The sequence below is a fragment of the Sorex araneus genome, chromosome 4 (assembly GCF_027595985.1).
Source record: "Sorex araneus isolate mSorAra2 chromosome 4, mSorAra2.pri, whole genome shotgun sequence".
NCBI classification, from domain to species: domain Eukaryota; kingdom Metazoa; phylum Chordata; class Mammalia; order Eulipotyphla; family Soricidae; genus Sorex; species Sorex araneus.
The window spans coordinates 126,368,328-126,440,416 of NC_073305.1; the positions used below are offsets into that span (position 1 = coordinate 126,368,328).

At 39.4% G+C, this 72,089-nt stretch overlaps 1 non-coding gene across 1 annotated transcript; it reads right to left on the reverse strand.

Moving 5' to 3' along the window:
* Positions 1-27,651: 27,651 nt before the first annotated feature.
* On the reverse strand, positions 27,652-27,758 carry LOC129404507 (U6 spliceosomal RNA). The gene has a single exon (XR_008629905.1). It is a non-coding gene; the product is annotated as a U6 spliceosomal RNA (small nuclear RNA).
* Between the last annotated feature and the right edge of the window lie 44,331 nt (positions 27,759-72,089).

A 72,089-nucleotide genomic window follows, 5' to 3' on the forward strand; every position in this document is an offset into this window, starting at 1 on the left:
TTGTCCTTACATGAAAAGTCGAGTTGTTTTTTTCATTCAAGGTTTTGTTCAGCTTATATCGGGCTGGTTGGGGCGACAGAAGCAGCTGTTTTATGACCCATCTTACAGCCATTCCTCAGACCAGGGAGCATATTGCTCTGGGAACCAGCTGGCCATGCTCTTTGCCGGTCAGAGTTAGTACAGCAAAAAGAATTTGGGCTGATAAATCAGTGGAAATCTGCCAGTACAGGGAGGAGAGGCTCTTGATAAAAAAGCACAATCACTTTAAACCAACAATTTATAATTACTTGCAACTCTCTTGTAACTTGTAGGTAATAACACACAATATATAAGCATCTACTTCCCCCCCCCCATAACTTTGCTTTATTGGATTTTTCCCTCCTTTGAAAACGGGTTAGAGTACTAAAACAAAGAAACAAACAAACAAAGATTTCCTTCTTATTTTTCTATTTCTTTTTTCCCATCCTTTAATTAAAAATTTCTAACTGAATCACTGTGAGAAACACAATTACAAAGTTCTTCATGATTGAGTTTCAGTCATACAATGTTCCAACGCTCATCCCTTCACCAATGTATATTTCCAATCACCAGTGTCTCCACTTTACCTCCTTCCCCTCACCCCTGCCTACCTTGATGGCAGTTATTTTCCTTCTCCTTCTATCCCCTATTTTTTTCTTTTAGGCACTTTAGTTTGCAATACTGTTACTGAAAAGGTGTCATGGATATCATTTTACCTCCTTTCAGCATCCAGTTCTTATCCAGAGTAATCATTTCCATCTATCATTGTCATAGTGGTCCTTTCTCTGTTCTAACTGTCCTCCCCTACTCACTTGTGTTAAGGATCTTACCATGGACCAGTCCTCCTAGCCCTTGTTTCTGTTGTCTTTGCATGTTATTCTCGGGCTTTTTTTTCAATGTCCTGAAAATGAGTTCGAAAGCATTTGTACTCCCATGTTCATTTCAGCACTATTCACAATAGCCAGAATCTGGAAACAACCCGATTCCCCAAGAGCAGATGACTGGATAAAGAAGCTATGGTACATCTATAGACGGAATACTACACAGCCATTAGGAAAAAATAAAGTATTAAAATTTTCTTATACTTGGATAGACATGGAGAATATTCTGCTGAGTGAAGTAAGTCAGAAGGAGAGGGACATAGAATGTTTTCCTGTTTCTTGTTGGTGTAACGTATTGTGTTTATATCACTAGAGCAATGAGTTGTAGCACTGTAGCACTGTCGTCCATTTTGCTCGAGTGGGCATCAGTAACATCTCCATTGTGAGACTTCTTGTTACTGTTTTTGGCATATCAAATATGCCACGAGTAGCTTGCCAGGCTCTGCCGTGTGGGTGGGATACTCTCAGTAGCTTGCTGGGCTCTCCGAGAGGGGCGGAGGAATTGAACCCAGGTCCGCCGCGTGCAAGGCAACCCAAAAACTAAAATAAAAGCTTAACGTTTTCTTTTTTAATGACTTTGTTTTTCATTGTTACAAGCAAATATATTTTGTTTTTGTGTTTAGTATGTGTATATACCATACACCATAGTCTATTAATTTCTTTCTTATATTTCTTGCTTTTTGGAATGATATTGGCATGTGTGATAGTATATACTACACTATCTTTTATTTATAAGTATAGTGATTTATAATAATAAAAGGAAAGGTTCATATCCAATGTATTTATTATAGTCTTTTATTCATTTGTGGATTCATTTTTGGGGGAAGGTACCAGGGATTGAATCAAAGTATTGGGCACATAACCCAAAGTAATTAAAAGTAGAATCTTGTAGAGATGTTTATAAATCCATATTTATAACTGCTTTATTTACAATAGCAAAGAGATAGGAACAACCTCAATACTTATATGATATTTAAATGGATAAACAAAACATGTATACATACACAATGGAGTATTATTCAATCTTTGAAAGTAAGAGGTAGGATCACATGTGATAACATGCTTGAAGGTTGACAATTTGCAGTCAGTAACAAAAAGAAAAATCCCTTACGACTACACATATATGTGTATGGAAAAAAGTCAAACTTATAGCTAAAAAGTAGAGTGGTGGTTACTAGTGGTCATAGTGAACAATTAAGTGTTGTTTAAAGGGTTTGAGTTTAGTTTTGCAAGATAAGAAAGTTCTAGTGATTAATTTTTACTGTAATGAGCATATATTTATCACTGATATGTAACTAGTGAAAACTTTGTGTATAGTAACTTTATGTTTCCTTAAACAACAGAATGAAAATGTAAAGCAGTATACACACTTCTCTTTCATCTCTCTCTGGACTGTATGTTCTTGATATGGAAACCGACTTTGTACCAAAAATGCTATACATGTATCTTTAGAATAGAATAACAAAACATAAATATTATTTTCTTTTGTCTATATAGAGGGAGATGAAATAAAGACATTAGGGATTCCATGGGACTGGAGCATGGACCTATAGTACAGCGGGTAGGGTTTTTGCCTTGCATGTTGCCAACCTGGGTTTGATCCTTGACATCTCATATAGTTCCCTAAGAACTGCCAGGAGTAATTCCTGAGTTTGGAGCCAAAAGTAACCCCTGAGTATCCTGGGTGACCCAAAAAGCAAAATAAATAAATAAAAAAACAAACAAATAAATAAATGTGGGATTCCAATTTGAGTTCAAATGATTGGAATATTATCTAGTTGTTAAAAAGAAAACACCCAGAGGCCAGAGAGACTGTACAGGGGTTATGGTGCTTACACATAACCCGTGCTTACACATAACTCCTGTACAGTCTGCACACAGCAGACTCTGCTTTTATCCCTTGCAGCACAATCCTTGAGCCCATGACCAGAAATAGTCCGTGAGCAACACTGGCAGTGGCACTAAAATTTACACCCTCTGAAAGACAATAGTAAAGCAATTTCAGTAGCTTATGAGATCAAGGAAAAGGGCTAGATAGTAGATAGAGCCAGATGCTTGCCATGCATGTGGCTGAACCTGTTTAGAATCCAGTTCTGCCAGGAGTGATTCCGGAGCACAGAGCCTGGAGGAATTTCTGAGCACCCCACCAACTGTGATGCTTCCCAAAAGATGTTTTATATTTTATATTTTTTATATTTTATCGCATTCATCTTGCACACAGCTGACCTGGTTTCGATTCCTCCGTCCCTCTCGGAGAGCCCGGCAAGCTACCGAGAGTATCCCGGCCACACAGCAGAGCCTGGCAAGCTACCTGTGGAGTATTTAATATGTCAAAAACAGTCAAGTCTCACAATGGAGACATTACTGGTGCCCGCTTGAGCAAATTGATGAACAATGGGAGGACAGTACTACAGTGTTACAGTGCTTATATTTTGTTTCATTTTATTTATTTATTTCTTAAGAAGTTTTATTGGATCACCATGAGATAGTTGCAAACTTTTATGATTACATTTCAGTCACACAATGCTCGAGCACCCATCCCTACACCAGTGTTCCCAGTGTCCCACCACACACCCCAACCCTACCCCACTCCCTGCCTCTGTAGCAGGTACAATCTCTAATTTTGGGCATTATGGTTTGCAATACAGATACTAAGAGATCATCGTGTTTGGTCTTTGGTATACTTTCAGCACACATCTCCCATCCCTGGTGATCCCTCCAATCATCAATTACTTAATGGTTCCTTCTCCAACCCAACTGCCTTTCTCCAAGCACGTGGGGCTGGCTTCCAAACCATGGTGTGATCTTCCTGCCCCTTATCTCTACTGTCCTTAGGTGTTAGTCTGATATTATGCTATTTTATATTCCACAAATGAGTGCAGTCATTCTGTGTCTGTCCCTCTCTTTCTGACTAATTTCACTTAGCATGATACTCTCCATGACCATCCACTTATAGGTGAATTTCATGGTTTTTCTTTTCTAACAGCTGTATAGTATTCCATTGTGTAGATGTAGCAGAGTTTCTTTAACCAGTCATCTGTTATTGGGCACTCGAATTTTTTCCAGATTCTGGCTATTGTAAACTGTGCTGCAATAAACATACAAGCGCAGATGTCATTTCTACTGTATTTTTTTTTCATCTCTGGGATATATTCCCAGGAGTGGTATTGCTGGGTCATATGCAAGCTCAATTTCTACTTTTTGGAGGAATGTCTATATTGTTTTCCAAAAAGGCTGGACCAGTCAGCATTTCCACCAACAATGAATGAGAGTCCCTTTCTCCGGACATCTGTGCCAGCATTATTCATTCTTGTTCTTGTTGATGTGTGCCAGTTTCTGTGGTGTAAGATGGTACCTCATTGTTATTTTGATTTGCATCTCCTTGATGATTAGTGATGTAGAGCATTTTTTCATGTGCCTTTGGCCATTTTTTTTTTTTTGTGGAAGTTTCTGTTGCTTTCTTCTCCCCATTTTTTGATGAGGTTAGAGTTTTTTTTTCTTGTAAAGTTCTAACAGTGTCTTGTATATCCTGGATATTAAACCCCTATCTGATGGTATTGGGTAAATATTTTTTCCCATTCCGTGGGCTCTTTCTGTATTTTAGTCACTGTTTCTTTTGGGGTGCAGAGCCTTCTTAGCTTAATGTAGTCCCATTTGTTTATATTTGTTTCCACTTGCTTAGTCAATGGTGTTTCATCTTTGAAGATGCCTTTTGTTTTATACTTTAAAAATTTATAGCATATTTTCCTATGATTGTCAGAATATCTGACAATCATAAAATGATTTTATAAATACTTAAAATATAGCAATATACACTTATAATTTTGTCTGCAGTGTTTTTAGTAGTCACTATGAATGTTTACCTTTTCTAAGTAAGGGGCAGGTAGTCACTGTAAAATGTGATATTCAGATTAAATTGATCTGTCACTAAAGATCTTTAATAATATCTTTAAGTGTCAAGTAACGTGTATCTTCATATATATATATACATATATATTTGTTGTTGTTGTTGTTCATTTGTGGGCCATAACCAACTGTGCATGTGGTTTACTCCTAGTTATGCAGTCAAGATCACTTCTGGGGGCTCAGGGGACCATGTGGGATGCCAGCGATAGAACCTGAGTCAGCTGCATGCAAGGAAATCACCCTACCCACTGTACTATCTCTTTAGCACGCCCAAACTAGATTTTCTTGATTTAATAGATTTGCTGGATAATCATAGAGCTATTTTATACTATTAATTTTTTTAATTTTTTTTTTTTTTTTTTTTTTTTGGTTTTTGGGTCACACCTGGCGATGCACAGGAGTTACTCCTGGCTCTGCACTCAGGAATTACTCCTGGCGGTGCTCAGGGGACCATATGGGATGCTGGGATTTGAACCTGGGTCGGCCGCGTGCAAGGCAAACGCCCTACCTGCTATGCTATCGCTCCAGCCCCTTAAATTTATTTTTTAATTGAGTTACCGTGAGAACAATTACGGGGGCTTTTATGATCGAGTCTCAGTCATACTATGCTCAAACACCCATCTCTTCACCAGTGCACATGTTCCACCACCAAAAAAACCCAGCATACCCCCCTCCCGCTTCCCCTCTGCCTGTGTGGCAGATGATTTTCACTTTACTCTTTCGTTACTTTGATTACATTCAATTTTTGACAGGAAACTCACTATCATTATTTGGAGTTATTCCCCCAAGAATCAGACCTGTCGGAATGGCATCATTAGATTGTATGTTTTCTATTGTTGGTAACAAAGAGCATATGATGTTGCACAGTCGTGAAAGCGGCTGCCCAGATTTGGGATTCTGGTATTAAGTCCAGAGGTATTTCTGCCAGCAGCCGCTGCATTCTGAGATTGGTTTCTGTTGCGCTGGGATCATGGCTGTTCAGGAGTGAAGGAGCTGTTCATGGGCGACTGCTCGGGGTCTCATTTGGGCAGGAGGCAGGGTCGGTTCTGCTTCCCCCATTGCAAGATTCCCCATGCATCCTGTCCCATCACTGCAAATTCCTACCTCTCTTTCCAATTGGTTCTGAATGGTGGTGGTCGCCATGCTGTCCAGGGGGGAAAAGGCCAAGGGACAGAAACCCTTCTCCTCCCGGGGCTGCATGGGGTCTTAGCTTAGTTCAGAGTCCAGGAGTATATCTGCCAGCAGCTGCTGCATTCTGAGATTAGTTTATGTACCTCTGGGATAATGGATGCTCAGGGGTGGCAGAGCCATTCCTGAGCATATATTTTGTATATCAGGAAAGGTTACGCGGCCACATAAGTGGCTGTGTGGTTTGGAGAAGTCCAGTCCCGCATACCAGAGCCATGTTAGTAGAAGCTCAGTGTCGCCGTGGCTCCATCTGGAGGAGGCGTGCTGGCTGTACCTTCTCCGTCTGGCACCCCGGTGTTGTTGGCCTAATCTGGGGTCCGGAGCAATCTCTGGCCTGTGGTGCTGCTGGAACGGCCCGGATTCTTCACTGCTGGTTGTGGGAAGATGGCGCCGAAGGTGGACACTACTCATTGCTTGTATTCAGTAACATATCCCCAGAAATATTTAAGATGTATAAAAAAATTTATTCTTGTGAGGGAAGTAGGTTGAAAAAGTAGGAGTCCAGTGGATTGTGGTAGAGGGTCATTTCATGTGGGTGTGGTTGGTAACATTATACATCTAAACATACATATACACATACGTATATAGTTTTATAAGCTAACAATATAAGTTAATTTTTAAATTTAAATTCTTATTTTTAAATTTTTGGGTCACCCCTAGAAGTTCTCAGGACTTACTCCTGACTCTGCACTCAGGGATCACTCCTGGTAGGCTAAGGGGACCATACAAAGTGCTGGGGATCAAGCCCTGGCCCACTGCATGCAAGGAAGTTATCCTACTTACTGTACTATCTCTTTGAGCTTCCCACAGTTCATTCTTTTAAATTAGGAACAAATACTATATTGTTGCAGACAAATTATAAAGTTTAAGCAAGAAGAGGACAATTAAAAATGCTCACAACTGTTCTTGTAACCATGGTTTTGAGTCTGTGAAGTTCCTGAGCTGTTGTTTATTTGTGGAACTGTGTGTTGTTCCTTCTGTTACGAATGAGAGTCTAGCTGGGTAAAATATTATTGGTGAGGCATTATTTTCATTGAGTTTTTTCACTATATCCCACCACTATTTTCGGACTGTGAGGGTTTCATCAGACAAGTCCACTGTCAATCTCTCTCTCTCTCTCTCTCTCTCTCTTTTTTTTTTTTTTTGCTTTTTGGGTCACACCCGGCAATACACAGGTTACTCCTGGCTCTGCACTCAGGAATTATTCCTGGCGGTGCTCAGGGGACCATATGGGATGCTGGGAATCGAACCCGGGTTGGCCACGTGCAAGGAAAACCCCTACCCGCTGTGCTATCGCTCCAGCCCCTCAGCTGTGAATCTTAAGGATACTCTTTTATAGGCAATTTCTTTCTTTGATCTTGCTGCCTTCAGGATTTTGTCTCTATCTAAGGTTCTGGTCATTTTGATCAGGATGTGTCTTGGGGTATTTTTATTTGGATTTCTTCTAGTAGGTACCCTTCGGGCCTCCTGAATGTGATTGCATGTTTTCTTCAGTTCTGGGAACATCGTAGCAATGATGTCTGACAGTTTCTTCTTCATCAGTGTTTTCTTCCTGTCCCTCTGGGACTCCAGTAATTCTCATATTACTCCTCTTGACTTCATCACGATCTTCTCTTGCCATCTGTTCCTGGATTGTGAGTCTCTTTTCCATTTTCTGCTCTTTTCTAGAGAGTCTCTGGGCTTCATCTTCAAGCTTACTGATTCTGTCCTCAGCAGCTGTTACTCTGATGCTGAAGCCTTCCACTGAGGTTTTTAATTTGCCTACCAGGTTTTTCAAGTCTGACATTTCCGTTTGTAGTTTTGTTTGCATTTTCTGCATTTCTACCTTCAGATCCTCTTGTATTTTATTGTATTTTATTGGAATTGCTTTCCATTGTTTCTTTTAGCTCCCTAAACATCCTCAGTAGCTCCTTTCTAAATTCCTTGTCAGAGAGGTTGTCTAGCACTTCATTGCTGTTGGTGTCTTCTGGGCTAGCCTCTTCAATAAGTAAACTGGGTGAAGTTCTGCGTTGCTTCACCATTGTGACCTATGTGGTTTAGTCCTTCCGGCTCACTGTTACTATTCTGCTTATGATGTAGTATTAATTGAGTGGGCTTAATGAGTTATTGGCTAATGTGTTTCTGGTGGTGGTGCTAACCTAGTGAAAGTTCCAGCTAAGAGGGTAACTTATGGTTTGTATGGGATACAGAAGGGGGAGAATAACTGAACAAAAGCAACCAGTGCTGGTGTGTATGTGGGGAAAAAGGGACGCTCTTTCACTGTTGGTGGGAATGCCAACTGGTCCACCCTTTCTGGAAAACAATATGGACAGTCCTTCAAAAACTAGAAATTGAGCTTTTGTGTGACCCTGCAATATCACTTCTTGGAATATATCCCGAGGATGCAAAAAAGCACAGTAGAAATGACAAAATCTGGAAACAACCCAAGTGCCCTAGAACAGATGACTGGTTAAAGAAACTTTGGTACATCTACACAGTGGAATACTATGCAGCTGATAGGAAAAATGAAGTCATGAAATTTGCTTATAAGTGGATAGATATGGAGAGTATCATGCTAAGTGTAATGAGTCAGAAAGAGAGGGACAGATAGAGAAGGACTGCACTCATTTGTGGAGTATAAAATAACATCATATGAGACTGAAACCCAACGACAATAGATACAAGGGCCAGGAGGATTGCCCCATAGCTGGAAGACTGTTTCATGAGTGGAGGGGAAAAGGCAGATGGAATAGAGAAGGGATCACTAAGAAAATGATGGCTGGAGGAATCAGTTGGGATGGGAGATGAGTGCCAAAGTAGATAATGGGCCAAACATGATGACCTCTCAGTGTCTGTGTTGCAAGCCATAATGCCCAAAAGTAGAGCAAGAGTATGGGGAATATTGTCTGTCATGAAGGCAGGGGGGAGGTGGAAAGGGGTGGTATACCGGGGTTATTGGTGGTGGGGAATGTGCACTGGTGGAGGGATGGGTGTTTGATCATTGTGTGATTGTAACCCAAACATGAAAGCTTGTAACTATCTCATGGGTGATTCACTTGTATCAGTTGTCATCTGTTGATCCTCGTTTTGCTTGAACGGGTGCCAGTAACGTCTCCATTTGTCCCTGTTGCATGCTAGTGTAGCCCAATGATATCTGCTCGCTGCAGGAATAGGAAGAGGCTTAAATAGTTCATTCAGGATTTTGACGAAGAAGTCTGACCATGTCGTTGGTGGGCGGCCATGCAGTCTTTCGATGTCCCATGGAATCCAGTCACGGTGATTCAATAAAATTAAAAAAAATGCCCATTTGCCCACTCATCTGCTGTGTATTGGTCAGTTGGCTCTCCTCTTTCATGTGTATGACATATGCGGTTTTACATAAATAAAATGATCTTATATGATATATTTTTGCTTTTTGGGTCACACCTGGCGATGCACAGGGGTTAGTCCTGGCTCTGCACTCAGGAATCACTCCAGGCGGTACTCAGGGGACCATATGGGATGCTGGGAATCGAACCCGGGTTGGCCGCATGCAAGGCAAACGCCCTACCCGCTGTGCTTTTGCTCCAGCCCCTTATATGATTTTTTAAATACTTAAAAATATAGCAATATATACTTACAATTTTGTATCTGCAATGTTTTTAGTAGTCGCTATAAATGTTTACCTTTTCTAACTAAGGGCAGGTAGTCACTGTAAAATGTAATTCAGATTAAATTGTTCTGTCACTAAAATTTATTGACTTTAGGCTTGTCTTTAATCATGTTCAATCTTACCCACTTAAAATGTTTCTGACAAAAATGATTAAAATGATGGTCTCAGAAGATTCAATGTGTTTAATTTTTCATCTATTTTTCATCTATTCTAGAAAGCAGTTTACTAATTTACTAATATTCCACTATGGATATTTCTGAGAAGTTGGGGTTGTTTTACTATTTCACATAATACCTGTATCTCATCAGATCGTGCTACACAGTCTTGTTGGGTAAGGGGATGGTGGGGAAAGACCGAAAGATCCAGACTGAAAGATAAAAACCTTCACATAGCTTTACAGAGATGTCAGTTGAGCACAGACATAGGAGCATTGGGTAATGAAAGTGGAATTCCAAACAATGTGTCTTTTTACCCATCTACACACTAAAAATGCTTGTACTAATTGACAGCAGATAAAAGGTGAAAGAATACAAAGCATAGTCACTCATGTTAAAGCTTACAGGTAAAAGACAGGATTCTTAAATGAAATAAATGATTTACCACTTAATAAACTGGAGTTGTTCCAAGGACATCTTTTCAATTGTTGAGCAGGTGCAGATGAAGTTTTGATAAACTTATGTAGTATTTTTTAAAATAAAACATTTAATTAACAAGCTTGAAAACAGTGGGGCACTTGAAGTAGAAATAAAACAATTGTTTCATATCAAACAGTCTAAATTCAATTTGCGAATACAACTGTCTTGAAAAGCTTTAAGTTGTCAATAAATTGCTGTGGGCTTTAAAAAAAGAAGTTTTAATTTTCTGTCAAGGTTTTCCCTTGAGACAAGTTCTAAACCAGAAAAGATGTTCAAATGAATACAAAAAGAAAGTATATTCCTTATGACAGACCAAAAGCTTATTAAAAGCAACAAAGCGAGGTGTTAGAATATTTATAAGCACTAAAAATATAACCAAGTGCAAATATCTCTATATGTGGATATTTTTGTCATTAAAGGTGTTGGGATTTAGAGTTGCTCTCTCAACTCTTTAGCAACTTGTTCTTAGAGTTTCAAAATAAGAGATTGAAAATAATAATTTAAGATACATATCACTTTCCAAGGGACTAAACCATAAGGAGCTCTGTGAAAGTTATATAATAAAATGATTGAGAGGATGCTATTTCTAGATAAGAAAACTCCCATTAAACGATTTTTTCTTTTTGGGTCACACCCGGCAATTCACGGGGGTTACTCCTGGCTCTGCACTCAGGAATTACTCCTGGCGGTGCTCAGGGGACCATGTGGGATGCTGGGAATTGAACCCAGGTTGGCTGCGTGTAAAACAAATGCCCTACCCTCTGTGCTATCACTTCAGCCCCCCATTAGACTATTAATATGACTCAGGTGAAGAACACATGCCTCAAATTCATAAGGCCTATGTTTATACCTAGACACCCCTACTTTTTGTTTGTTTTCATATTTTGGAGATGTGTCTCAGAGGCACAGCAAATGCTTTTTGTATGTGTGAGGTACTGGATTCAATTCCAGTACCCTCAAGCCCACAAAAAGAAGAAAATAAAGTTCTTTATTTTAAGTTCTCCATGGAATAATCCCTTCTGGTTCTGGCCTTTCCTATAAATGGATCTGGCAGCAGTATGTACAGTTGGCCAAATAAGTCATATTCAGTCTTGTAGGACTCTCAGTTATTGATTTTTTAGTGACTCTGATCTGATTAGGTTCCAGCAAAGCAAAAAAGTGACCATAGCCCGTTTTTGACAATCTTTCTAGAATTGACAAGACAGCAGTGATCCTTTCCTTTATGTCTCTTGCTTGGAAAGATGCAGAAAATGAAATCACTGAATAGCTTAGAAAGTTGGCCTGCACTATCAGGAGAAGTGATTTTGAAGCTACCAAAAGAAAGATAAAAGTATGTAGGATGGGGAATTCATAGAAAAAGGCGTAACAGTGGCTATTAAGTATTCTGTAGTCCATATATATGTATATAGATAGATAGATAAAATATATATTTGTCTCGAGCCATGCCTGTAAGTGCTTGGGAGTTGATAAACTTGTGTAGTATTTTTTAAAATATAAAATACTATGGCTCTATGCTCAGGGGTTGCTCCTGGAAGTTCTCTGTAGTACCATGTGGCGCTGGGCATCAAATCTGTGCCTCCTACATCCAAAGTGTTTACCCAACCTGTCGAGCTCTCTCTAGCCCACATTTTTGGTTCATTTTTTTGGTCCACACCTGGCAGTGCTGAAGGCTTTCTCCTGGTTCTGAGCACAGGGCTCACTCCTGGTGGTGCTCAGGGGACCACTTGTGGTACTGGGACTCAAACCTGGTCAGGCACAGGCACAGCAAGTGTCTTAACTGGTGCACTATCTCTCTAGCCCCCATTTAGCCCAACATTTCAAACAGTTGCTCTTTGGGTAGGGAGACTGATCAAATGGCGGAGCACCTTCCTACCAGGTTCGCAGCCCTGGGTTTGATACCTGGACCCACATGGCTCCCCCAAGCACCAAAAAGAATGTTGGACCTGGTGGTCCCTGGGCAACATTCTGAACACTAAACCACCAGACCTGTCCTGAACTGCCAGGCTAAGCATCACCAGGAGTAGCCCCTATTAAAAACAGGTCACTGTCACTATCACTGTCATCCTGTTGCTCATAGATTTGTTCGAGCGGGCACCAGTAAGGTCTCCATTGTGAGAATTGTTGTTACTGTTTTTGGCATATCAAATACGCCACAGGTAGTTTGCCAGGCTCTGCTGTGCGGGCGACATACTCTCTGTAGCTTGCCCAGCTCTTGAGAGGGGCAGAGGAATTGAACCTGGGTCGGCCACGTGCAAGGAGAACACTTTACCCGCTGCGCTAAAAACAGGTATTCTCACTCATATTGCTAAATAGATTAAAAATTCATAGTTGTGGAGTAAGATATTATTATTATTATTTCTTGTAAATGTAATCACATTTAGGCCTTAGTAGTGGTGATAACAGAGTAACAGAATAGGGCTGGAGTGATTAGCACAGCAGGTAGGGCGTTTGGTTTGCACACGGCTGACCTGGGTTCGATTCCTCCGTCCCTCTCGGAGAACCTGGCAAGCTACTGAGTATCTCGCCTGCATAGCAAGCTACCTGTGCGTATTCAATATGCCAAAAACAGTAACAAGTCTCACAATGGAGACATTACTGGTGCCCGCTCGAACAAATCTATGAACAATGGAATGACAGTGATACAGTGACAGTGATAACAGAGTAAGAGACTCTTGCAAATAGTTGATGGGAAATTTATGTACTTTATCTTCTTATCTTCTTATTCTTTGGAGCCAGAGAGCATCAAACATAGACTTAAAAAGTCTATGTTTAGACTTTAATTTAATTTAAAATCACTGGTGTGATACTAAGAAGTTCTTAGAGATGGGAGATTTAGTTTGTGTTTTTCACTCTTTCTGTTTTGTTTTAGTTCTGGGGCTCACCTGGCAGTGCTCAGACTTATTCCTGACAGGCTTGGGATACCTTATGGAGTATTGCTGATCAAACCTGGGTCTGCCTCATGTAAGGCAAGCATCTTATTTGCTGTACTATCACTGTGGCCCTTGTGTATTTTACTCTTAAAGCACTTATCAATTCTAATACTATTTTTTGGTTAGGTACTAGTTCTTAGAGTTCATAAATTTCACAATTGAAAATATAAATTCACACATTAAAGTAGAGGCAAAGATATTTAAAAGTTTCCAAATAGTGATAATTTTTAAATTAAAATTAATTAAATAAAATTAAAATAAAATTAATTAAATCAGAATTAAGGAAAATAAAATTAAAAAATCAATTCCATAGTCACACCAGCTATATTTTAGGTGCTCTGCTGAGCACTCAAAGTTTCTGCCACATCTGGTTATGATAGCACTGTTGCAATGGCTTACTGAGCCCCTCGATTGTATGAGAAGGTACTAGGTTAGAGACAGCCTATACAAAATGCTTCTGTATATGTAGGGTTGTGAATGATTGTTATAATCTTAGATACTTTTTAAATCATCATAAAATGCATTTTTATTTATCTAGAATTTAATCATAAACTCTTTTATTCCCTTAAATTTTATTTTATTAAAGCACTGTGAGTTATTCATAGTCAGGATACATTTTTTTTTAAAAATGTGGCTTAAAAAGTATTTTATAAAGTGTAATCAGATTTTCTATGTCAAAATGTATATGAATTTTCAATTATTTAACTTTCCTGTCTATACTATTAAACTTCAGATTTCTATCTCATTTTATCCCTTTGAATACTAGCTTTTTCTTATTTTCTGCTATTGAATGCAATGTTGCACAGAAAAGTTGATTTGTTAATTAGTTTAATTGCCTCTATGTACAATGGTGGGACTAGATTGGCAGACGGAGCTTGTTATCAATCTGTGCTACTGGTAAGCAGTAATTATAGATAATGATGCTTTTGTCTTGCCACATTCTGAAGATTGTCTTGAACTCCTTCTCGCTGAATTAGCAAATAGACTGTCCTGTTGAATAGTCTGGTTTCTTCTCCTAACTCATCCCCTTCTTTCCTTCCAATGGAACAAAATTGCAGCTTGTTAGGTGGAGGCTCATTTGAAGTCTCAATTTTCTTGAGTATTCAGCTCTCACAGGAAAGTGCCAGGTGCTCAGTCATAGCCACTACACTTGCCTTTGGCTTAAGGTTCTGACTCAACTAGCATTCTACAAGTCTTTGAGTCTTTGATTTTCCTATTGCTTGAAGAGGTAGCAGTCGTCTTGACAGCAGAGCTGAAATTGTCCTTGTATTTTGATGCACATTGTGGTACAATCTAATAATCAAACTCATTTGTCAAGAAATATGGTATTCACACTTTTCTCTGAAGAGATTGAATAAACAGCAGATTTTATGTAGAGGTGAGCCAGAAATGGCAGCCACTATCTCTCTAAAAGTGTGTCTAGATGCGTAGGTTTTAACTAAGATCATATATTTTCAGTTCTTTTTTTAATTTAAATTTTTAAATTAAGATTCTGTGGTTTACAATACTATTATAATTGTTTCTCATTCACATAATTTCATCATCACATCCATCATTAGTATAGTCATCTCCCTCTCCCTCTCTTGGAACTGATAGCACCATCCATAAACATTTGTACCATAAACACTTATTCTTTTTTTTTCTTTTTGGGTCACACCTGGCGATGCACAGGGATTACTCCTGGCGGTGCTCAGGGGACCATATGGGATGCTGGAAATCGAACCCGGGTCAGCTGCGTCCAAGGCAAATGCCCTACCTGCTGTGCTATTGCTCCAGCCCCCAACACTTATTATTTCTTAATGCACTCTGACATGTGAAAGTGGGATGACAATAAAGTGTTCTATATATATGTGTATGCATATATATATATATATATATATATATATATATATAACACATGTATTGGTGAATAGGTAAGAGAAAATGGTAACTACACAAATAAGATATTTAAACAATTTGAGCTCTTTTTCTTGAGAGATAGTACATTTGTTTTCACTGGATATTTTCTAGCAGTAACTACATAATCACATAATGATATCATTATTATTGTACCGTATTATAAATTGTGATAGAGGGCTTCTTTATAACCATGAGGTTCTGATCCAAGGATTCTGGATAGTTATACTTTGGAACTTATAGTTGTGCAAACTCTCAATTCCAAACTTTCCATTTTTCCATTCTCTCGAATTTGATTTCTTCTTTTTCTCCCCCAAATTCCACAAATGATAGCTTTGCCAGTGTCTTCTCTGTCCTTCCCGGATGCTATGCTTTTCGTACTCCCATTCCTTGAACATCTGCTGCTCTTCCTTCAAGGCTTACATTGAACAATGCCCTCCATAAAAGCTCTTTCCTACTGTTTTGTCTTAAAGTGGGTATTTCCTTTCTATTCTCTTCAACATTAGCATTTTGAGTTACAAAACTGGGGAAAAGTCAGAATGTTTTCATAGAACTAGATGTATCAGGAGAAAACGAATGCATTTCTTGACTACTATACTATATTTAAGTTTTCTGGAGTCACATTTTCTTTGAATTTCATTTTATAGCTTTTTTTCAGTGCTGGGGGCCTAGTGGACAGGCAGTAATGGACTGCTAAATTGAATAAAAGTGGAACTGGGTGTCCTGGCAAGAATAAAATGCTGGTAAATTCACAGAATATGATTTTTTATTAGAAAAGTGTATGTCAGACTACTTTGAAAATTTTGTTCTCTTTTATGGATCATCTGGGAGAAATTTATGTTTTAGTTCTCTTTTACCATTGTTTTGTAAGAGCAGAGTGGGACCTGTACAGATAGAAGACCTAGAAAAGAATGGGACTGTTAATCTTTTCTGAGTCATGATAACTTTTTTCTGTCATTTTCAAAAATATGGATGACAATTTCATAGTGTCAGCCAGTTTTTTTCCCCCTCTATGTCTCCTTATATTCTCAGAGCTGGAATCACTGATACCTTGTGCTTTTATGCTGTCTTAATATTGTGAGCCTGTTTTTGCAGAGAAAAGGGTAACATATACTAGCAACATTTGTCTTGCCACTTGTGTGGCATAGAATTAAGTTACCTATTAGATTTTTGAATCAGTGACTGCTTTTCTGATCTTTTATGCTTTCAGTTAACTTTAGTTGATTTTGCCAAGAACATTTGAGTCCCAGGTCCAAACTTTGAGGGTTGTTTGCCTTTTGTTCTCTCCTATCCAGTTTTGTTCCTGTTTTCTGATGAGTGCTACTATTTAAAAAAATTCTGAACATCATTTATTATTTAAAAAATTTTACTTTTTAAAAAAATTACAACACTGTGATTTACCAAGTTGTCCATAATACAGTTGTTTCAGGCATTCAGTGTTATAATACTAATCCCACCACTAATATGACCTTTCTTCTACTAATGTCCAAGTTTCCCACCCACCACCCTGCCCCTTTAGTAGGCACAAACAAATTTACTTTGTATTGTTTGTTCCAACACAGAAGTGAATGAAATTATCAAAACAAATAAATAAAAATCAATTTGTGATCATTGTTATATCTCACGATGGTGTTATGGAAGTTATTGTCTGAGAATTTATTGGACTGGTTGGTACGAGCTGAGCCTTTTCTGTTACTGTTTTCTCTCCTTGAGTTTGGTGGTTTTCTATGCAACTTTCCCATCATATTTGCTGTGATGCTCCTGGGCTGACAGAAATATGAAATTTGGAGGTGACCAAGAACAAGAGAGCTGGAATGATTTGGTGGCTTGGCAGCATGATGAGGTTCAGTTGTGGAGCTGAGCCATTTCTATGAGGGAGGGTGTTGGATGTGACTGTGTGCTGCTGTGCCTTCATGAAGAAAGGGGACTCTGCTCCCCCCCATTCAGAGAAGGCCCCAGATTTCTTTACCTGAACCCCTCTACCTGGAAAGATTTAGCAACATCATGTTCTTTTTGAGATTAGTTGTGTAGCTGGGCTGCTTTTCTGCTGGCAAGAAGGCGGGTGTGGATGTAAGTTGCTGGGTTTTCTGATGGGGGAAATGGGACCACCCTAAGGAGAAGGGTGTGGAAATCTGCCTGCTCCCATTCTGAGAAGGCCCCAGAGTTGTCAGCCTGTGTATCTCAGCTCTAGGTTGTATCCCGATGAAATTATTGTTATTCTGTGTACTAAAAGAGTCAACGGGGATATCATTGGTCAATATTCCTTTGCTTAATGCTATCTGAAATATAGGTCTCCTTCTATCTCTCAGATCTAGATAGTGTTTCACAGGCCTGTTTAGTAGCTGAGGTGATTTCCTTCAGTGCCTGGACCTGGTAGGTACATTCTGAGTCAGGTCTATTGTCTTTCTTGACTCTGGCAACACAATCATTTGAACTTGGCACCTAAGCTCTACAACGCTTAATATGGGGGCTCTGAATGACCTTTGTCATTTTTTTAAAAGAAAGGGAGATTGTTTTATCTGCTATTTCTAAGAATCCATGGGATATTAATATTTAAAAAAATGCTTCTGTACTGGGATATATAACAGTTCTTAACTTTGTAACAGTTCTAAGAGGAAGGTTTTTTTTTTTTTAATTTAAATTTTATTGAATCACCATGTGGAGGGTTACAAAGTTCTCAGGATTATGTCAGTTATACCGTACTCAAACACCCTTCCCTTCACCCGTGCCCATATTCCATCACCAACCACCCCATTATACCTCCCGCCCCCTCCCGCCCCCCCAGTCCCCGCCCTTGTAAGTGATAAGTTTCACTTCGTTTACGCTTTATCTTGGTTACAGTCCATGTTTCAACACATAATTCACTATTGTTGCTAGGGTTTCCCCCCAAAAAAGAGAAGACAGTCCCACTGTCAAGGAAGCATTTGATGGCTCTCCATTGCTGAGAATGTAGAGATATTAAGTCCCGCTGTTTGTTACATAACTTTTCTATTTTTTCCCCCCTCGTCCTGCGCCACCGAGATCACGCCTGTTTAGTAATCACCACGCTGCCTGACAAAGGGAAAACAAACCAAAAGAGATGGTTATTTCTCGTCATCAGCCGGCGTGGGGCTCTGGCTTAGTTGATAATCTGGTAGAATGTCTGCAAGCAGTTTCTGGAACCAAAAGTAATACGCTGGTATCGGCCCCGGCTCAAGATTCCACCAGCGTCCCGCTGTTCCAAGTACATAATTTATTCCCTTGTATCCGATTCCCACGCCACCAGGTCCGTGTCAGCTTAATGGACATCATACTATGGTTAACGCCACGCTGCGTTTCTTCCCGAGAAAGAAGGATATTTCTTCTCAGCCGGCGTGGGGATATGGCTTAGTTCAGTCTATAGAGATGGCTACCACTTTGGTAGCCTTCAATGTTTCAGCAAAAGACTTACTATTCTTGTTAGGATTTCCCACCAAAGTCCGACCCGCTAAGAAGGAACCATTTCATACTGGTGATGATTAAATGACAATAGGTTGCGCGGCCATGGCAGCAGCCTCGCGGCTTTGAATTTCTGTATAAAGTCCAGGGAAAGTACAGCCAGAAATTACACGTCGCTACAAACTTTAACCCTATTATGGTCCCCCCAAAGTCCAACCCATTACAAAGGAACCATTTCATATTGCTGATGATTAGATGACATTAGGCTGCTGAGGCCGCGCGGTTTTGGGTTTCTATATAAAGTCCAGGGAAAATTCTGCCTAAAATTCTATCGCTACAATCTTTTACCCTTTAACAAAAAACTTAGTACTATTGTTTGGAGTTTCCCCCCACGTTAAGCCCTGCCAAAAAGGAACATTTACATGTTGCTGACAATCAAGAGATATTAGGTCACGCGGCTGCGATAGCAGCCGCCGCGCGGTTTTGGATTTCTATATGAAGTCCAAGGAAAATTCTTTTGGTAATTGCATCACTCGCTGGCAGCTCCTGGGCCAGAAGCTCCCAGAACACAGTTTGGAGGCATTTTGGGGGCGCCGCTCATGTCCAAAGTGGTTCAGTTGCCTCCTGGGTCGATCTCGCGCGGGGCCGCAAAGGAGCATCCCCACATGGCTCTCTGCTTAAATGTCGGCCGGCACAGGGCGGATCCGGGAGTCCCGCCCATCGGCTATCCTGGGCTTCCTGTAGAGTCTAAAAACCGGCTATAGCCTTGCTGCGTTCAAAAAGAAAGAGTTGAGAGAGAAAAGAGCATACCCTGCCAGCAGCGCCTAGGCCAGAAGCTCCCAGCACACAGTTTGGAGGCATTTTGGGGGCGCCGCTCATGTCCAAAGTGGTTCAGTTGCCTCCTGGGTCGATCTCGCGCGGGGCCGCAAAGGCTCTAAGAGGAAGGTTTAACAGTAGCAGCTCCTTTCCCCTCCATTCCCCTCCCCTCCTTTCCTTTCCTCTCTCTTCTCCTCCCATTTCCCTTCTTTCCTTTCCCTCTCCTCCTCTTATCTTCTCCTACTCTCCCCTCCCCTCTTCCCCCCTCCTCAAACTGTTTCCACATTGTGCGTTAGAGCTCCAAAGAAATGACAAGTGAGCTCTGCATTAAACATTCTAAGTCTCATGTCTCCCACCTCTAGCAGGTTGGAAAATGATGAATTCACATCCTACTCTGAAGAAGCTTGCTACGTACAGAAAGAAGCTCAGTGGAAGGGTTCCCAACACCTCTCAGGATTGAAATTTGAATTCAAATTGAAATTAAAATTTCAGGATGCTTTGTTCTATGAGAAAATACAGTTGAGTCTTGAGTTATATGGACTGACCTGTATGGGCTTACCCATATGTGTAAATTTACAGTAGCAATAATTACAATAAAGTAATATTATATATATATATATATATATATATATATATATATATATATATATACATTTGTTTGTTTGTTGTGCTCAGGGACTATTCCTGGCTCAGTGCTTGGGGTTGCTTCTGACATTGATGGGGAACCTTGTAGTGCCCATGATTGACTCTGGGCTTTTTGCACGTAAATCATACTTTCCGGTGAATTAAACTATCTTTGTGGACTTAGATTTATTTTATTTTATTTTATTTTATTTTTTGCTGTGTTCAGGGACAGGAATCACTTTTGGTGGTCCTTAGGGGTGCTGAGAATCAAAACCTAAATACTATCTCTCCAACCATTACATTTTCTTAATAACATTTTCTTATCTTTAGTTTACTTTATTGCAAAAATGTAGCATGCAGTTAATCTATGATGTAAAATATATTAATTGATTAATCTATTTATTCTAAGACTTGTGGTCAAAAGTAGACTATTAAGTGTTGGGATGAAACAGATATAACAAGAATTTTCAAGATCAGTGTCCTTAAATTGCCCATATTCCTCTATCCCTGATAGTTAGGTTCAAACATACATTTTTCTTTATTTTAGAATTGTATTGATGAAGGTCAAGCAAGAGTGAAGTCCCATGGAACCCAGGTAATGCGGAATTTTATGATCTTGGACTCTGAACTCAACAGGACCCCGGGAGCAGAGATCCTCTGCCTGCTTCCCCCAGTATCCTGTGACCCAGCGGTCACACCCATAAGCCACCTCCTACCAGTGCCAGATAATCTCCTCATTGGCCACCATCCAGAACTCACAGCTGCTTCTCCTGGAAAAGAGCACACATTGAAGCTCCCATAACCATGCCATGAGACTTCATGCCGGAGGCTGTTTCCATCCGGGTGCTCCAGAGGGGTGCTCGTGAGAGCTCTCCTCGCCCCAAGGGACCCAACCCTGGCACCCAACCTCCACTACCCAACTACCTCTATGCTCTAGGCTACTTTCCACATACTCGGGCCAAGCCTCATTCATGAGTGAATATTCCTGGACCATGCGACCGCTTTGTGGTCATGCCACACATCATAAGACACTCCCTACCCATTTTCATAAAATCATAGAGGGAAATATATGCCTCTCAGAGAGCCCGGCAAGCTACCAAGCTACCAAGAGTTTCCTGCCTGCAAGCTCCCCATGGCGTATTCAATATGCCAAAGACAGTAACAATAACAGGTCTCATTCCCCTGACCATGAAAGAGCCTCCAGTATTGGGAAAGATGAGTAAGCAGAGGCTGCTAAAATCTCAGGGCTGGGACAAATGGAGAGGTTACTTGCGCCCGCTTGAGTAAATCGATGAACAATGGGATGACAGTGATACAGTGATTGATGAACAACTCTAACATTATTATTGATGAATACTAGTGTTCATCATGATCAATATTTTGATTGATCAATACTTGTATTGATAAGCAACTCTAATACTACGCATTTTTAAACTTTTCTTTGTTCAAAGATCATTTCATTTGGCATTTGAGTTTTGTGTCTAAGAGGTTTTAGAATTTGATGACATAAATTATATTTTCAGCAGGAAATACCTCTTGCTGGTTCTGAACTTCTCTGAGTAAATTTCTATAGAATTGAGATAAAAATACTTTATTGGGGCTGGAGAGATAATATAATGGGTAAGGCACTTGCCTTGCATGCAGCTGACATGCAAGGCACTGCATGTCTATCCTTGCATATCTATCACTGCATGTTCTATCCCTGGCACTGTCTTTGTTTCCCTGAGCACAGCCAGAAGTGATCCCTGAGCATAGAACCAGGATTAAGCCTTTAGCACTGTGAGGTATGGCCCCCAAACACACACACAGACATACAGACACACACAAAACAAACAAAAAGCAAAAAGATAATGCTTTGCTTACTCATCTCACAGAATTTTTAAAGTTCAGGTTATATCACTGAACTTTATAAATGATATAAGTTATATCTTATAAGTTATGTAAGTTATATAAACACATTCACAAACCTGATATAAGTGGTTTGTGAATGTGTTTGAAATATAATTGCAGTAGAACTAAAAATATTATATAAAATTTAACTTCTATTTGCTGAATATCTTTTGTGTAGTCATGACTTTAGTTAGGTCCCATCATTTGTATCCTGGGTCTACTATTAAACCGAGCTGCTTAGTTTGTTCTCAGTTTGCTTTTCCTCAAATAATCTTTTAAACTATCAGAATGATCTCTCTAAAATGCAAATGTTTCCATCTATTTGTAGAGTGATTCATTGCTTATCAATGCCCGAAACAGAGCTGAATATTTCTAACTTGGTGGATCAAACTACTAATGATTAAACCTCCCTCCCCCAATTTTCTGGTCATAATTCTTTAGTGCTCATCTCTGCTCCACCTGAATGGACTTTTGGTAATCTTTCTGCCCTTCCACATGTTGTCTTACTGACTGGAGGCCCTTCACTTCTCCTATGTCTGATTATTTGGTTCCTCCATGCCTCAAACAAGCTTAAAATATGTTTTCTGTACATGCTCCTGTCTTCCTTGGAAGCTCATAATACTATGCTTATCATACTATGTAACAGCATTGTACTAAAGGGAATTGTAATAGTACATATGGTACATCATATGGTGGTTGTGCTTTTTAATATTTTTAACCTATCCATAAATATTAACCTTTACTGTTAAGAACCAGGTTATCATTCACCAGTGTACTTTTTTTTTTAATTTTATTTATTTATTTATTTTTTTTTTTTATAATTTATTTATTTTTAATTAGAGAATCACCGTGAGGGTACAGTTACAGATTTATACACTTTTGTGCTTATACTTCCCTCATACAAAGTTCGGGAACCCATCCCTTCACCAGTGCCCATTCTCCACCACCCGTAAACCCGGCGTCCCTCCCACCCTCCCCAATCCCATCTCCCCCCCACCCCACCCTGCCACTGTGGCAGGGCATTCCCTTCTGTTCTCTCTCTCTCTAATTAGCTGTTGTGGTTTGCAATAAAGGTGTTGAGTGGCCTCTGTGCTCAGTCTCTAGCCCTCATTCAGCCCGCAACTCCCTTCCCCCACATGGCCTTCAACTACAATGTAGTTGGTGATCGCTTCTCTGAGTTGCCCTTTCCCCGGAACGTGAGGCCAGCCGCGAAGCCATGGGGTCAACCTCCTGGTACTTATTTCTACAGTTCTTGGGTATTAGTCTCCCACTCTGATATTCTATATACCATAGATGAGTGCAGTCTTTCTATGTCTGTCTCTCTCTTTCTGACTCATTTCACTCAGCATGAAACTTTTCATGCCCATCCACTTAACTACAAAATTCTTGACTTCCTTTTTTCTAACAGCTGCATAGTATTCCATTGTATAGATGTACCAAAGTTTCCTCAACCAGTCATCCGTTTTGGGGCATTTGGGTTTTTTCCAGATTCTGGCTATTGTAAACAGTGCTGCGATGAACATACATGTGCAGATGTTGTTTCAATTGTACTTTTTTGCCTCTCTGGGATATATTCCCAGCAGTGGTATTGCTGGGTCAAATGGGAGCTCAACCTCTAGTTTTCTGAGAATCGTCCATACTGTTTTCCAAAAGGGCTGAACTAGCCGGCATTCCCACCAGCAGTGTAGAAGGGTCCCTTTCTCCCCACATCCTCTCCAACAGCGGTTGCTTTTGTTCTTTTGGATGTGTGCCAGTCTCTGTGGTGTGAGGTGGTATCTCATGGTTGTTTTGATCTGCATCTCTCTGATGATTAGTGATGCAGAGCACTTTTTCATGTGCCTTTTGGCCATTCGTATTTCTTCCTTGGTAAAGTTTCTGTTCATTTCTTCGCCCCATTTTTTGATGGGGTTGGATGTTTTCTTTTTGTAGAGTTCAACCAGTGCTTTATATACCATTGATATCAACCCCTTATCTGATGGGTATTGTGTAAATATCCTTTCCCATTCTGTGGATAGTCTTTGTATTCTGGTCACTGTATATCTTGCGGTGCAGAAGCTTTTTAGTTTAATGCAGAGATCCCATTTGTTGATCTCTGTTTTTACTAAATTGCTTAGTTCCGTGTCACGTTTGAAGATACCTTTATCTTCAATATCGTGGAGGGTTTTGCCGACCTTGTCTTCAATGTACCTTATGGTTTGTGGTCTAATGTTGAGGTCTTTAATCCATTTTGATCTGACTTTTGTGCATGGTGTCAGGTCAAGGTCTAAACCCCACCAGTGTACTTTTTCTACCACCAATGGTCCCTCCTGCCCTACCCCCCACTGCCTGCCATTAGAGCACTTTTCTTCTACTTCTCTCTCTCTCTCTCTCTCTCTCTTTCTCTCTCTCTCTCTTTCTGTGTTTCCTTTTGGGCCTTATGGTTTGCAATACAAATAATGAAAAGTTATCATGTATATCCTTTTACCTGTGCCCTTCACCCCCCTACACACACACACACACACACACACATACACACACACACACACACACACACACATACACACACACTCTTATGGCAGCTTCCGACCATTGACCTGTCTTCCTGGCCCCAACCCTCACCTCACCTTCGATATTAATTTCATACTATATATATGCATATATATTCATTTATTTATATCCCACAAATGAATTCAGTCATTCCATACCTGTCCTTCTCCTTTGAGCAGCATTCTTGAATTTGGTTTTTACCAGTTACCCAGTGCCAACATACTGAGTTACAGACCCTAGAAATGGAAGTTAATGTTTGAATAAATATATTTATTTATACTTTATTTCTATTTTCTGAAACAAAGAAATATTCCAGATTTCTTTGGCTTTCTCTGTCTCTGTCTCTGTCTCTGTCTCTGTCTCTGTCTCTCTCCTTTTCCCCCAACCCCAGATATATGACTCTGACTCAATTCTCTGGGTCTGATATGAGACTTTTTTATTTCATTGTCCACACCATTGGAAATGTCAGGAGAGAATTCAGAAAAGGGAGAGGGAAGCAGTGGGTTTTGTAGGTAATTACTACTTTTGTTATGCTGTGTGGCTAAGTGGTACATCTATTACTGTTTCCTCTAAACTCCCTGCTGGATCCAAAGGGAGTTATTGTTGTTTGCAAAAAGCTACTAGACCAGACTGACCTCTTCTGAGACTTCCTTCTTTATAAAATATAAGAGAACTGTGAGAATGGTACTCAGATGTTGATACTTACAGTATAATAAGAGAAGTTGCTTATGCTGAGAACATATGTGAATACTTTTCAATTTAGTTTTATAAGAGAGTATAGATATGTATCAAGAAGATTATATAATTTGAACTGTTACTTATAGCACAGATTATTATGAGAATTCTATAAATTTTAGATCCCCTGGGATATGACTCTTAAAATATTAAGCTTCATGTTAATGAGCAGGAAGCTATTAACAAAAAAACATTTCAGTCTTCTCCCAACTTGTTTTTTGTTATTGAAAAATTTAGAAGACATTTATTACAGTTAAGTTTATAACAGTTAACTAATGTGTTTGCAATGGTGTCGATATTTATACTTTTGGTGATACAATTGCCTCAGTCCATCACCATCTCAGTGCCCAACTCCTCCAGTCATACACGTGTGTCACCTCACACTTTTAGTTTTTGATGAATGTCAGTGTCTATTTACATATTGCTTACTATCAAGTGGATTTTCCCAGAGTACAGAGGTTGAATTTTTTAAAAAAGATTACTTTTTTTGAATTAAGACGTTTTGAATGGGGCTGGAGCAATAGTACAGCGGGTAGGGTGTTTGCCTTGCACGTGGCTGACCCGGGTTCGATTCCCATCATCCCAGATGGTACCCCTGAGCACCGTCAGGAATAATTTCTGAGTGCAAAGCCAGGAGTAACCCCTGTGCATTGTCAGGTGTGACCCAAAAAGCAAAAAAAAAAAAAGTTTTGAAAGAGTCACCACACTTAGACCCTAGGGTCCCTCCTTGTAAATCTTGGGGGAGATTGGGCCACTCTGGTCGTGATGGGTGAGGGAGAGGTTCCAGTGTTGTGCTTGACTTTCACAGGAGACTATGGGATGCCAGGGATCATAAATCTCATGCAAGGTCTACGCCTTTACCCCTGTACTACCTTCCCAGCCCCAAGGATGTGTCTTTTTTAATTTTTAATTTTATTTTTTTAATTGAATCACCGTGAGATGGAACATTAAAAAATTGTTTATGATTGCATTTTAGTCATTCAGTGTTCCAACACCCATTCCCCACCAGTGTAATTTCCCAGCACCAATGTCCCTAGTTTCTCTCCCACCCTTTCAAGTTACCCCCCTACCCCTACCCCAGCCTGCCTCTGTGGCAGTCACCTCTCTTCTCTCTCTCTCTCTCTCTCTCTCTCTCTCTCTCTCTTTCTCTTTCTCTCTCTCTCATTTTAGGCATTATGGTTTGTGATATAGATGCTGAAAGGTTATCATATATAAGTGGTGTGTCTTTTTGATTCTCATGTGTTTAGTACATTGCACCCTGCTGAATATAGTGTTTATTCTAGTGATCATTCTAAATGGCAGTATTTTAATTTTATTAATGTGTTTGTTTAGTTTTAGAGACTATTTTTATTTTTAAATCCCCTTCTTAATAAAAGGTAGTCTTTCTTCATTCTATGTCAAGTTGATGTGCTAAAAATTGCTACATCTTATTCTTAAAATGATTTTATTAATTTTGCTGCCTTTGATATGTAAGGCAAAACTAGCCTATATTTCTCTTTTAGCTTCAACTGGAAATCTTGTCTCATTAGTCTAGTTTAAAAGCTAGATTAGTAGCATTAAATCATAAAAGGTTTCTTTAATGACATAAATGGAACCTATTTGAAAAAATTATTAGAAGTGTTTAATATAAGTCTTTTGTTTGAATATTCTGCTGAAATAGTCTTCAAATTTTGCTGGATTGTGGTTACTCTTTTATAATGTCGATTTATATTGAAGCATCAAGTTGTATATCTTAAAATATTTATATCTTTATTTACTGATATGCATGTAATTGGCCTTTGTCAATTATACCTCAGCAGTGCTGGTAAAAACCTAATTAAGGACAAGAGAGATAGGACAGTGGGTAATGTGCTTGCCTTTCATGTGGCCAACTGGGTTCGAGTCGATATCTTATATTGGCCTATCAATAAATTCATGGCCGATCCGATCTTTTGTTATCCGTTAAAAATATCAGTGATTTTCTTTTTATTTATTTATTATTATTTTTAAAATTAATTTGTTTTTTAATTAGTGAATCACCGTGAGGGTACAGTTACAGATTTATACATTTTCGTGCTCGTGTTTCCCTCATACAATGTTTGAGAACTCATCCCTTCACCAGTGCCCATTCTTCACCACCAATAAACCCAGCATCCCTCCCAAGCCCCAATCCCATCTCCCCCCACCCCACCCTGCCTCTGTGGCAGGCTCTTCCCTTTTGTTCTCTCTCTCTCCAATTGGGTGTTGTGGTTTGCAATAGGGGTGTTGAGTGGCCATCGTGTTAAGTCTCTAGTCTACTTTCAGCACACATCACCCTTCCACCGAGTGGCCTCTAACAACATTTTACTTGGTGTTCCCTTCTCTATCTGAGCTGCCTTTTCCCCAGAATGTGAGGCCAGCTTCCAAGCCATGGAGTCAACCTCCTGGTACTTATTTTTACTATTCTTGGGTGTTTGTCTCCTACTCTGTTATTCTATATTCCATAGATGAGTGCAATCTTTCCATGTCTGTCTCTCTCTCTCTTTCTAACTCATTTCACTTAGCATGATACTTTCCATGTTGATCCACTTGTATGCAAAAAAAATATGGAATGCTTCACGAATTTGCGTGTCATCCTTGCACAGGGGCCATGCTAATCTTCTCTGTATCGTTCCAATTTTAGTATATGTGCTGCCAAAGCAAGCACTATCAGTGATTTTCTACTGAAAATTATTACCTTGAGAAAAAAAAATTTTTGACTCTTCAATATTTCTTTTTTTTTTCAGTTTTTTAACATTCAGAACAAAATTGATTTCAAACAATGTCCTTGATGAGACAGTGCTAGGGAATCCTGAAGTATCCTAACTGCCTTTCTTACTTTCTAGCAGCATTTCTTCCTTTGTTTCTGACAACAGTTCAGTGCTGTGTGACAGGCATGGCTGAAACTGCTCTCTATTTATTCTTTGCATGGTGATATCCATTTTGTGACACCAGTTGTGAGGGCAGAATTTAGGTGTTTTAGGTGGTGCTGACCTCGTAGGCACTTATGGAAGTCTTGATGGTGCTTCCCCTCAGCTGCTCGTCTGTACAAGGAGGGTGAAGGCTGGTCTTCCTGGGAGTAGACTGACCTTCGAGAAGGAAGCATGGGAACATTGTTCATTAATCCTCTTTCCCACTTTTTAATGAAAATAATGATTGGAGAGGGCATTGCTCTTCAAGGAGACATTTCCTTCCTAAGTACCATCTCTTTGTGTCTTTACATTTTGCGTGTATAATGGAGAGAATAGCTCAGGAGCCCCTTTGCCCAAGCTTATTATGCTATTATTCCATCTGTCTGTGGCAAAGCAGGAAAAAATAACCCACAGGAAACAGTGTTAGTTCTTGCCGTATGGCAAATTCTAATCCCCAGTTGCTGTTTTCCCACACTTCACTTAGGTTTCTTAGCCATCTCCTGGCACAAAGGCCTGAGGGCTTCCTTCTGATTGTAAGATACTGTTATAGATCCATGCCCTCTGGCCTTGCCTTTGGCAGATGCAAACAAACAAACAAAAGGCTGCTTGGAGCTAACTTCCAACAGTAGAATCTAATTCAGGGCCAGATAGAAGAAGGCATACCAGAAGGTCACTTATATGCCATCACTTGTCTGAAGATTGGTGACATTTTGTAATTTGTGGGGCTATGTATCTATTTTCATGCAGTCTTTTGAAATAGCAATAGAAAAAGAGCCTCACTGGGGAAAAGATCACTAACTTTACCAAGGTTTATTTAAGAATGTAATGTGATTTAAAGATCAATAGTTCACTGGGCCAATGGTGGAGGGAAGTATACACTCAGGAGGGTATGTCACTGGATTGTGTTATGCATGAAACCTTACATTAACAGTATTGTAAGCCATGGTCCTAAAATAAAAATTAAAAACAAACAAAAATTCAATAGTTCCAAAAAATTCATGGAGGTACTTAAGAGACGATGGACAGCATATTCTCAAGGCACCTAGAGAATCTGAAGAAATATAGGTCTTATGATTGTGTGTAATTTTAAGTTCTACTGAATCTAATTTTGGCTTCTATCATGTAGTATTGTAACCATCTCACTGAATGAATCAGCCTCTAGATTGAGCTTGGATAATAATTTCACAGACAATAAAAATTTTAGGAAGAATGTAACATACTTATGCTCTGGCTTATTCAAAGCTTTTATATATATATATATATATATATATATATATATATATATATATATATCTGTCTTTCAGACAAACATAGGATTGGAAGACCAGATTCTATATTAAAGCTTGTAAAAACAAAAAAGATTGAAATAAATAGTTGGATATTATATTTTTGGAAAGTTGAGTTAAAATTTCAATTTGTTTTAGAATAAGAAAATATGTGATAGCACTTCTCCATGGTTGATATAGGAAAAAGTGGGAATTTAGTAATAAAAATAGTATTTACTGAATTTTATCAACATCATTCTTTCTTAAAAATTTTTTTTGGGAGGGACTGGAGCAATAGCACAGTGGGTAGGGCATTTGCCTTGCACACGGCAGACCCGGGTTCGGTTCCCAGCATCCCATATGGTCCCCCGAGCACCGCCAGTAGTGATTCCTGAGTGCATGAGCCAGGGGTAACCCCTGTGCATCACCAGGTGTGACCCTAAAAAGCAAAAAAAAATTTTTTTTGTTTTGTGTTTTTGCCTTGGGACCATACCTGGCAATGATGCTTAGGGGTTACTACTGGCTCTGCACTCAGGAATTACAACTGGCTGTACATGGGGGACCATATGGAATTCTGGGGATCAGACACAGGTCAGCTGCGTGCAAGGTAAATGCCTTACCTGCTATTTATCTCTTCCGCCCCTTTATAAACATTTTTAATAATAAAAAATTAAGAATTTCAGGGGGGAGTTTGGATCACACCCAGCAGTACTCAGTGGCTTCTCCTGCCTGAGGGATCAAATTAGGGTTGACCTTATGCAAGAAAAGTGTACTTGTACCCTTATGCTCTCTCTTTGGTCACCTAAAACAATTTAAAAATTGAAATAACATTACTTTAGAAAATTATATATTACCAGTATTTTGGATAGGGAAATAGTATGATTGAAAGCTCTTAGGCTTTGGAGGGAAATAAAAAAGAATTATTGTAAATTTTCTGTATATTTACACTTTAAAATCTATCTTCATTTCATGTAGTTTCTTTATACATTTGAGGCATTCTTCCCAATTGGCAGATATTTACCACTAAATCATCCTCTGAACCCTGAAGTGTGAACTCTGAGGCTAAGAAAGGTTAAGATGCATCTTTATGTTTTATTAACACATTCATTCAACTCCAGCTGCATGAATTCCTAAAAGATGGCAGAAACAGTTTATCTTTGCCAAGATCCAAGGCAAAAAGGAAGAGAACAATCATATCATAAGAGAAAAAAAATGACAATGCATCCAGAATAGCCAAGGCAATCCAAGGTCGGGGGGGAAGGATGATGCTCTTTCCCCAACTTAATTAATTTTTTGTTTTGTTTTGGGGTCACACACAGCAGTGTTCAGGGCTTGCACCTCACTCTGCACTCAGGAATTACTCCTGGTGGGCTCAGGGACCAAATGGGGTGCTAGGGAGCAATTCTGGGTTGGCCTTGTGAGAGACAAGGGTCCTACCTGCTGTACTTGTTCCAGCGCCTTTCCCCAATTTTAAATTGCACTGTGAGCTATAGTAATCAAAGTAGTTTGGTACTGAAATAAGGACATTCTCCCAGACTAATGGAATAGAATTGAAGTCCAAACAGATGTGCAGGAATATAGACAGTTATTCTTCAACAAAGGAACAAGAGGTATGAAAAGGAGCAAGGAAAGTCTCTTCCTTGTGGTGCTGGGAAAACTGGTTGGTCACATGAAGAAAATAAATTAACTTAGACCCCTTTCTAGCATTGTGTACAAAAATCATTGTGTACAAGATTAAAGACCTTGATATCAGACTGGAATTCATAACTTAAATTGAGGAAACATAGGCAGAATCCTTCATGTATTGAAACTAGAGGCATCTTCAGTGGCCACAGGCTAACCAAATTTAAGCAAAGATAAACATGTGAAACTCCATTAAATTAAGAAACTTCTGCACTGCAAAATAAATGATGATCAGAACACATAGACATCCCAAGACTGGGGAAAAAATATTTGCCTATCACTCATCTGGGTAAGGATTAACATCCAAGATATATATGGCACTGGTAGAATTTTTACAAGAAGGAGACAGCTAGCTGCTTAAAAAAATCAGGGGAAGGGGCTGGAGTGATAGCATAGTGAGTAGGGCATTTGCCTTGCATGAGGCCAACCCGGGTTCAATTCCCAGCATCCCATATGGTCCCCTGAGACTGCCAGGAGTAATTCCTGAGTGCATAAGCCAAGAGTAACCCCTGTGCATCTCTGGGTGTGACTCCCCCCAAAAAAACCACAGGGGAAATGATAAACAGAAATTTCCTCAAGGAAGAGATATAGATGGCCAAAAGGTATATATCAAAATGTAGTTATGTTACATTGTTACATATGCACAGTGCAATACTTCTCAGTAATAAGAAAAAATGAAATCATGCATTTCATGGTTACATGGATGGTTCTGGAGAGTATCATACTGAGTGGAGGTAGTCAGAATGAAAAGACCAGATGCCGAATGATCTTGCATATATGGTATAAAAAGAAACAAACTCAAAGACAACACAAGCTGAGAACTGGTCCTTAGTGGGAGGTATATCATTGTAAGGATCGTGGGTGAAGACAGGATGTATGTGGGACATACAGGGACAATGATGGAGGGAAGCTGACACCCCAGTGGAGGGTGAAGTGCTGGAATTTGTTGTTGTTGTTGTTGTTTTTGCCTTTTGGCAAAAAACAAAAAAACCCTCCAGCAATGCTCAGGAGTTACACCTGGCTCTGCACTCAGGAATCACTCCTGGCAGTGCTCAGGGGACCATATGGGATGCTGGAGATAGAACTCGGGTTGGCTGCATGCAAGGCAAATGCCCTACCCAATGTACTGTTGCTCCAGCCCCAGTGCTGGAATGTTTATAAACGAAACCCTGCCATTGTCCATACTGTAAATCACAGTGGCTCAAATAAACTTTAATGTAAAAAAGTTACAATGCAGAAAACGGAGGAGGTATGTGTGAGTTTTTCCATTCCTATTACATTGTTCTGTGCTTCCTGTACTTTTCCATTCCCTTTATATTTCTCTGTACTTGAATCAGGGTATATTTCTTGCTGATGATTCATCCGAGTTGACAACTAGGTGGTGGAACAGAAATGTATTTATGATAACATGTTTATGAGATCAGTGTGTCATATACAAAGTCTGTTTATCCAACAAATATCCTTTTTCATGAGCAGACATTGTCTTAGGGGCTGGGCTCATGTTGATGAACAAAAAATATGTTGTCCTTTATCCCCAATAGCTTTAAAAAAAAAGGACAAAAAAGAAATTGAAATATCAATTATACTTGTTTATGTACAATCAAGGACCTAACTCAGATATAAGGGTATGTTTAATAATACTATTTTAAAATATAAGTGGTAGTCTGAACACTCATATACACTGAAAAATATTAGAATGTTCTCTTTTATGCAGCAGTGAGAATTAACAACTGCTTGGTCATTCTTATTAGTATTGGGATTTCCTAGATACAATTTGGCATAAAAAGGAAGCTATTACCGAGTAAACTCAGTCTTAGAAATGATCATTTTATGGGTTAAAACAAGTTGCTATCATGAGAAGCAAACACAAACACCAAAAGCTGATACTATTTTAACTGAAGTCTCCATCTGTCAGTAGGGAAACTACACTGTGACATCTAGTAGGTTTGGTAACATCGCCAGAAGCTCACTGACTGCAGTTTGCAACAAACGACTAACCCCAGAGCCACCAACCCTGGAAGCCTGGTGCTCTGCTTGACCCCTGCTGAGTGGCTTCCCTTCTCTTACTTCTGACTGGACCACTCCTTCCTTTAGCCTGAGCCGGGTATTTTCATTATGATCTGCAATAACATCGTACAGACTTTCTAATTGAAAGAACATCATAACACTGGAGACTGTTGATGAGCTCAACTCATCCGGATTTGAAGAGGGTTGTGTGAAGAGGAGAATCTGAAATGACAGCCAAGGCAGCTTGCTTGCTTGTTTTTGTTCTGTATTTCTGCAGACAGTGGCTGTGTCGAGGGAGAAATAAGGTTGGTTATTTTTTTCCCCATAAACAAACATTTGTGCCTTTAGGAACATTGATGTATGAAAGTAGGGAGGAAGTCCTGGTTGGAAAGATGAGTTTGCTATGTACACTCTTGATAGAAATAAACAGTGTGTAACCTGTTTGTCTGTCACAGACAACAAGATAGGGCTGGAGTGGAGGCAGCCTCTGCCTAGAGAGGGAATAGCTGGTGTTGGAGGAGAAGGGTGAACTATATGTCCTTGTGCTCTTCTCCTAAGCTAATTATTGCTCACATTGAATGGGTTAGTGGGATGCTCATTCTATTTATCAATGCATGATGAGATACCTTCTATACTATATTGAAATATTGTTCTATGCATTGTTAAATTGTTATATATAGTATTGTGAACAATGAATATGACTTAAAAGATTGTATAGTTGAGGGGAAGAGAGTGAGGGAGAAAGAGAGGGGCAATAGTTAGCAGAATGTGTGTGTATTGTGTGAGGTGAAGGTCTTTCAAACCATTGATCAGAAGTTAGGAAGCAATTCCATGGAGATGATGGCATGAATTGAAGTATGGAGATAGAGGGAAATAGGACCTTGGAGGGATTTTATAGCAGGCGAGGCACTTGCTTGCTTTGCCTTTGACTGACCCGGATTCAGTCCCTGACACCACACAGAGTTCCTTGAGCACCATCAAGAGTGATCCCTGTATGCCCTGCCACAAAGGCGGGGTGGAATGGGGGGGGATGGGATGGGGGTAATGGGAGGGATACTGACATCATTGGTGGTGGAGAATGGGCATTGGTGAAGGGATAGGTACTCGATCATTGTATGACTGAAACGTAAGCACAAGTTTGTAAGTCTATAATTGTACCCCATGGTGATTCATTAAAAAAAATAAATTAATTAAAAAAAGAGTGATCCCTGAGTTCGACCAGGTGTAGCCCCAAAACAGAACAAAAAGAGAAATAGGGATGAGGTGCTTCCACCTCATGGGGTTGCAGAGGTTTATTAAGGTGAGGGAGCTTGCCAGGAAGTGGCACCTGTGAACATGAGTACAGTCGGCAGACATGTCCTTCAGGAAATAAGGAGCTATGCTGTAGCTCTTGATCAAGGAGTGAATAGCAGAGAGCACAGGGTTTGAGGCACCAGAGATCAATCAGTGTGGATAAGCTAGGAACTCCGGGCAGGTAAATAGCCTGCCATCTTAGCACTATTCCTAAACTGAGATGAGCTGAGATGGTGAATTCTAAACTGAACTGTGGCACTGAAAGTGAGACAATCTCAGATGAGGGGTTGAGAAAACCTTATGTGCAGATGATGGGAAAATATATGAGTCAAATATAGGCTCGAGCTGGGGCCAGAGAGGTAGGATAGTGGGTAGGTGCTTGCCTAGCATGAGCAGACATGGGTTCGATCCTTAGCACCCCAGATGCTCCCCAGAGCCTCATCAAAAGTGATCCCTGAGCTCAGAGCCAGGAGTAAGTCTGAGCACTGCCGGGTGTGTCCTCCAACGCTGCCCCCCAGAGTCCCCACAGAATTATTACTATTTAAAGTGGTTCTTTTTCTTTAAAACTAAAACAAGATTTTTAAAAAGAGATAAGTATTAAAAATCCACGATTCAGAGAGTTCTTAGAGTGGTCTGAGCAAAAGGCAAGGGGAAAAAATGTCAACATTTAGCCAAATAGTATATTTTGTGTTTATATGAATGGTTTTCCTTTGGAAATCCCTCCTTGTGCTTCCTTGTGATTTGAACTAAGGATGGTAGTGCCTGCAAGTCAAAAATAAACCATCAAAGTATCCATGAGAACTATTCAGGATCATTTCCTAAAGTAGGTTTCTGTCATAGCTCTGGCAGCTCTTCTAAGAGATTTGAGCTATTTCTTATGTGTAATCTGTCACGTTAATGTATTATTGGACAACTGGTAATTTCATTTTGTCTAAATGCCATTAATTTTTGTAATTCTTGATGAAGCACATCATGCTTCCACTGTCCATTGTCTGAGCTGCAGACAGAGCGTAAGGCCCGGTTACACAAATAGTTACAATCCACACTGTGCGCATTTGAGTTCGGGTGTTCCAGAACAGACAGAAGAGCAGGTGGTGAATTTCTTATACGAAATCTAATAGCCAATTTTGAAATCTATGCTTACCAAAATATCTACAATCTTCTGATTTTCATGGCAATGTCAATTCATATATTGTGAAATTTGTTTTTGAAAATTTATATACTGGCTCACCATATGAACGTGTTCTCATTGCCTACTCAGGCCTTTGAGCAATTTGCAGTCTTTTGTTAGCAAATAAAGGCCCTCGGAGCCTCCTATTTTGAGTCCTAAGTTTACCAGCTGCTATCCGCTACTGGGCCTCATTAGAGGCCTGCTGCTCCGCTGGGAACCGCACCACATGCTGCACCCTCTCGTCTACATATTAGCCTGTTGCTGCTCCTTAAATTACCTGGCACAAAAGCCTGCTCTATTTCTCCACAGAGAGCTACCACTCTTCCCCAGTTTGAAGAGGCTCTATATCATGATCTCTCAAACTAATGAAGGTTTGTGGGCAGGCCACAGGTTACTACACAGGAACTTTCCTGAAGGCTGTTATCTAGGAGGATATTTTTTTAAAAGGATGACTTCCACTGTAGTTTATGTTCAGAAGAATACTTTAAAATTAAAAAGCTTTCTTATATCAGTATTATTGATAAAATTCACTTTATAGATGAAAAAGTTATTTCCTAACTGTACACAATATTAAAACATTTTAGATGAAAGATGTGAGTATTTTTAGTGGAGAGGTCTAGTAAATATACAAGAATTTTTTATATAGATTGGAGCTATATAAAAATATATAAAGATTTTTTATATAGATTGGAAATCATAGATCGTATCTAGCATTTGTATAAACTGGGTAGTATTGTTTTTTTTTTAAGATGAAAACAATTATTTTTTTCTAACCTTTAAATGTTTTGTTTGTATTTTAGTGGTTTAAAAATAGGTTAAGTAGTGACAGTGTCCTTTTCTGAAATAACTAAAATAAAATGTTAAGATTTCTGAGAAGAGAATATTGATATCTTAGTTACAAATTTAGAAAAAATGGTGGAATTGTAATTGCTAAATTTCCAACAGAATAAATTGATGAAAAATAAGTGTTAACACAAGAGATGAATTAGTCCTTCTTCATTTAAAAAATTCATAGTTTTACAAAAAGAATATGTGGTCAAGTATTTTAAAACAGTTGCAAATAATTCAACCAACAGAAATTCAAACATTGATTGTATTAAGTGGGAAGGTTTGAGTTAGATGGGAAGACCTGATTTATCAACCTCCTGTACCTGTTTACATGTATTTAAAAATGCTTCTCATTTGCCCTTTTTTGTTAATGATGGAGTACTACTTCTTCATTCTCTACTTCTCTTTCTGTGATTTTCATATTTCCTGAGAATCATATTTACTCGATGGAATATAGCCCTCATTTTTTTCACCTAATATTTTAAAGGAAATTTCATTACAAACCCATTGCATCTGCCTCTTCTCTCAGTTTCACTTCCTGCCACTATCTCTTTGGTGGTAAAATCTTCCTGCTTAGTGAGGTTGTTCTTTTTGGATACTTAGATACAAAGAATCAGACTGCTTCTGATTCTTCAAAGGTGAGTACTCCAGCCAATCATTTGAGTAATATTTAAGTCCTTAAATTGTAGTTGTTTGTGCTCATACACATATGAAAACTTAATAATGAGGGCATACACCTAAAGCATTAAATTGTTATACGGGGAAAGATTTCAGATCACTGAATCTTTAAGTGACATAAGAAATACAGTTGGGGCTGGAGCGATAGCACTGTGGGTAGGGCATTGCACGCAACCGATCCGGGTTCAATTCCCAGCTTCCAATATGGTCCCCTGAGCACCTTCAGGAGTAATTCTTGAATGCATGAACCAGGAGTAACCCCTGTGCATCACCGGATGTGACCCAAAAAGCCAAAAAAAAAAAACAGAGTTGCTGAATTGATTGAATTTCTTTGTATTAATGAACAGAAGCTGCTGAGTGTATCTGCCTCGTACTGTCATTAGAAGATTCAGAGATATTAAATGCTTTTTATTTTTATGAGCAAGGAAAGGACAGAATATTCCCATACTCCAGTCATATACTACAAACCTTTTTTATGGCTATCAATAAACACTGAACTATTTTTTTTGTGTGGGTGAGGGGGAGCCACATTAGTGGTGCTTAGGAACAATTTTTGGGTCAGCACTATGGTATTTGGGGTTCTAAGTGGAGCTGGGCACTGAAACGGAACTGCCTACATGCAAAGTATATGCTTATAGTTTGTTGAGTTGTCTCTTTGGTTCTGAAGTGCAATAAATACATTTATTTTACTTCATTTATGTTTATTTTGATTTAGGCACTGTGATGTACAAAGCCTTTACTAACAATATCAGGTATTCAATACTCTCTCAAAACCCACCACCAGTGTCAGTTGTCCCTTCACCAGGGTTCCAAGATTCTGTCCCTCTCTCCATCTTCCCTCCTGAGTGAACTAATCATAGATACATTTTATTTTATTTTAATTTTTCATTTCATTTTTTAGTTATTTTATTTTAATGAATCACCATGAGATGCAGTTACAGACTTAAAAACTTTCGTGTTTATGTTTCAGTCATACAATGATTGAATACCCATCCCTCCACCAGCGCCCATTCTCCACCACTAATGTTCCCAGTATCCCTCCCACATCCCCTCCAACCCCCTTGCCCTTCCGGAGGAGCACCCCGCTCCCCCGTGGCAGGGGGATTCCCTGTTTACTTTCTCTCTCTCTCTCTCTCTCTCTCTCTCTCTCTCTCTCTCTCTCTCTCTCTCTCTCTCTCTCTTAGGGTGTTGTGGTCTGCAATGCAGGTATTAAGTGGCCATCATGTTCGGTCTATAGTCTACTCTCAGTACACATCTCCCATCCCCAGCGGGTCTTCCAAGCATCCTTTACTTGGTGGTCCCTTCTCTATCTGAACTGCCTTTCCACCCAGCATATGAGTCTGGTTTCCAGGCCATGGAACGATCCTCCTGTTCCTTGTCTCTACTAATCATAGATACATTTTAAAGTAACCATGGAACAGACAACTCCAGTGAGCACAACAACTTGAGGACTGTCTGTTGACCAAATTTATGTCCAATGTTTATTGATCAAATGCTAGTCATCCAAGGGAATGTTTATGGGGGTCTGCTGTATATTGTGACCTGAATGGGTTGATGAGGAGAAGTGTGGGGCATTCTCTTCCCGGAAATATGGCTGTAGTTGATTGAGCAAACAATTATTGAGTACATTCTATGTGCCAGGCTTTACCCCTGTCCTCATGAAGCTCACAGACTGGTAGGGGCAGAGAGACAAACAGAAATTTGCTCTCCAATGTTAATTGGAACCATAATGGCAAAGAGCAGTGTGCTGTGAGGCCAGATTGGTCCTGCAGGTAGTAGAAATTATTCATGCGTAGGCTAGATAGAGAAACAAGCCTGGGGGTTCTGGCCTACACTCTCCTACTCAGGATTTGGGCCTGGAAACATCAACTTTCAACTGCAATTCTCTTAGAAACGACCATTGTGGTTCTCTCAGGCTGCCGCTATTAGGGACTCCTCTAATTGTTATAGTTTACCAAACCCTAGGGTGAATTTTATCTGGGTGTGAGTACATGTCAGTGTGTGTGTTTACATTTATACAAAAACTTCGCCATACCATTTGAAAGTAAGTTAAAACTATCATGAAATTTTAGCACGCATTTCCTAAGAATAAGGTTTATTTGTTCCTCTAAATCAGAACAATTTCTAAAACAATGTAATAGTAGCTCAATGAAATTATCCACTATTCATGCTAAATTTTCTCCAGTTTTCCCAAGAATTTTTTTTATAGCTCTTTCCTTTCCTAAACTGAGTCTGGTCAAGTTCATACAGTCTAATCAATTCTCACATCTCTCCAGTCCCTTTCAGCCTCTGAAGTAGCTGCTACTTTAAAAAATGCATCAGAGCTCTTGGTTTTGGATTATGAAACTCAGTTTACCAAGCAGTGGAGGGATGGGGGTTTTGCATGGGGGGGAGGCTCGTGGTGATATAAGAACAGTGGGAGAAGATCTTGGGCACTTTGGTGATAGTAACTTTGCAAATCACTACTACAAACTTTAACACTATTATGAGCATGTTACCTGAACTATAACACTGAAAAACAAGAGTTATAGTTGAGATATATAAAGAGATATATAAATATATAAAGATATATAAAGAGAACAAATTTCTTTTCAGGTCTGTATTTTTAGACTTTTGCTCTATAGGCTACTACATATAAAAGAACATATTATATTGTTATGTGTTTAAAATTTTACTTAAGTGGGAGGAATATATGGTATATAACACTTAACAGCTTTTTAAATTTTTTAGGAAATGTTGGTTTACAACACTGTCTCAATAGTACAGGTTCACATTATTCTAGTGTATTTGCCTCCATCAGTGTCCCAACCACCCTGCAGCACCATCAGAGTCTGTAGCCTCATCAAAGTCCTCTCTGCCTTTTGCTCCCTTATCCTGGGCTACTGCAACCTTGGCCCTATAGTTAGTATCCAAGGGTTGGCAGGTTTTGTTTCAGTTTTGTCTGTTCCTTAGCTTGCAACTATTTTTAAAAGCATGTATTTTCAAGATTTATCGTGTTAATATATATGCATCTAATTCTTGTTAACTCCTTTTAGCATTGTATTTTTTTAAACAGTGGTTTCTCTGTTGAAAGACATTTAGGTTGTTTCTATTTTTTCCCCAGTAGCTAGACATTTCTCTTTTAGAATTAGAATGTCTCGTTAAATGAAGGGTATTATTTTCAGGCCTGTTTAACTGCTCAGTAAATCTCTGCTTTTGCTCATGTTCCCCTCCACCCCCTGCCTCACTGATTTATTGGACTTGGGGTGAAATCTGTACAAAGGCTTAGGTTTAGCACCATGGTTAATTATTCTGGAAGCCGTGCAGTCTTATTGTAAGAACTGGAGAACTGGACCTTTTCTTAGCTCCTATATCTTGGAATGGTATTTTCTATTAACCTATTATATTACCTGATGATAAATATTGACACTTAGAACTTAAATAGTAATGCAAAGATAATGTTGTGGATGGGAGAATGAAATGCAAAATCATTTGTCTGATATAACCGAGTGTGTTTTTATTAATTTATTTCATTATGTTAATATTAAGGAAAATCTTTGTTTTTGAGATGCTGCTAAGTTTCTGTTATAGATAATAAGATGTCATGGTTAATAATTCCCTTTTTATCTTGGTTCTCAGGAGATTTTCTGGAAAGAAAAAGATTGATCGAGTCATATAATATGTCAGGCATTTTACCTATGATACATTATTTAATTGCCTAAATAATCTTTTGATTACACTACCCCCACTTTACATATAAGAATACAGAAATTTAAGAAAGTCCAAATAATTTTCCAAAACCTATAAAGAAAAAATATAAGTTGATATTAAAAACAAGCACTACTTGTGTGCAAAATACAGATTCTTTTCATGCCTCTGTTATACCCTGCAGGAATATTAATAAGGTTTCCCATAGTTTTTTTTTTTCTAACTGACAAATACCCAAAAGCACCAATTCCTTGTTTCCAAAACTCCTTGTTTACATTATGGACAGAAAGAGGAAAGGTCTTTAGAGCAAAGTGTGGGTGGGCAAGTTGGGGAAAGCTATGTCTGCAGCCACATGTGTAGGGGAGCTCCAGACTCATCATCTTCTTTTCCTCTCCTGCACTATGCTGCCTTTGCTCCCGTCATCAGCACTATTGGATAGTGCTTCTCTCCACATACCACAGTTTTCAATTCTTTTCCATATTTCTTGGGATTTTTCATCATTTTTATTTAATCACTTCTTTAAAGCCCTGCTTCCAAATATTGTCACTTCTTGGTACTAGAGCTTAGTGGTGAGGGCAGACTTCCGGCTCAAGTCTCTCTCCAGAGCATACTGCATAGTTCCCTTACCTACTTACATTTCCAAGATGCTTTCAGTGGGAGTTTGGGAAAACTCAGAAATATGAGTGATGAGGGTGGGTATATTGGTTGTAGGAATGTCGGCAACCAGGGAAATATTCTATCTGTCTATTGTAGTGGGACCAAGGACTTGGTAATATCAGTTGATGATAAGAGAAACGTAGGGCCAGAGCCATAGTCTGTAGGTAGGGTGCTTGCCTTGCACACAGCCAACTCAAGTTTGATCACTGGCACCACATACGGTTCCCCAAGTGCAGTGCCAGGAGTGATCCCTGAGTGCGAAGCCAGGAGTAAGTTCTGAGCACGGTTATGTGTGGCAAACCAAACCAATCCAAAACAAACAAAAAATCCACCACCACCAAAAGAGAATGTAGGAATTAGTGCATCTAAAAGCAGGAGTTCTATGAGTTTGTGCCAATCCTTACATAAATCTAGACATTTTTTATTTTAGGGCTATACCAGAGGTACTCAGGGATTACTACTGGCTCTGTGCTCAGAAATCACTCCTAGTGGTGCTTCGGGGAATATATGGGGTGCTGGGGATTGAACCCTAGTAGGCTGCAAGCAAGGCAAGCACCTTACCTATTGTACTATCACATTGAGCCCCAATCTAGACACGTTTGTAAAATTGCTTTTGAAAAATATCTGCACTGTTGTGAGATGGTAAAGCATAGTGCAGGAGGGCTGACAAAGCTTCAGGGGCTGGTTCAGAGCTGATGATGCCAGCTTACCTAATATATTTTATTCTGTGAGATCTTGGAATAAAATAAATTCTTATAAAACATGGTGGGGGATCATGGCTGTATATATATATGTATATATGCCCCTGGAAAGATAACTTCATTTATGGTGCAAAATCATTCTAATAAAACCAGTTAAACTAAATAATCACAATTTTGTATGTCATTGGCTGACTAATGGAAGAGGAAAGAGAAATAAGAATGCTGTGATTTGTGTAGGTGCCTAGAAAATTTGGAGCAGGAAAAAGCAAACCACCTGTGAACAGAATGCCCTGTTTGTTCTGGCCAACCCTTTGAATAAGATGTTGGCAGGGAATCCAGGTAGAGAACATGTGTGGGGGCCATTTGGGAGATTGTGGGGTGCCAGAGGGTAAGTACTGTTGTTGCTCATGGCAAAAAGTTTCCTGTGTCTCTCCCTGTTAATGCAGATGGTACACAGAAGGGTTCGTGTTGACTTTCTGTAGCCTTGTTTTCAGGCAAAGATGTGTTTTCTCTGCAAACATCAATTCTCTGCATGGGACTGGTGCCTTAAGCAAAGTAAAAGACATGAGTTATCCAAGCTTTGACAGGTCCATTGGATTTGGATGGGCTTGAGACTTTTTCTTTTAATTTTACTCAAGACAAAGTTCTTAATTTCTTCCAGGCAGTATATCTTTTTCAGCATGGTTTAGGAGGACTGGAATCTATTTGGAACTAATTGAAGTAAAGCACCCCATCCCCCTTGGTCTAATTCCTGGCTTATTTTCAACTCTGTGGAAATTGGTTGATTTGTCAGACAAATTCCCAGAATGTTAGCCTGTGATGTCAGATGGCTGCATGTAGCACTTGTTAGGCTCTACTATGTTCTTTTTAAAAGTTGTTGTGGTTGTCGTTCAGACGAGCCTCACTCATGAAGGAACCAGCAGAGGAACCCAGGTATGCCGGAACCCGTGACTGAGATCTCCAAGTCCGCTCGGATCGGGACTGGGCCTCCTCCCTCCAGCTCCCCAGTTTTCCAGTGACTTGGTAGTCACACCCACAAACTACCCCCGGTGCCATGTAATCTCATCAACGGCCAGGATCCAGAGACTATAAACCAAAACTTCCAGAAGAGAGTGCTGCAGAATTTCCTGGAGAGCACTCTCTTACATCCTAATCCACTTACTTCCCAAAAGTAGCACACATTTGGTTGGTTTTAACATACTTTCTGTATTCTCTAATATTTGGGCTTAAATGGCTCCAGAATGAAATACAACCTTCACACACTTTCCTTTTTTGTGGTAGGAAGGTGCTCGGTGGTGGGATTGGTGTTTGAATATTTTCTGTAATGAACTATTGTGAGGGCAAAACTGATGCCATGACAAGCTGCATCTAACATTAAGTCTCAACTAGGCCTCAGTTCCTGGTAGACTCCCAGTTGAGTAATTTGCCAAGATAAGGAACTGGGCAGTTTCCTCTGGCTGGTCATGAGGGGTCACTGTACCCTCCTTAAAAACTCTTACTAACCATTGCCTAATTGCTGACCACCATTGTAATAGGGACAATGATAAAAATAGATCAGTCTATAAATTGTTTCCTAACTCTGAACCCATATAAACTGCTTGTGATTTGCAGTTGGAGTCCTTGCAGTTAGACTCCACTGCATTGGATGAGACTTGGACCCGAGCTAATGATGGCTCGGGCTAGTAATAAAGTTCCTTTGCTTTTGCACTATTGTGTGTGGTCTTGGTCTCTCTGTGATTGGGGATCTGAAACTTGGGCACAACACTATTGTGAACTACTTTTATAAAAATAAAATATATAAAAATTGAAAAAAAAAGTTGTTGTTGTGCTTGAGTGAGAGCACAGTGAGAGGGTTTTTGCCTTACATGCAGCCAAGCCAGGTTTGATCTCAGCATCCTATATAGTCCCTTGAGAACCACCATTGCCAAGTGTGACCACATCCTCCTTCCCCCCAAAAAAAGTTGATGTTGAAGCTCTAATCATCAACATCTCAGAATGTTACAGTGTTTGAAGGTATGTGACCTTCAAGAGGCCCTATCTGTTAAAATCAGGTTGTCAGAGAGGCTGCTAATCCTTCTAAGAAAAGGAAATTTGGACACATGAGAGACACCAGGAATGCACATGCCACAGAGGAGAAAGCATGTGAGGGTACTGCAAGAATGAGGCTCTCAGCAGGGCAAGGAGAATTAGGGGATCTGCAGGAGAAAGGAAACAAAGAGAACTCTTGATTTTGGATCTAGCATCCACAACTCAAGTAAACAGATTTCTCTTATTTAATCTGTAGGATTTTGTTGGGACAGCCCTAACAAACTAATATAATTTTGGTTGATTTTTACTCACATTTGAAAAATATCCTTTCTTTATAAGCTGTTGACAAAATTTCATTTAGTGCACTCATTTCCAGTCTTCTTTTTTTGGCTTTTTTTGGGTCACACCCGATGATGCTCAGGGGTTACTCTTGGCTCTGCACTCAGGAATTACTCCTGGTGGTGCACAGGGGACTTCTGTGGGATGCTGGGGATTGAACCCAGGTTGGGAGCATGCAAGGCAAACTCCCTCCCTGCTGGAAAAACTCCAATACACATTATAATCAGAATGACCAATGTCAAAGACAGATACAGACAGATACAGAATATTGAAAGCAGCAAGATCACAAAAGGAACTTACATACAAAGGAAAGCCCATAAGATTCACAGATCCATAGTCTTCATACAAGACTATAAGCTGGAAGAGAATGATGGGGTATAGTAAAAAAACAAAGGAAAAAAACCACCTCAACAAAGTGAACAAGAGCAAATCGGTGAGCAACGGGCTGACAGTGATCCAGTGATACAGTGATATATACAAAATGTATATTCATGTAACTTAAAAAATGACCAATCTGGATTTTATCCCTGGCTCTCCATTTGGTCCCCTGAAGCCCACCGGAAGTGGTCCTTGGGCACAGAGCCAGGAGTAAATCCTGAGTACCATGAGGTATGTGAGCCCTCCCCAAAATAAAAAAAATCTATCAAGATTTTTATTACAATAATGTTTCATTTATCAATGCACATACTTAAGCATTGCTTCTAATATTTGATATTCCCTTTGAAAGATAAATCATCATTTTATACTATATTTTATATATATATATATAAAGAGTCTCTTGCCCCCGCACCTGGCAGTCTTCACTGGGGCCCCTTGAAGGGGGTGGGTTGAGTTTCCCTCCCTGCCCTGAGCAGAGCCCCCACAGCTGAAGACCTCCGGAACCCAGCCACAGCCATGCTCAAGGCCCCTCTCCACACATTCAGATGAGCCTCATGCATGAAGGAACCGGCAGAGGAACCCAAGTGTGTGGAATCCTGGGCTGAGATCTCCAAGCCTGCTTGGATTGGGACTGGCCCTCTTCTGCCCAAATCTCCCATTTTCCAGTAGCTAGGCAGTCACACCCAGAAACTGCCCTCGGTGCAATGTAATCCCATCAATGACCAACATTCAGAGACTATAAAACCAAGCTCCCGGAAGCGACATCTTATAGCCTAGTTCTCCCTCTTGGAGGACCTGGCAAACTACTGAGAGTATCCTGCCCACATGGGAGAGCCTGGCAAACTCCCCATGGTGTATTGATATGCCAAAACCAGTAACAATGATGAGTCTCATTCCCCTGACCCTGAAAGAGCCTCCAATGCGACACCTTTGGGAAGGACGAGTAAAGAGAGGCTTCCAAAATCTCAGGGCTAGGACAAATGGAGACAGTACTGAGACCGTTCAAGAAAATTGATGATCAACAGGATGATGATAATGATGATGATACTTTTATAGACCTATTCAGATTTTTCCTTTGATCTTCTTAATTCTCCTCTCCTCATTCTTACTAAATTGTATATTTAAAGTGTATTAGCATAGAGTTATTCATACTATTTAAAAATTTCTACCTGTAAAAAGAAAGACAGGTTTTGAAAAAGTTTTTTTAAAATCAACTTATGATTTACAATTTATTTAATACTCAGTCATTGATTAACAACTTATTAGGGACTCAGTCTTAAGTTAGTATATGAAAGTCAAGATAAGTCTGATTTGCTTTCAGTTTCTTTTTTCAGACTGTAAGGAAAGGACAATCTATTTTGCTCTAAAGATGACTAATTGGGAAATTTATGAGGAATTTGTGATTTTCAATTATTTTATATGTTTCACTCTATTATAGTTATTATATTAATGTTCATGTTGTTTCATCTTTGGATAACGAGTCATTTACTATTATATCCTGAGTTATTTTGAAGCGACCTTAGTATTATCATAGCTACTATTCTATCTGGTAGAGCAAGAGACTCCAGATTTATCTTTTATATTTTCTGTTCTGAACATGGAAGGAGATTCTTAGTGGCTGCTGGGTTGGTTAATGCTTATAGAGCTGTGGGGTAATAATATTCCTTTAAGACTTCACAAAGAGAATGCTATATTATGAACCTTGTGATTTATGAGGCATGTGCTATAATTATTCTGAAGCATTATGAAATTTTGAAAGTTTTGTTCCTTGATTACAGCCATGACTGATGGTGGAATTTTCCTTCTGTACGTCCACTATTCTAAGCAAAATCTCATTAAAGATTGACACTATTATTTAGCTGATCATTAGCACTATAGGTTGATTTTACTCTCCGTCCCTCCCTCCCTCCCTCCCTCCCTCCCTCCCTCCCTCCCTCCCTCCCTCCTCCTTCCCTTCCTCCCTCCCTTCCCTCCTTCCTTCCTTCCTTCCTTCCTTCCTTCCTTCCTTCCTTCCTTCCTTCCTTCCTTCCTTCCTTCCTTCCTTCCCTCCCTCCCTCCCTCCCTCCCTCCCTCCCTCCCTCCCTCCCTCCTTCCTTCCTTCCTTCCTTCCTTCCTTCCTTCCTTCCTTCCTTCCTTCCTTCCTTCCTTCCCTTCCTCCCTCTCTCCCTCCCTTCCTCCCTTCCTCCTTCTCTCCCCCTCCCTCCCTCCCTCCCTCCCTCCCTTCCTTCCTTCCTTCCTTCCTTCCTTCCTTCCTTCCTTCCTTCCTTCCTTCCTTCCTTCCTTCCTTCCTTCCTTCCTTCCTTCCCTTCCTCCCTCCCTCCCTCCCTCCCTCCCTCCCTCCCTCCCTTCCTTCCTTCCTTCCTTCCTTCCTTCCTTCCTTCCTTCCTTCCTTCCTTCCTTCCTTCCTTCCTTCCTCCCTTCCTTCCCTTCCTCCCTCTCTCCCTCCCTTCCTCCTTCTCTCCCTCCCTTCCTTCTCTACTTTCCTCCCTCCCTTCCTACCTCCTTTCTCCCACACCTGGTAGTGCTCAGAGTTTAGTCTTGGCTTATCACTCAGGTTCACTCCTAGCAGTATTCAGGGGGTCTGTATGGAGGGCCTGCAAAGCATGCATCTATCTGCTGTACTATTGCTCTAGCCCTCAGTTTCCTTTAGAGAATGATTTGGTGATTTTATCTTCTGTCTAATTTAGCACAATATTTGTGTGATCATTTGAAAATAGTTTTGTTATTTTCATTTAACTAGTTGGTAATGATTTTGCAACAATACTCATATATTGGTTAAGATGTGCTTCCCGTTTTGTCAATTCACTCTGTAGAGGGGGAAAAATATCAATGACTATCCCAATGCAATGTGGGGCACAATTGTGTTTATCTATCCACAGAATTGTCCACTAACTGAGCAGCAAATTCCTGCCACTACTTTAGGATGAGAATCAAGAGAGGTTTGCTGTGGACTAATACACATGCTGTGTCTTTAATCACAAGAGTTTTCCAGAATGAAAACCAGGGAAAGAACATTATTATTATTGTTATTATTACCTTGATTTTTGAGCCATACCAGGAGGTTTTGGGGAGTTATTCTTGGCTCTGCAGTGAGGAATCACTTCTGGTGGACTTGAGGGACCACACGGGATGCTGAGGATTGAACCCAGGTTGGTCGCACGCAAGGCACGCTTCTAACCTGCTGTATTATTGTTGTCCAGACCCCAAGAACATTATTAATATATGTGAAATATACTATTGTGACCATCCTCCTTTCTTATTTTGAAGATTGAGGATTGAGGATATTAGATGCTTCTTTATGTTTCCTGGAGCTAACAATGTCATATGATCTAGTACTGATCAATGAGTGGTAAGGTCAGACTGCTGAGTTGAAGTGAGAGGTGCTTCTACAAAAAAAAAAAAAAAAAAAAAGAGAAATGTCCAAAGGGTATGTTCTTCCTTCTCTCCTACTTATGAATATTCTATGTGAAACCATAATTAGGAGCTGAAGAGTTATTTTTTTTTTAGCAATGAGGCAGGAAGTATGGGGACAAAAATACCTTACCTCAAGACATCACTGTATCACTGTCATCCCGTTGCTCATTGATTTGCTCGAGTGGGCACCAGTAACTTCTCCATTGTGAGACTTGTTACTGTTTTTGGCATATTGAACATGCCACAGGTAGCTTGTCAGGCTCTGCCGTGTGGGCGGGATACTTTTGGTAGGTTGCCGGTCTCTCTGAGAGGGGCAGAGGAATCGAACCTGGGTCAGCTGCATGCAAGGCAAATATCCTACCCGCTGTGCTATCACTCCAGCCCACCTCAAGACATAAAAACATTAAATTATTTTTTGGAGTGAGGGGGCATTTGGGCCACACCCAGCAGACAGAGGCCACTCCTATACCTGGTAGTGCTGGGAGCTGTACATGATTGTCTGGCCGCAGCCATATATAAGACAAGTGCCTTAATCTCTGTACTATCTCTCTGGTCCCACAAAAACATTAGAGAATATGTATTCATTACAGAAGATAGTCTTTGCAGAACACCTACATTCAGCATTTAGTACAATAGCCAGTATATGGAAACGATACAGGTATCCAATGACAGACGAGTGGGTAATGACATTGTATATACACACAATAGAATACTTTGGAGCCACAAGGAATGATTAAATCATAAAATTTGCTGCAACTTTGATGGAAGGGGAGATCTCATGTTAAGCAAAATAAGCCAGAAAAATAAGGGCAAATACTAATTATTCTCATGGAGTATAGAACGGAAGGAATGAAAAAAAATAAATCCAGAGTCTTTTTTATTTTATTAATTTTTATGCATTAAAGAGGTATTTATATGGTTAGTAGATATTGCTTAATAATACAGCACATGCATTAATTTTAAAAGGGTTAAAAGTCATTTGTTGGACTGAACATTTTTTTGTTAGCTTATATCCACTTGGTAATTTTATGACAAAAGTTGTAGTTTTCTTCTATATATGATTTAATATTTAATGAAACATTTAATAATAAATAATTAAATATTATTTTTTGTTTTTATTTTTATTTTTTGAATCACCATGAGAATAGTTACAAAGCTTTCCAGTTTAAGTCTCAGTCATACAATGATCAAATACCCATCCCTTCACCAGTGCACATTTTCCACCATCAAGAACCCCAGTATATCCCCTATAACACCCTTCCTCCTGCCTGTGTGGCAGATGATTTTCACTTTACCCTCTCTACACTTTTATCACATTCAATATTTCAACAAAAGACCCATCATTATTATTTGGAATTTTCCCAAACAATCAGACCTGCTGAAAAGGCATCATTAGATAATTTGTTTTCTATTGCTGATCATGAAGAGCATATGGATTTCTGATATTTTAGTAATAAGTCTGGAGGGATTTCTGCCAAAAGCCCCTTGGTTCTGAGATTGGTTTGTGTCCTCTGGGATCATGGCCATTCAGGAGCCAGGAGCCATTCGTGGGTGGCAACTTGGGGCCGGTTCCATGCCCCCCCCATCCCGTGAGGCCCCGAGTGTCACGTCACTGCAGTCTCATACCTGGTTGTCCAGTAGGCTCCAAAAAGGTGGCAGCCACCCTGCTGCCTGGGAGAAAAGGCAGAAGGGACAAACACTTTTCCCCACCCGATGTGGCATGGTGCTGTAGTTTAATGCTCAGCCCAGATGCATTTCTGCCAAAAGCCGCTGGGTTCCAAGGTTGGTCTGTGGGCCTCTGGGATCGTTTGTGAGCGGCAACTCAGGGCCTCATTGGGGTGGGGAGAGGGGCAGAGTCTTTTTTAAATCTTAGAGTTTTTCACCTTTCAAAATGACATAATATGGAATAACAACATCCCCATCTCCTTTTACTGGGAAACCCCAAAAACAGTTTGTCCCAGAAATATATTGACATGTTGGAACTTTTTCAGCTTCTGTAAATGAAATGTCATACAGAAAAGGACTATTTCTTCAAATATCTACAAGTTTGACATGAAATTATTTGATTCCATGTAGAAGAAAAATAAATGCAAAATAATGCATATTATTTACCTAATGTATTTTGAGCCCTTCTTACAAGGAATTTTCTAAGTGCTTTATATATGTTCTGTCACTGTTACTGTCATCTTGGTGCTCATTGATTTGCTCAAGTGGGCACCAGTAATGTCTCCATTGTGAGACTTGTATCTTACTGTTTTTGGCATGTTGAATACACCACGGGTAGCTTGCCAGGCTCTGCCGTGCAGGCAAAATACTCTCAGTAGCTTGCTGGGCTCTCCGAGGGGGTGGAGAAATCAAACCCAGGTTAGCTGCATGCAAGGCAAATGCCCCACCGCTGTGCTATCGCTCCAGCCCATAAGCCATATAATTTTCACAATAATGTGACCCATTACTAGCTCTCCCTTAGAGATGAGGGTATCAGAGCACAGAGAGATTAAGTAACATGACCTTACCACGTAGTTGTCAATGGAAAAGCTGGAATTCAAACATGCAATGTAGCCCATGAGGTCATGCTCTTAACCTCTACATTCTTATGTCTCCATATGGATTTACATTGAAGGACAAGAAACTCAGTACTTAAGACACAGTACATACTTTGGTTTTCTGAAAAGGTTGTGGCGGAGACATGTTTTTCTTGAACTTCCCGGTTCCTTTCAGTTTATTATGGCTTTATTTTATTAATAACTGCCTTCACACTCGGGCCCTCTTTCTTGAGCAGTACAGTGGCACAGCTGTGTAAGAAGAGCAATTAGAGTTTAACAAAGAGATGCTAATTGTTTATGGATGTTTCAGGAAGAAAGGATTTTAGAAGTTATTGTTATGACTGCTGCAGGAAGAATGGGAATGGTGGCATATATTTATAATACTTTTATCTGGTATCTCCAAGCTAAAATGTACTGTCTGTTATTACTGACAGCAGAAATCTCCACACATTCTTTTTGCCACAATTTTCAGACATTTCTCTATAACAGAGGATGATCAGCTTTTCACAGTTAATTGAGGGCAATGAGAATTTGGTTGTCCTTAAGAAAGAGGAAAATCTTAGACTGCACTTCACCGAAGGAGTGAAATTTGTATCTTAAAGGGTTTTGTTTGTTAGCTGATGATTGGGATGGTATAGATTATGTGGAAATTTAAGGTCAAGTCAATGGCTCTTATGAAAAATTACTGTTGTCTTCTACCTGCTTTTGCTTTTGTTAGAGGGATTCTGTATACATTTAAATAATGGGAAAAAAAGTGAGGTATTAACTAAGGTGGGTGGTTATTCTGAGATTTGTTTATTTTTGTATTTGCTTGTTTTGGGGCTACATCCAGCACTGCTCAGGGCTTACTTCTGGTCTGTACTCAGGGACCACTCCTGGCAGGCTTCGGGGACTTCATGGGTACCAGGGATTGAATCCAGGTCAGCCAGGTACAAGGCAAGCTCATTATTCACTGTATTATCTCATTGGCCTCTTACTCTGAGATTGCTTACTTTAGAAAGTGTATTGGTCCTAAAGGCTACATCCAGCATTCAGAGTACTTTCATGCGCATGGTGGTTTTCTTTTTCTTTTTAATTGAATCACTGTGAAATAGATCATCACAAAGCTATTCATGATTGGGCTTCAATCATACAGTGTTCCAATACCCATCTCTCCACCAGTGTACATTTCCTACCAACAATGTCCCCAGTTTCCCTGCCACTACCCCCTGCCACTCCCCGCCCCCACCCCTGCCTCTTGTTATGTGCATTTAAAGAGGTACACAAATAATAAGGTCATAAGTGCACAATTTGCATAAAGTTCACTAATTATACAAAGGTCCCCATTAAGGGATATCATTAGGACAAAACAGTGCTACTTTACATTAGTGATGACAAGGAATTTGCAGCAGAGCAAGGACTGGATTTTCTTTTTCTTTCTTTCTTTCTTTTTTTTTTTTTTTTTTTTGCTTTTTGGGTCACACCTGGCGATGCACAGGGGTTACTCCTGGCTCTGCACTCAGGAATTTCTCCTGGTGGTGCTCAGGGGACCATATGGGATGCTGGGAATCGAACCCAGGTCGGCTGCAGTGCAAGGCAAACACCCTACCCACTGTGCTATCACTCCAGCCCCAAGGGCTGGATTTTCAAACGTGTTGTATCTCCTGGCTACATGCCTTGTGGAAGATGTCTTTGGCAGTCCTGTAGACAGTACAGTAAAAGTAGGAAAACTGCATGCTTATACTGACATTGATGCAGTCATATGATTTTATGTTAAGATGAAATGACAGATTATAGATAATATATATCTTTATGAAAGTATGTACCCTTAGATATAGAAATATTTTCATGAGACTTTCTTCTTCAAAATACAATAGAAGTGTGTAATCTCTTATATTTGCTTTAAGACTTTACCTTCCAAATAGATGCACGTGAGAATTTTTAAAAATGCAAGCTGTTATCCAATAGTTTTGTATGTAAATACAAGATGTGAAAAGTTGAGTGCGGATGGCAATTAAGGAATTTTGTATCACGATTCTCTTTAATTGTTTTCTGTAGCTCAAGATGCCTTGGAATCTAAACTGCTTAAAAAACATGTAGCTTTGGGACCAGAGTGATAGTACAGCGGGTAGGGCACTTGCCTTGTACCTGGCTAACACAGTTTCGATACCTGGCTAACCCATGTTTGGTCCCTGGAATGCTCTTCTGAGCAGGAGTGATCTCTGAGTATGGAGTCAGAAGCAAACCCCTGCGACCACCAAGTGCAGCTCAAAAAGAAATAAAAAAAGATGCTCCACCCCAACACCTGGTGGTGCTGGGAATCTAACTCTGGACCATGCATAATCAAATGTGCTCTCCTCTTCGGAGCTACCCACACACACCTAGTGTCCAGTTGAATTTTGTAAAATTATTTAGCTTTTATCTTCTTAACAGCTCATGAATATGTCTGAGATTATTAGTTAGGAATTACTTGGGATATCATGAATTATTGTTAGTGGAAAGGGACTATTAAAAATCATCTTTTTAATATAGTAAAAACCTTCTAGACTTTTTCTTGCCCTATAAAACTCTAGTTGAAGGGCTGGAGAGATAGTATCGCAGGTATGGCCCTTGCTTTGCACATGGACAACTTGGGTTCGATCTCTGGCACTGCATAGAGTCCCCCAAGCACCACCAGGTGTGATCCCTGAGTGCAAAATCCCTGAGCACTGCTGGGTGTGGTTCAATAACTAACCAAAAAAACAAATGAGAAACTCTAGTTGGAACAAAACTTTTCTACATCTACTATTATAATAGTTATATGATTCACAGCCTATGATTTCAAGAAGTAGTGTATCAAGTCACAGTATTCAAGACAGTACAACACTGGAAAAATGGAGTAAAGCAAAGAGTCCAGAATTAGGCCTAAATATAATGTATTTCTAAAGTGTGTATATTTATGTATATGTGATTATTGAGGGGTAAAATTCTTTAAATTTTCTGGCACAAATCCTTTATTACAGTGTGTCTTACAAACATTTGCTTCCAGTCTGTCTTGTTTTGCATTGCTTTCTTTTATTCTCAGTCAAAATATGTGGCTTGTTATAAATAAAAGCTGAAGACATTTGCATGATATTGATATTTGTTAAATTTTTTATAATGGGAATATAACAATATAGACAGATTTAAGATTTAGTGGAATTAAAATAATGAGCATCTATGTTTCTATTCTTTGAATTCTTTTAAAAATATCTGACTTAAGTATATTTTGTATATAGTAAAATTCACCCTAGAGGTGCAGTTTGACAAGTTTTAACAAACACATATTGTTATTTAATACACAGAATTCTTCATTCTCTAATTTCTTTGTGCATTTTTCTAGTCAATCCTCTTGCACTGTTCCAGGCTCTGGGAACTGATTTCTGTTCTAAATTTTGTTCTTTCTAGAACAAAATATAAATAGAATAAAATATTATGTATAAATAGAATCAAATGGTACATATTCGTTTGAGTTTGTCTTTGCCCACTTAGTCTGATACTTCATTTATCAGATGTTTATTCCTTTTATTGTAATGAAGTATTTCTATTTTTGAAAGTAGTACATTTTATTTATCTACTGGGTAGCTGAAAGATATTTAATTTGTTTTTTTGATTTTGGCAATTATAAATAAGGCTCATATAGGGAATGACATATGCAAAATATTTATACAATGACATTTGTGTGGACATATATTTTTACTTAAGTATATGTATACTTAAGTTAGTGTATGTTTATTACTATGTCAAACGATTTTCCAAAGATTTTGTGTCATTTTGTATTTGATCAGCAATATCCAATATGAGAATTACTAATACCCTTTGTGAGTTTGTTTTTCCACTTACTAACGATATTGAACATTTCTCCCATATACTTACTTGCTATATAATTTTCTCCTCTGGTAAAATACATGTTACTGGCCTCTCTCCATTTTAAAAATTAAGTTATTTATTTAAAAAATTAATTTTAAGAATTTTAGGTACCAGTCCTTTATCAAATATACACTTTACAAGTTTTTTTCTGTTTTTGTTTTTTTTTTTACTTTATGGCTCATTTATGACTTCAAGTGTCTTTTTAACAGCAAAATTTAAAAATTTTGATGAAATCCAGTTTATCAATAAAAATTGTGCTTGTGTTATTAAGTCTAAGAAAATTTTGCATAATTCAAGTTCTCAAATATTTTCTCTTTTTTTATCATGTTTACATCTTACGTCTTATATTTAAATCTGTAATCCATTTTCAATTTACTTTTGTACGTGGTATGATATAAGTATTAGGTTTATTACTGTTTCAGTATTATGTGTTGGAAATTTACTTTTTGCACATTAAATTTGTAGGATAACATAGATTCAGGTAGTTTAGGTTTATTGGGTTACTCCTGTTACAGTGCTCCTATTCCTCTTTGTTTATTTGTAGCTTCTTTCTTAGTGTTCTATTGACTTGTAAATAATGTTTTTCTCTTCTCCTTGAGTCCTTTGCATAGTTTATTCAGAGCAAGTCCTTTTTGTATGGACACAGGAAGACTTAACAAATGTTATGCTTTTGTAACCTGGAAGTCATTTGACTCTACATGATATTTTCCTCCAGGGCATCTGTTCTCTTGACCTAAGCCTTAGCTGCCCTTACTTCCTAGCATCCCTAAAGCAGGGTCCCCGACATGGGACCAGAAGGACCCAGGGCAAGCGGTGAGTTGTGTGCTACCCTGGCATCGAGATGGGCCTGGCCAAAGTGCCTAATGCTTAACTATAAGTTAAGAGCTTGATCATGGACAAATGCTGTCATGATCCAAACAGTGATAACTAGATTTGGACCCTGCTAGGGTGAGGAATGATTAATCTGGCCTGAGTGCTGTGGTCTGAACCTGTGGCAAGATGTTGCCAGGAGAGCTGCCTTGCAAGCCTCAATGTATCCCTTGCTATGTCCATACAAAAATAACTAGTATTAAGATGTTAATAAGTTCCTGGACTAAGGAAAAGAAAAAAACCTTAAGAGTGAGGAAGGGCTTTGGAATGCCCTGCCCTCAGGAAGGGCTTTCTTATGTTGATTTTGCTACCTGGCTGGTTGTAGCCTAGAGGGCAAGGTGGGAGAGAGGGTAGGAGGAGGGGACAGAGAAGGGAGAAAGAGGCAGCAGTTGATCCAGAGAGAGGCCGGAGCTGGGAGTGCGGGAGACGAGAAAGGTGGAAGATTGAATAAACAGTAACTAATCAGCAACCAGCTTGGTTCTCATTCTTCCTTCGCCTGTCCTTGACCACCGGCCGTCCCGATCCAGTCCACACACTGCGGTTCCAAGGCACCGAACGCGGGCGGTGAGACAGAGCCGCCCGGAGAGCCCGCGAGTGCGCTCGCCCCTCAGCGAGCTTTAGTTTTTTACAAAATTACCTTGACATCTTTGTTGAAAATAAGTTGTCCACACATTTGTGGTCTTAATTCTGGACTTTTCATTTTTTGCTTCATTTTGCCAATGTTGTACTGTCTTGAGTACTGTGAGTTGATACTACTTCTTGGAATCATAGGCTGTGAATCCTATAACTTATTCCTTATTTTTCAAAGATTTTTTGGTTTTGTTTTTGTTTTGCTTTTGGGTCACAATGTTCAGGTACTCCTGGTGGTGCTTGGGAGAGCATATAGGATGCCCGGGATTGAACCCAGGTCATCTAAGCACAAGGCAAACAAATACCCTATTTGCTGTATTATCACTAAGGCCTTATTTTGTATATTCGTATATGTTTGATTTTCTACATAAGATTTATATTTATCTCATCAGTTTCTACTGAAAAATCTCCTGGTATTTTTATTGGGATTGCATTTAATCTACAGTTCAAATTTGGGAAATGACATCTTAACATATGTATCTTTGATATGCAAACACAGACCTTCTGTCATTTAGTTTTCATTTTTTAATTTCTTGCTTCTGTGTTTTATCAGGTTAGTCATTCTTCTATCATTTGAGCCAGGTCCCTGTTTGTTTCTGGCTACATTGACAGTTCTTGGGGGTTACTCCCATCTCTGTGCTCAGGGGTCATTTCCTATTGTACTTTGGGGATGGTAGAGTGCTGGGGTTTGAATCTGTGCTAATGTAAGAATACATTCAGTATTTTTTTTTTAAATTCTTTTATTAATTCACCATGTGGAAAGTTACAAAGCGTTCAGGTTAAAGTCTCAGTTATACAATGCTCAAACACCCATCCCTTCACCAGTGCACCTATTCCACCACCAAGAATCACGATATACCTCCCCCCTTCCCCCCACCTCCCCAGCCCCCCACGCCGCATGTGTAACTGGTAAATTTCACTTTACTTTCACTTTACTTTGATTACATTCAATATTTAAACAAAAAAAAATTCACTATTATTGATTTGAAGTTTCTCCCCCCTAAAGTCGATCTGCTGAAAAGAAAGCATTTGGTAATTTGTTTCCCATTGCTGAGAATGAAGAGATATGAGGTCAGGAGGCCGCACTAGCAGCAGCATAGTTTTGGATTTCTGTATTTTAGTATTTTAGTAAATAAGTCCAGAGAAATGTACATTCAGTATTTTTATACCGTTGCCCCTTAACTGGAATTTTAAAAAATATCTTTGTTCTGTTTGATGAAGTTTTCTTCTGTTTTTAGTCTGCTGAGAGGGTTCTTTTTCTAATTACTTTTTAAAAATCATGACTGTGTTATGCATTCTCAAGTTTTATTCTGTATTGATTTTTAACTTATTAATTTCTGGCTATGGTGAGTCTAAATTATTTACATGTCTGAAATAACTCCCATTTGCTCATGGGGCCAGAGTGATAGTACAGCAAAGAGAACATTTGCTTTGCATTCAGCCTATCTAGAATCAATCCATGACATCCCATATGGTACCCTGAACCCTGACAAGAGTTATCTCTGAGTGCAGAGCCAGAAGTAAGCCCTGAGCACTGCTGGATGTGGTCCTACCCTCATAAACAAAATTCTGTTTGCTCATAATGATCTATACTTTTCATGTGAAGCTAGATTCAATTAGCTAATTTTAGAAAAGTTGGTATTATATACATATATGTGTATATACCAATATATAGGTATTATATATACATATGCATGTAAATATACATTTACATGTATACATATTAAAAATTGATGGAGGCCTCCAAGTGGTGCAGGCTGGATGGTCCAATGCCCTAGCATGGTTATACAGTATATACAGTGATACATTGTTGCTTGGTTCTGGTGGTACTTGGAGACTACAAGGGCCACCACTGCAAGTGCCTGGAGGGCCATGTGGTGCTGGTGATTATATCTTGGGGCTTAATGGATGCCAGCAATGAGCTCCAGCCCTTTGAACTATCTCTCCTGCCCCCTATATTTTTTATTCCCTTCTACTTCTGCCCCTCAATTTTTTGTTGATCTTTGTGAGTACTTCATATATCCTGAATATCAAATCTTTATCTGATGTGTTGAATGCAAATATTTTTTTCTCATTCAGTTATCTGTTTTTTAGCTTTAGCTTGTGTTTCTTTTCTTCTTCTTCTTTTTTTTTTGCCTTTTGGGTCACACCCGGAAATGCACAGGGATTACTCCTGGCTCATACACTCAGGAATTACTCCTGTCGGTGCTCGGGGGACCATAGGGGATGCTGGGAATAGAACCCGGGTTGGCCGAATGCAAGGCAAATGCCCTACCCGCTGTGCTATTGCTCCAGCCCCAAGCTTTTGTTTCTTTTGCCAAAAAGAAGCTCCTTAACTTTATGTAGTCTCATTTGTTTATTTTTTGATTATTTTACCTTTGCCAGTGGTCTTGGATCATTGATGGCAACTTTGAGAATCAAATCTTGAAGTATTCTGCATATATTTTCCTCAAGTGTACTTTATAGTTTCTGGTCAGATCTCAAGGTCTTTGATCCACTCTGAATTGACTTTTGTATGGGGTGTAAGATATGGATTCAGCTTTAGTTTTTTGTACATAGTTATCAAGTTTTCTCAGCAGCATTTGTTGAAGAAGCTATATTTATTCCATTTCATGTTCTCAGCTACTTTATCAAAAATTAACTTCCCTTATGTAAGAAGCTTTGTCATAGGGTATTTGATGCTGAGCCATTGATCAGAAGGCCTATCTCTGGCCCAGTACCATGCAGTACTTGATCACTATAGCTTTGTAATACAGTTCCAAATTAAGTATTGAAATGCCTGCTAATTTCTTATTTTTCAGCATAGTTTTGGTTATTCATGATATTTTCTGTTTCTATACAAACTTTACGACTGACTTTCTAGGTCCTAGAATAATGTCGTCTTTATTTGGATGGGGATTGCATTGAATCTATATAATAGCTTAGGTAGAATAGTCATTTTAATAATACTGATATTTCCAATCTATGAACATGAAATTATTTTCATTTCCTAAGGTCTTCTATCTCTTTCTTAAGTTATTTAAAGTTATCATTATATAGATATCCCACATCTTTTGTTAGGCATTTTATTTTATTTTATTTCTTAAATTTTTTTTTAGAGAATCACTGTGATGTAAAGTTACAAACTTATGAACTTTTGTGTTTGCATTTCACTCATACAGTGATCATTTACTCATCCCTCCACCAGTGCCCATTCACCTCCACCAATGATCCCAGTATCCCTCTCACCACCCCCACCCCATCCCCCACCACCCCACCCTGCCTCTGCGGCAGGGCATTCCCTTTTGTTCTCTCTCCTTTTGGGTGTTGTAGTTTCCAATAGAGGTATTGAGTGGCCTTCATGTTCAGTCTATAGTCTACTTTTAGTTAGGCATTTTAAAGGCAAGGCATTTGATAGGCATTGCACTATCAAATGCTTGCATAGGGCTAGATCAATAATAGTACAGTAGGTAGGGTGTTTGCCTTGCACACGGCCAATCTGGGTTTGATCTCTAGAATCCCATATGGTACCCTGAGCACTGACAGGAGTAATTCCTGAGTGCAGAGCTAGGAGTAACTCTGAGCATCACTGGGTGAGAGCCAAAACAAAAACAACAAGCTCCCCCCTCCCAAACACTTGCATAATTTCTGGTGAGAAGTCGACTAATCTGCTGGAATTCTTCACTTGGCTCCTATTTATGGAATGTTTCTGTTACTTTCTGTTTTCAGAAAGACCTTTTATTTTTGTTTTCAGCAATGTTATATCATGATAGTGGTGGTGGTGGTGGTGGTGTGTGTGTTTGTGTTTGTGCATGTGTGTAGTATAGTAAAGTGTTTTTCATTTTGTTTAAAATTCTCTGGGTTTAGTTTATTGGTTATTTATTTTTATTTGCTTAATCCAGGCTACTTTATATTCAAATGGTAAATAATTCCTGGCAGTGCTCAGGGGGACTATATGGGGTGGTGGGGATCAAACCTGGGTTGGCCTCATGTAAAGTGAGTGCCCTACCTGCTGTATTATCTCTCCAGCCTCCATTTATAAAAGTTTTTTTCAACTCTTTGTATTTTGAAATAATTTTAGATTAAAAATAAGATACAAAATATTAGTGAGTTCACATATATATGTCACACAACTTCCCCCAATGATCATATTGTGTACATAATCATAGTACTTGTCAAAACTAAGAAATTGACATTAGAAATTAACTCTTAACCAAGCTACAGGTATTGCTTACATTCTTTCAGTTTTATATCTTTTATGGTGTATGTCTATGGCATTTCATCATGTGCAAAGATTTTGTAACTTATGCCATGATCAGTATATGAAACTGTTCATCACCAAAAAGAAATCTCTTTATAATACTCTTAAAATGCTGTTTTTACATATTTTTCTTCCCCAGTCTCACTTTTGTCTCATTTGAGACTCTCAGTTCTCAGCATGTGAGAACTTTCTGAGTTTTCCACAGCAGTTGTTCTCTCCCTTTGCCTGTATTCCTCTCTTCAGTTTGAATTATTTCTATTAATTTCTATTTAATTTCACCAATTTCCCCCTATCTTGAAGTTCTATATGGGTTGCTATTGGCTCATTCATCATCTTGGAAGATGTGCTTTAAATTTTGTCCTTTACATTTGACTTTTAAAATTTTTATTTATCTGCTAAAATTTTCAACTTCCGGCTTTCCAACCAAGTCTGACTTGGAAAAAATTACCTCATTCCCCCACCACCTGATTTTATCAGGTTTGGTAAAATGATTGTTATTATATGTTATTATGTGATTGTTATTATATAAAATGCCAGACATTAGGGGCAAATAGATATAGAAGATGACAATAAATTATATATATTTTTTATTGTATCTCTTTGAGGGGTTATCCACTTGTTTAGGTGCCAGGAGTGTCAGCTTTGTTGTGATGCTTGGGGTTGGTTACATTTGTGGTGTTGTGGATTGTACTCAGTGGTGCAGGAATCATTCTTGGTGGTGTAAGAAAGTCCCAGGATCGACTGCAAGGCATGAGCTTGCCACTGAATCTCATCTCAGGTCCTCAGTAAATTACATTTTGGTGAAAATATGGTTATACTTGATTTCCTTAGTTAGGCTTTTAAGAAGAGGCTGAACGACTCTAGTCAGTCTTAACTAAAATGGGTTAGATTTCACTGTGGCTGTCATTATCTTCACTGCATCACAAGCTTAAATTCCTCCAGTGGTTAGCAGCTATTATTTTGCTTAGAAGGTAGAGACAAGTTGGGCTTCAAAAAATCAGTGTTCTTTCTCCACCCTTCATTTTCAACCTCTTTGTAGCATAGAGGGGAATATTGCTTTTGCCCCTCCATTTGTTGAGGACTGATGTTATTTATTACTTACGGTCATACTTGTGTTGGGGTTACTAGCATGTTCTTTGTTGCCTATCCTGGCTTTAGTCAGCAGGTTCTATGCACATGTAACATGGAGTTAGCGTTTTCTCATATTGGTTTCCTCCCTTTTTTGTTTGATTGTTTTTTGGGTTACAACCAGTGATGGTAGGGGCTTTCCCCTGGCTCTGCATTCAGAGGTCACTCCTGGCATTCTCAGGACACCTGGCATGCTCAGGGCACTCCTGGTATGCTCAGGACACGTACTGGGGATTGAACCCAGGTTGGTCATATGCAAGGCCCTCGTTTTCTTTCTTCTATGGAGTCTAAATGTGCCCCAGATATTTGGTTGGTGCTGGGGAAGGAAATGCTTCTTGATGATAATCTCCTATTACATCTACTCCACTGAGAGAAACTTTTTCCAGTTTCCCACTCTGTCATCTGATTTTCTGGTAAGCTTCTGGAAGATGACTGAGGAAAACTGTATAAAAAATTACAAGCTACTCTTGTAGCCTTGGCCTCCTACTGAAGCCACATTATCATTCTTTCTTACATTTGACCCTTATGAATTTGAGCTTTAGCTTTCTTCTATTCTATTGGTGTAGCAGCTATTTCTTTCTCCTGTGCTCTGGCAAAAATAAAGCAGCACTTGAGCCCTATTTCTTTTTGTTGGGATTTGTTTCCCTTTGGGATTAGTTTTCTTTGCTTGCTTGTAACTTCAGTTATTTGTTGGGATGAATAAAATTTATGATTTTCAGGCCAGAGAAATAGCTAAATAAGCTGAGTACATGCTTCATATGTGAGAGACCCAGGTTCCATCTCTGGCACTGTGCAGTCCCCCAAGCATCACTGGGAGTGATCTAAAAAGCAGAATGAAAAATTATACTTTTGTAGAAGGTTCATTCTCCTGTTGCCAATGTGGAGTAAGACCTATACTTATGCGTCTATGTCTTAAGCAGAAGTATAACTCCTTAACATTCATTTTTATACTTTGCTCTTTAAGAAAATATTATTATATCTGTATTGTGAGCTAGAACCTGGGGACATACAGTGAATAAAAAATAATTACCATAATTTGGAGGTAATAAAGACAGGACTTGATGTTAGATTGGTTGCAAAGGGCGAGGAAAGGTAGCACCAAGAATGGCCGGAGAAAAGAGGGAATCAGTGAGTAGGGAGGTAGCTGTGTGCTAGTGGATAGGTCTACATGTATGAGCTGTAAGGATAGGTGAGAACACAACATGACCCAGGAATGACTTGTGGTTCAAGGAAATACATTGAGAATTTTGGAGCTAATGCAGTTTCTGGTCATGACTAGGTCTGAAGATCATCCATGAAAGCTGGTGGCTATAGTTTTGTTAAGAAAAAAAAATCCTTGGGGTAAAAAAGATTAGAAATGAGAAGTCAGAGTAGTTTAGATTCACCTTAGTAGCATGGAAATCCATATTGAAGATTATCAGAAGAGGCTGAGCGAGGAAACCTGCAAGCAAGGAGTTAACATTTTTCTGAGCAAGAGGACAGACTGAAAGGTACATAGATCTAGGGGCACAGTGTGTTAGAGGAGTTTGTAATGACAGGGCAGGAAAGGCTTGAAAATGACACATAGGAACTAGAAATCTTTTCCCATTTTCTGATGCTGAAGTATGTGGAGCTCCTTGATGAACAGTTGCACATTGAGGGGTGGGGATGGGAAGAGGGGCGGCTGTCAGGAAGCAACATCCTCAAAAGCAGGCAGGTTTAAGGAAGTAATCAGTTAATTACTTTTTTTCTTTTTTGGCCACACCTAATGATGCTCTGGGGCTGTACTTCCGTTTACTCTTGGTGTGCTCGGGAGACCGTGCAGTAGCGCATTTGAAGCCGAGCCTCCTGCCCACTGAGCTCTCACTCCCGCCTCCCACACGTTATGCTAAAATGAGGAGGGGGAGGGGAAGATTTTTGGGAACTGCAGAGTACTTGAGGGTTCTGAGTTCTTCTTTGATAGATAGATGAATTGCTCTTATGAAAGGTGGGGGTTCATGATACTGCAGATGTTATAAACATGTTCATTGTGTGGATTCAATCAGGACCAAGGATGCAATCTCTGTCCTGGACATCACTGACCTAGGGGGAGGCAGAGAGCCAGTCCTGGACATAGTCTGTTTCTCCTGAAGCATCAACATAGTGTGCATGAGCCATTGTGAGCATTTCTGCACTAAACCTTTAGCGCGCATGCCACCTGATGTCAAGACAAGCCTTCAACAACGCTGCAGTGCCATGGGCTCCAGGTTTTACTGCTGCTGCAACAACCAGGTTGCTAATTAGGCCCAATTGTGAGGGTAGTTTTTGTGCTTCAGACACCTGTCCACTAGGAACTGGACTGAGACCACCAACTCATTTCCCACAGGTCACGAAACAGCTGTCAGATGGTATAATTTGGTCGGGTTCATTTGGAGCTGCTTGCCGAAGCTCTCTGAAGCATTATGCTCTACATAATATGCATGATTAATGCTTGTTTATTTGGACAATCCTGTGTTGTAACTAAAGTGGTGGCCTATTTTATGCCAGTTATAATATACCATTCCATTCACGAGACTGAGTTCCATTGAGGGTATGAAGTAGAGCAATAATGTTCAATCTATTTACTGGGAAACCAACTCATTGCAGCCATTCTGCTTGCTCCATTTGAGCGATGATTCTGAGCTTAACTCTTCCGAGGAAGAGATCTGGCCTCATTTACATTCTGAAGTACCCTTCAGAAAGTGGAAAACATATCTGAAAGCAGCAGTCCTTTTCACAGTGAGGATAGCTTACTCTTTTTTTTTTTTTAAGGAAAAAAAGATACAGTATGTATTGTGCTTTTAGGGGAAGGTCTTCTTACCTTGTCAACCTGGAAAGTCATTGCCAGCCAAGTGCCCATTATTAATAGTGTTAGATGCCTTTGCCTTGAATGCATTTCAGAGACGGTCCTCCACCCCATCTTGTTACCCCTACTAGACACACAGTTTCCCCCCCCTATACAAAAAAGAGCACTCTATTAGAAATCCTAGCTCAGGTTTGGTCCCTGTCTCTAACTGGGCATGGTCTTGGACAGGTCACCTTAGCTCTGGACAGCCTTTTGCAGAGTGTCTGAGCTGATCAGGTGGTTTTTGGGGTCCCTTTCTCCTGCACCAGTGATTGTGTTTAGCTACATGAAGATGACTTTCTAGATTTTGGTGCTGGACTCAATCTTCTTACATTCTTTTACATTAGCATGTGCCCTGGGGTGCCATTCTTTTGAGTATACACTGGTTCAGAAGGAGGCACACACATTTATGTTATTTGTAAGTATTTTGTTTGTTTAAACATAAAGCATACATTGGGTTTGTTCTGTCTTACTTCCTGTGCTTTTTTTTTTCCTGTTTTAACCTGCTGGTTTCCTCAGTTCAGTTGCATGTATCAGTTCATTAGCTCAGCATGAGCTTTTGAGTTAGTGTGTTTCTTCTTCTGGGGATACAATATACATGCATAAATGTTGCACACACATCTGTAATTTACTGAATGCTGTGCTAGCCAGTTCCATTTGTCATTTCACTTGCCAGGAATAGCAGTAGGGAAGGAGGTGCTGCTCTCATTTGATAAATAAGAAACTGAAGTTTAGAGAATTAAATCAGAACCCAATTATGTTCAAGTGCACACGACTCTGAAGGCGGACAGGAAGACTTTGTTCCTCTTAAGGGGTTTTCAGCCTGCAGCTTTTGTATAGTGTTTGGGTGTCTGGAACCCTTGATGTTAACCTAGTAAACAAACCAATGTATCTCAATTACTTTTAACTCAGAAATCCCTCAAACAGTCACTTATAATCATGAAAATTTCCCAGAGAACTTAATTTGGGGGCCTCATTTTGGTATGATTATTCTACAGAAATGGTCTAAATAAAAAATTCAATTTAGAAGTCCACATTACTTATGATTACATTATGTTTACTCAAAATTCAATCTTAATGTTTTTATATCACATAAAGAAACTTTTGATATAGTTTGTGGTATGTGGCATATGTAAATACATTATTTTAGCTAATGTGACATGATTTATTGAAAAATTAGTAAAATGCATTTTTGCTTAACCCAGTAAACAAAGCATTGTCTCCTAATTACTTTTAACTCATAAATTCCTCAAACAGTCACTTATCATCATGAAAATTTAGGGGGTTGACATACTTAACATGTATTTATTTGGATATAAAAGTATAACTTTGTTTCAATGCTTCAAAATAGATGAACCACATTTATTAATATTATAATACTTCTACTTTTCCTCAATAATATTTGAGAGGTCTCTCAAAGTGGTACTCAGGGGGCCCAGGGCTACTCCTGGCTATACTTAGAATATTTAGGTCTAGGCCTGGGCAATATAGAGCTGCTTGGGCCTTGTGGTGCCAGGGACTGTGGGGGCTACCGGGGCTGCCACACTGTAGGTATATACCTTAACCCCTGCATTGTCTCTCCGGCCCCCACTTGTACCCTACCTGCTTTACTACCTTTCCAGATCCTACCTTTTGTTTCAGGTCCTGCTTTCAAAGAATCCTGGGTGAAGGCAAATCAGAATCTAATGCTGCTGCTTTTCTGTGATGCATTTTTATAGAAATCCGGTGCAATTCTGGTGTGACAAAGAGCTATGGAATGTATTTAAGGAAAATGAAATGGTGCCCTTTAGGATAAAATGGGTGGTTTGGGAGGTTATTATGCTAGGTAAAATAAGTTAGGAAATGAAAGACAATTCTCTAATGGTTTCATTCATGTGGGTAGGAATAACTAAAGTTAATGGGCCACCCTCCCCCCTCAAGAAAACAGATTCGTAGACTTGGGGAAAGTATGGTGGCTACAGAAGCAAAGGCTAGGTGGTGAGAGGAATGAAAAGAGGGTCTTTAAAAAATATTTTATTTGTTTATTTATTTTTAATTCAAGGGCCTTAATTTACAGAGTTACTGATAGTTGAGTTTTAGGAATACAGTAATTCAACACCAATCCCTCCACCAGCATCAACTTCCCTTCCCTAGTGTTCATAGATTCCCTCCCCACCCCTGCCCTCACTCTACTCACCCCTGTCCACTTGACAGTGGTTGCCAGTTGTTGCCACTAGATCTCATGTTTTCAAAAACATAAATTTCCACTAGTTTCCACTTAGATCTCATGTTTTCAGTTCTGTTGAATCTGTGTTTTGAGTTTATGACTATACCCCTCACACATAGCACTGATATCACTGAAGCCCTGATGCCTGTTAATCCATTACTTATTGTTCTCTCCTCCCTTGATTTCTTTCCTTCTTTGTCTGTCTATTTTCTAAACACTGGGATCAAGGATGATGTAAGCATCCCCATATTGCTACAGTACATTTCCTCATCCAATATTCTATATTCCACAGATAAATTAGATCATCCCATGTTTGTTTTTAGAAGAGGAATCTTCTTTTGGTGACAGGATGGCAATGGAACTTTTTGATAAGAGGCCACCTCTTACTGAGTGCTGATCACACACTTATAACAGTGTAAAGTGAGACTCCTGAAATTCCATGTAAACCATTGTTGACTCAATGAAAACCACCTCCACCACCAATAACAACTTTACATGGACAAGTCTGGTGTTTCTTTCTCAGATCAGAGAGCCTCATGTCATGCTTTCTGCAAGTTCACTCATCACAATTTATTCCAGAGCAACTTCAAACAACTCTCTCAGTGAAAAATATGTACATGACACAAAGGCTTAAAAAAATAAACAGTAAAGTCTTCCTCTCCTTTCCTCTTCCCTAGACCCCAGTGGTAACACCTGCCTCATTTTTTATTAAGCACTTTTTTTTTGCTTTTTGGTCACCCCGGCGATGCACAGGGGTCACTCCGGGCTCTGCACTCAGGAATTACCCCTGGCGGTGCTCAGGGGACCATATGGGATGCTGGGAATCGAACCCAGGTCAGCCACATGCAAGGCAAATGCCCTACCTGCTGTGCTATCACTCTAGCCCCCTAGTAAGCACCTTCTTGAGGAATTTTTTTCCATGCACATCAATGCATGGACGTATTCTGAATACATACTCCTTTACTGAATAAATATATGTTGTTTTCTTTTTACACAAATGATTGCATATTCTAAGTCAATTCTGTACCTTGGTTTTTTTCATTTAAAAAAACGGTCTGAGTCATTTTGGTTAATGACAACTCATAGGCAGAGTTCTGTGATCCTAACAGTAATGACAGTCAACAACTACAACGTTCAGGATACTATATCTTTCCCTTTCCATATATTGCTAAGGGGGTTGAGATGGGGAAGAAGACAACCAAAGAGCCCGGGCAATGATTTGAAGGAATTAGGTCTCAATAATGGACCATGTTTTTGATTTCTTTTTCTAGGATTCTCCTTAGATGGGACCTGATTCCTAAACCCTGGAAACCCATCTTTTATTTTATCTACCCCCCTAGGTGGATCATACAGGTGTCATTTTTTCTCATTTCTTTATTATTGAACCAGGCAGTGTATGTATGTGTGGGGGGCGGGGAGTGATGGTGGGTGGGAGGGTTGGGTCACACTGGGTGGTGGTGCTCAGCGCTACTCCTAGCTCTGGTGCTGTGTTCAGGGATCACTTCTGGCAGGGTTTGAGATTGAACCTTGGTGTGCTGTGTACAAGGCAAGCACTACCCACTATACTGTTTCTCCAGTCCCCATTTTACTTCTTGTTTACCCTGTTTAATCTGAGTTGCCATTTCTCCACTGTAGAGATACATGTAAATTGACATTTTTTATAAATAAACATCTGAAAATTAATGTATTGGATTAGTAAGGAGAATTCAAGACTCCCAATTTCCTAGAATTTATAGGGATTTTAAAGATAATCTAGACACCCCCCTCACCCCGCGCCCCACCAAATAAAGCAAGTTCTGTTGAGTTAGTGACACATCTGTAATTTTCATCTGGGTTTTACTGATCTGAAGGAAAAGGAAAGTTGTCATTAGTGCCAGATGATTCTTTTATAGAAGTGGTATTAAATAATAAAAAAAATCTCTTCTTGGGGCTGGAGCGATGGCACAGCGGATAGGGTATTTGCCTTGCACGTGGCTAACCCGAGTTCGATTCCCAGCATCCCATATGGTCCCCTGAGCACTGCCAGGAGGAATTCCTGAGTGCACGAGTCAGGAGTAACCCATGTGCATTGCTGGGTGTGACCCAAAAAGCAACAACAATAAAAAATCCCTTCTTTAAGGTGTTTGGTCTAAATAATGTTCCACACATCTTAGAGTAAAGATGATTTCTATGCTGTTGCTATCACCTTAGCTTCTTCTTAATTATAGTTCAAAGATGATTAACTTCATCTTTGAAAATCATCTATGAAAGACTGAGATAAAAGGAATGGATCATTCTACTATTACTGCTGTAAAAAATAACATCTATATAGTACTTTACAGCATATAATGAAAACTTGCATGATTTCATCCGATCCTTTATGTTAAGAGCATAGAGATTTGAAGGCCAACAGAAGATTTCATCAAGTAGCAGTGTTGTACTTACATGTCTGTCTTTTCTCTAACAACCTTAGTTGTTCTTCTAGTTGCTGTAGGCTTAGGCACAGAAAAGCACACACCATTTATATTTCCATTCCAGGTCTTAAATATATCTGGCTGTGTGTGTCTGCATGTGACCTATTTTTTTTCTTCTGAAGTTGTAGGATTTTTGTTCACCCTAACCCCCTCTCAGCAGTGGCTAACATGACTGATTTCTCTGCTCTATGATCACTCATCTCTTAGGGTTTGGTTCTTACAGTGTTTCCTTTAACTCATTCTCATCTCTGAGTGTAATCAAGCTTCAAAAACTATGTAGTGACATTTCCTTAAGGCTGCCATGGGGGACGGATCTTCCTGAAGGGAAGGGATTTTTTTCCCTCTCATTTTTCTGTATTTTGTGTGCTGCTCATTTAAACTCATGCTAGCCTGGCACCTGTGTCTTAGTGAAACAATTCAGGGAGCTTCTGAGTGGGCAGAGAGCCAGGCTAGCAGATGGTCATGAGAGAAGGGACCATGTACTGTGTGATCATCAAGTGTGCCTGCCCAGGACAGGAGTCCCTGCCAGAAAGGTCCAAATGCCTGCCCTTAGAACTCGAGTCTTATTTTTGTAAGAATGCCTAAAATAGATAAAAGTGCCAGGAAATAATGAACAAGAACAACAAATGTTTTCTTTGTATAAGAAACATAGAAGAGAAGGAAGCAGTTGTAAAACAGTTTTGGGGAGTTAAAGTGCTTGGACACAAAATGTATTTGCTGTGGAGCTTTATATCCCAGGATTGACAGTAGTTTACTATGAAACGAGAGCGTGTGGACATTTACTGTGCATGCACAGGAGTTAAATCACAGGTCTCCCAGTGGAATGATTCTGGAAACACTCGAGGCCATATCAGTGGTTCTCTTGTCTGGAAACAGGAGTTGCAGCAGATTAGCAGTTTGGCTGGGAGACCCATTGACTCCCTGTTGGTAAATATCCTGTCACCAACCCTTTCTCTTTCTTCTATCCTCATGCAGCTAGAGCCTTCTGGTTCAGATCTGCCTAATATTCTTCTTTCTAGAAAGATTGCACTCCATGCAGCATATTTGGATGTCAAACACCCAGGATATTATACACTGTAAATGGATTTTTACTTGAGTAAAAGATTTATTGACATTTAATTGTCAGTTGACAATAATTCATTTTAGAAAGAAGTATCTTTTTCTCATGCAGTAAGATATCTTATGGTTGTGGAGGTATATATTGAATTAAAATGCAGTCTCAGAATTCTAAGGCTCTTCTATTTAGTAAGGAAGTAAAATGATATTGAGGTATGTATAAAGCAGGATGTGAATGTGCCATAGAAAAAACTACTAAAGAGAGGAGGAAAATATTACTAATAATCAGTAGCTTTTGCCATGCCTGTATGAATAGACAGTGTTTACAGTAGAAATGACTTTTAATATTTATCCTTGTAAAATATGTGTATATTGAAATAAAATAGAATGAAATAAACATTTTCTTTAAATTTACCCTTCATATTGACCAGAGTATAGCAGATAAGGTGTTTGTCGTGCACACGTTCAACCCAGGTTTGATCCCCCAAGACCCCACATGGCCCCCTAAGCTGCTTTAGGTGTGATATTTTAGAGTGTAGTCAGAAGTAAGCCCTGAGCACCATGGGGTGTGGCCCAAGCACCCCTCCCCATGCCTTCAGTTTATCCTGCATAGAGAATTACCCTGCCTCTTTTGATAGATGCATTGGAGTTGCTTGCACACAGCCTCCATAAAGTGGGATCATACTAGATATTCTGTGTTGTCACCTGCCTTTCTCCTACCTCTACTTTTCTAGGACAGTAAGCAGTTACATCTCTTAAGTGATGGCATAGTATTCCATTGTATGAGACATTTAATGAATCCTCTGCTTTTGGACTTTTTTTTAGCATGTTATTTTTTTTTTTTTTGCAATCACAGACATTAGTGCAGAGTAAATATACTATTAATTTTATCTTTAAGCATAACCTATGATTAGTTTCCAGAAGAGAATATATCCCAGATGACCTTAGGATAAATTTCAAAAAATCATCAATAATAATTGCGACAAAGCAAATCTACAATTTCAAGACTAGATACTTCTTCTTCTTCTTCTTTTTTTTTTTTTTTGCGTCATACCCGGTGATGCACAGGGGTTGCTCCTGGTTCTACACTCAGGAATTACTCCTGGCGCTGCTCAGGGGACCATATGGGATGCTGGGATTCGAACACGGGTCGGCCGCGTGCAAGGCAAACGCCCTACCCGCTGTGCTATCGCTCCAGCCCCAAGACTAGATACTTCTGGCTAAATTACAGTCATGAATGTCAACCTCAGATGCGTGAAAATCTAATGTGTACAGTTTGAGCAGCATCAGAAATTGCCACACATTTGATACACTTAGTAGGCAAAAGATGTATTGTTCTTGCTTTTCTAATTTGCACGCATTTGATTACCAACATTAAGATCTATAATAGCTATAGATTATAATCTGTAATTATAAAATTGACTTAGTTTAACACTGAAGAGGAGATAAAGTTTATGAAGACAATGACTAAAGATTAAGTTACTTTGATAATAAGGTAGGAAATTTTATTTTATTTAAGTTTTTATGAGAGTTAGTAGATGGATGACTCTAAAAAATGTAGAAATTATACTATACTTGTTTCCAAGTCTCTGACATTTAAAATTTACATATTTAGTTTACTGTGGTGCTAGGGATTGAGCTTAGGATATCCCATATGGAAGTTATGCACCTTAGCACTTAGCTACATCCCTGGTCAACATTTATACATTTTAAAAAAGAAACTTGCCATTAAAGCCGAAAGATAGGGGCTTGAAGATATTTTTATAAACTGTAGTTCTATTTGGGTAGATGACTGTACTTGTCCACTAATAAAGGTCTTTAGAGGTAATCCTAAAGATTCCCTTCAGATCTGTCTTTCTAGTACTTTATCATGCCATGGGTGAAGTCAGGCTGATTTAAGTCCCAGGTGATATAAAACTGGAAAAACAAAATCGATCCAAAAAGAGCATGACAGGGGTGTGATTGGTTGGTGGGAGGAGTGCTCAGAACCTCTTGCACTTAACAGATGGGAGTTATGTATTAGAGTATTTATTTTGAACTAGGGGCCTCCCCAGTGGTGTTAGGGGATCCTGGAACCACACCTGATGTTACTTAGGGGGCCATGCTGTGTCAGCATCTAATGC